Raw genomic sequence first — 72,089 nt, 5'->3', positions numbered from 1 at the left:
GTACCAGAGTTGTGTTTTCAGATTGGATGGGCAAGGCTAGAATGTAAAAGAGAACAAGAGGAAAGGTCAATAATAACAGAAGTGGAAAAAAGAGGAGGGTACTATTGAATGAAGTAAATTTAATATAAAAATATATTTTTAACTGTTTGCTTAAGTTGTTTTCAATTTATTATGGTCCCACATCAGGTCAATTGCTACATGTTCCCTGTAGCATGCATCTGGAAAAGTACCACATCTTGTCTCATAGGATTTTTTCACTAAGAAGTAGTATGGGGGCTTCCCTGGTGGGGAAGTGGTTAAGAATCCACCTGCCAATACAGGGGACATGGGTTCGAGCCCTGGTCTGGGAAGATCCCACATGCCACGGAGCAACTAAGCCCGTGTGCCACAACTACTGAGCCTGTGCTCTAGACCCTATGTGCCACAACTACTGAAGCCCGCGTGCCTAGAGCCCATGCTCCACAACCAGAGAAGCCACCACAATGAGAAGCCCGTGCACCACAACGAAGAGTAGCCTCCGCTCGCTGCAACTAGTGAAAGCCCGCATGCAGCAAAGACCCAAGGCAGCCAAAAATAAATAAATTTTTTAAAAAGTAGTATGATGTAATGGCTGAGATCATTAGCTTTGGTGCCAGATATCTATGTTTGAATCCTGGATCCCCAAATTTTCCTAAGGTCACATAGCTTGTTATATCAGACCGTGTTACTTCGTATTAATTAAAATATTTATGGAATATTTATTTAGAGTATTTTAGATTTTACAATGCAATTTTACATCCTTTGTATCCTAAAATGCTCTTATAGGGTAGGAAGGGAAATTTGACTTGCTTAAGGCCAAAAGCTAGTAAGTAGTGGAGTTGAGACTAATAATTCCTATCTACTAATTCTTAGACTACATTTTTCCCCCAGGCTGGATCTAAAATGTGCATGGGTCTGCTTAAATCCAGTAAAATGAGGGTAAATCAAAGGATTTGAGGACGTGAGATAGTGAAAATCATTTTTATATGCAAAATGGTTAATCATTTTTGCTATAAGAAAAAAAGTGTACTATGACAACACTTTCCAGAGAACTTCACTGGAGAATTAGCAACGAGAAAGCAAGATTAGTTAGGAGTATTCTGATTTATTCCCACTTGGAATGAATTAAGCACATAGCAGTAAAACAACCCTCTGGCTAAGCAGTAAAACAATTTAGGATTACATGTTAAGGGCTTTGCTAGGGACTGAAGGTTTTTGTCCCCAAGAATTCATGTATTGAAGCTCTAACCCCTAATGTGATAATATTTGGAGGTAGAGCCTTTGGGAGGTAATTAGATTTAGATAAAGTCATGAGGGTGGTACTCTCATGATGAGGTTAGTGCCTTTATAAGGACAGGAGGAGACACCAGAGCTTCCTCTCTGAACCATGTGAGGAAAAAGGGAGAAAGCAGCCATCTGCCAGTCAGAAAGAGGGACTTCATCAAGAACTGAATCTGTCAGTACCTTGATCTTGGACTTCTCAGCCTCCATAACTATGAGAAACAGATTTCTGTTGTTTAAGCCACCTGGTCTATGGTATTTTGTTATAGCATCTCGATCTAAGACAGGCATGTTGTAGAATACAAAATCCCTCTAGACTTCTAATACAGAAAATTTCATCAGAGAAGACATCTAGAAAATAGTTAAAAAAGAAGTTTACAGTGAAAAATATAATTATTGAAATTCAGAAATTAATAGTTTTAACAGCAGGTTGGACACAGAAAGAGTAAATAATGGGAAGAAAAATTAGTAGAAAAGATCAGAAATAGAGAGAAAAAAGTGGAAAATGTAGAGAAAAGTACAAAGGAATATGAAACATGGAGAAAGGGTCTCACATATGCATATTTAGAAACCCAGTTGGATATGAAGAGAAGATAGAGGAAAAGGAATATTTGAAGAACTATGGGCTAAGAATTGTCCAAAACTTATAAAAGACATTAAGCCACAAAACTGAAGAAATCTATAAACTTCAAGAAGTATCAATACAAGCAATTTTGGTGTATGTTTCATGAACACTTCATAGCAAACTGCTGAAACTCCAAAGAAAAAGAGCAAATCTTGAAAGCAGTCAGATGAAAAAAATTCGTATTATTTTTAAAGGAACAATAAGGCTGATGGCTGATTAAAAAAAACTATTGAAGCTTAATTAAAGTACACTACATCGCACATATTTAAAGTGTACAATTAGATCAGTTTTGACATATGTATATACTAGTGAAACCATCACCACAATAAAGATTCTAAACATTTCTGTTACTCTGAAAAGTTCCTTGCGTCCCTTTGTAATCCAGTCCTCCCTCTACCCCATCCCCAGGCAACAGCTGATTTGTTTTCTGTCACTATAAATTAGTTTAGATAGTCTATAACTTTTTATATGGATGGAACAATATAGTGTGTACTCTTTTGCGTGGCTTGTTTTACTCAGCATAGAAAATTTGAGATTCATTCATGTTGTATGTATGAAATGTATAAATAGTTAATCCCTTTTCATTGCAGAGAATGTTTCATTGCTTGATTATTCCAGTTTGTTTACCCATTCACCTGTTGATGGATATTTGGGCTATTTTCAGCTTTTGCCTATTACAAGGAAAACTGCTATGAAGACTTGTGAAAAAGTCTTTGTGGACATATGTTTTTGATTTTCTTGAGTAAATACCTAGTAGTAGAGTGGTTGGATTTTATGATACATACATATATATAATATATATGATATATATATGATATACACATATGTATATTTTTAAAGAAACTGCCAAACTGTTTTCTAAAGTGGCTGTACCATTTTGTATTTCCAACAGCAGGGAAACAGAGTTCCAGCTCTTCTAAATTCTCACCAACACTTGGTAAGTTTTTTTTTTCACATCTGTATTGGAGTATAAATGCTTTACAATATTGTGTTAGTTTCTGCTGTACAACAAAGTGAATCAGCTATATGAATACATATGTCCCCATATCCCCTCCCTCTTGAGCCTCCCTCTCACCCTCCCGAACCAAACCTCCCTATCCCATCCCTCTAGGTGGTCACAAAGCACCAAGCTGATCTCCCTGTGCTATGCAGTGGTTTCTCACTAGCCATCCATTTTACATTTGGTAGTGTATATACATCAGGGCTATTCTCTCACTTCATCCAAGCTTCCCCTGTCCCTGCCCCACCCCACCTCACCACCATGCCCTCAAGTCTGTTCTCTATGTCTGCGTCTTTGTTCCTGCCCTGCCACTATTCAGTTTTCCTAATGGATTTGGTTTTAATTTTAATATCCTGGATGCCTAAGGATGTTGATAATAATTTCAAATGTTTATTGGCAGTGAATATGTCTTAATTCATGAAGTACCTGTTTAAATCTCTGCCTATTTTCCTTTTTTTTTGAATTTTACTTAATTTATATTTTTATACAGCAGGTTCTTATTAGTTATCTATTTTATTCTGCCCATTTTCTTTTTCTTTTTTTAACATCTTTATTGGGGTATAATTGCTATACAATGGTGTGTTAGTTTCTGCTTTATAACAAAGTGAATCAGTTATACATATACATATGTTCCCATATCTCTTCCCTCTTGCGTCTCCCTCCCTCCCACTCTCCCTATCCCACCTCTACAGGCGGTTACAAAGCAACGAGCTGATCTCCCTGTGCTATGTGGCTGCTTCCCACTAGCTATCTACCTTACGTTTGGTAGTGTATATAAGTCCATGCATCTCTCTCGCTTTGTCACAGCTCACCCTTCCCCCTGCCCATATCCTCAAGTCTGTTCTCTAGTAGGTCTGAGTCTTTATTCCTGTCTTACCCCTAGGTTCTTCATGACATTTTTTTTCTTGTATTCCATATATATGTGTTAGCATACAGTATTTGTCTTTCTTTTTCTGACTTACATCACTCTGTATGACAGACTCTAGGTCTATCCACCTCATTACAAATAGCTCAGTTTTGTTTCTTTTTATGGCTGAGTAATATTCCATTGTATATATGTGCCACATCTTCTTTAGCCATTCATCTCATGATGGGCACTTAGGTTGTTTCCATCTCCGGGCTATTGTAAATAGAGCTGCAATGAATGTTTTGGTACATGACCCTTTTTGAATTATGGTTTTCTCAGGGAATATGCCCAGTAATGGGATTGCTGGGTCATATGGTAGTTCTATTTGTAGTTTTTTAAGGAACATCCATACTGTTCTCCATAGTGGCTGTACCAATTCACATTCCCACCAGCAGTGCAATAGTGTTCCCTTTTCTCCACACCCTCTCCAGCATTTATTGTTTCTAGATTTTTTGATGATGGCCACTCTGACTGGTGTGAGATGATATCTCATTGTAGTTTTGATTTGCATTTCTCTAATGATTAATGATGTTGAGCATTCTTTCATGTGTTTGTTGGCAGTTTGTATATCCTCTTTGGAGAAGTGTCTATTTAGGTCTTCTGCCCATTTTTGGATTGGGTTGTTTGTTTTTTTGTTATTGAGCTACATGAGCTGCTTGTAAATTTTGGAAATTAATGCTTTGTCAGTTGCATCATTTGAAAATATTTTCTCCCATTCTGAGGGCTGTCTTTTGGTCTTGGTTATGGTTTCCTTTGCTGTGCAAAAGCTTTGAAGTTTCATTAGGTCCCATTTGTTTATTTTTGTTTTTATTTCCATTTCTCTAGGAGATGGGTCAAAAAGGTTCTTGCTGTGATTTATGTCATAGAGTGTTCTGCCTATGTTTTCCTCTAAGAGTTTGATAGTTTCTGGCCTTACATTTAGGTCTTTAATTCATTGTGAGTTTATTTTTGTGTATGGTGTTAGGAAGTGATCTAACCTCATACATGTACCTGTCCAGTTTTCACAGCACCACTTATTGAAGAGACTGTCCTTTCTCCAATGTACATTCCTGCCTCCTTTATCAAAGATAAGGTGACCATATGTGCGTGAGTTTACCTCTGGGCTTTCTATCCTGTTCCATTGATCTATCTTTCTGTTTTTGTGCCAGTACCATACTGTCTTGATTATTGTAGCTTTGTAGTATAGTCCGAAGTCAGGGAGCCTGACTCCTCCAGCTCTGTTTTTTGTTCTCAAGATTGCTTTGGCTATTCGGGGTCTTTTGTGTTTCCAAACAAATTGTGAAATTTTTTGTTCTAGTTCGGTGAACAATGCCAGTGGTAGTTTGATAGGATTGCATTGAATCTGTAGATTGCTTTGGGTAGTAGAGTCATTTTCACAATGTTCATTCCTCCAATCCAAGAACATGGTATATCTCTCCATCTATTTGTATCATCTTTAATTTCTTTCATCAGTGTCTTATAATTTTCTGCATACAGGTCTTTTGTCTCCTTAGGTAGGTTTATACCTAGATATTTTATTCTTTTTGTTACAATGGTATATGGGAGTGTTTTCTTGATTTCACTTTCAGATGTTTCATCATTAGTGTATAGGAATACCAGAGATTTCTGTGCATTAATTTTGTATCCTGCTACTTTACCAAATTCATTGATTAGCTCTAGTAGTTTTCTGGTGGCATCTTTAGGATTCTCTATGTATAGTATCATGTCATCTGCAAACAGTGACAGCTTTACTTCTTATTTTCTGATTTGGATTCCATTTATTTCCTTTTCTTCTCTGATTGCTGTGGCTAAAACTTCCAAAACTATGCTGAATAAGAGTGGTTAGAGTGGGCAACATTGTCTTGTTCCTTATCTTAGTGGAAATGCTTTCAGTTTTTCACCATTTAGGATGCTGCTGCTGTGGGTTTGTCATATATGGCCTTTATTATGTTGAGGAAAGTTCCCTCTATGCCTACTTTCTGCAGGGTTTTTATCATAAATGGGTGTTGAATTTTGTCAAAAGCTTTCTCTGCATCTATTGAGATGATCATATGGTTTTTCTCCTTCAACTTGTTAATATGGCTTATCACACTGATAGATTTGCGTATAATGAAGAATCCTTGCATTCCTGGAAGAAATCCCACTTGATCATGGTTTATGATCCTTTTAATGTGCTGTTGGATTCTGTTTGCTAGTGTTTTGTTGAGGATTTTTGCATCTATGTTCATCAGTGATATTGGCCTGTAGTTTTCTTTCTTTGTGACATCCTTGTCTGGTTTTGGTATCAAGGTGATGAGGGCCTTGTAGAATGAACTTGGGAGTGTTCCTCCCTCTGCTATATTTTGGAAGAGTTCGAGAAGGAGATGTGTTAGCTCTTCTCTAAATGTTTGATAGAATTCGCCTGTGAAGCCATCTGGTCCTGGGCTTTTGTTTGTTGGAAGATTTTAAATCACAGTTTCAATTTCAGTGCTTGTGATTGGTCTGTTCATATTTTATATTTCTTCCTGGTTCAGTCTCGGCACCTTGTGCGTTTCTAAGAATTTGTCCATTTCTTCCAGGTTGTCCATTTTATTGGCGTAGAGATGCTTGTAGTAATCTCTCATGATTTTTTGTATTTCTGCAGTGTCAGTTGTTACTTCTCCTTTTTCATTTCTAATTCTATTGATTTGAATCTTCTTCCTTTTTTTCTTGATGAGTCTGGCTAATGGTTTATCAATTTTGTTTATATTCTCAAGGAACAAACTTTTAGTTTTATTGATCTTTACTATCATTTCCTTCATTTCTTTTTCATTTATTTCTGATCTGATTTTTATGATTTCTTTCCTTCTGCTAACTTTGGGGTTTTTTTGTTCTTCTTTCTCTAATTGTTTTAGGTGCAGGGTTAGGTTGTTTATTCGAGATATTTCCTGCTTCTTAAGGTGGGCTTGTATTGCTATAAACTTCCCTCTTAGAACTGCTTTTGCTGCATCCCATAAGTTTTGGGTCATTGTGTCTCCATTGTCATTTGTTTCTAGGTATTTTTTGATTTCCTCTTTGATTCCTTCAGTGATCACTTCGTTATTAAGTAGTGTATTGTTTAGCCTCCATGTGTTTGTATTTTTTAAAGATCTTTTCCTGTAATTGATATCTAGTCTCATAGCATTGTGGTCACAATAGATACTTGATACAATTTCAATTTTCTTAAATTTACCAAGGCTTGATTTGTTACCCAATATATGATCTATCCTGGAGAATATTCCATGAGCACTTGAGAAAAAATGTGTATTCTCTTGTTTTTGGATGGAGTGTCCTATAAATATCAATTAAGTCCATCTTGTTTAATGTATCATTTAAAGCTTGTGTTTCCTTATTTATTTTCATTTTGGATGAGCTGTCCATTGGTGAAAGTGGGGTGTTAAAGTCCCCTATTATGATTGTGTTAGTGTCGATTTCCCCTTTTATGGCTGTTAGTATTTGCCTTATGTATTGAGGTGCTCCTATGTTGGGTGCATAAATATTTACAATTGTTATATCTTCTTCTTGGATCAATCCCTTGATCATTATGTAGTGTCCTTCTTTGTCTCTTCTAATAGTCTTTATTTTAAAGCCTATTTTGTCTGATATGAGAATTGCTACTCCAGCTTTCTTTTGGTTTTCATTTGCATGGAATATCTTTTTCCATCCTCTTACTTTCAGTCTGTATGTGTCTCTAGGTCTGAAGTGGGTCTCTTGTAGACAACATATATATGGGTCTTGTTTTTGTCTCCATTCAGCCAATCTATATCTTTAGGTGGGAGGATTTAGTCCATTTACATTTAAGGTAATTATCGATATGTATGTTCCTATTCCCATATTCTAAATTGTTTTGGGTTCGTTATTGTAGGTCTTTTCCTTCTCTTGTGTTTCTTGCCTAGAGAAGCTCCTTTAGCATTTGTTGTAAAGCTTGTTTGATGGTGCTGAACTCTCTCAGCTTTTGCTTGTCTGTAAAGGATGTAATTTCTCCATCAAATCTGAATGAGATCCTTGCTGGGTAGAGTAATCTTGGTTGCAGGTTTTTCTCCTTCATCACCTTAAATATGTCCTGTCTGTCCCTTCTGGTTTGCAGAGTTTCTGCTGAAAGATCAGCTGTTAACTTTATCGGGATTCCCTTGTGTGTTATTTGTTGTTTTTCCCTTGCTGCTTTTAATATGTTTTCTTTGTATTTAATTTTTGACAGTTTGATTAATATGTGTCTTGGCATATTTCTCCTTGGATTTATCCTGTATGGGACCCTCTGTGCTTCCTGGACTTGATTAACTATTTCCTTTCCCATATTAGGGAAGTTTTCAACTATAATCTCTTCAAATATTTTCTCAGACCCTTTCTTTTTTTCTTCTTCTGGAACCCCTATAACTCGAATGTTGCTGTGTTTACTGTTGTCCCAGGGGTCTCTGAGACTGTCCTCAGTTCTTTTCATCCTTTTTTGTTTTTTCTGCTCTGCAGTAGTTATTTCCACTATTTTATCTTCCAGGTCACTTATCCGTTCTTCTGCCTCAGTTATTCTGCTATTGATCCCATCTAGAGTATTTTTCATTTCATTTATTGTGTTGCTCATCATTGTTTTATCTTTATTTCTTCTAGGTCCTTGTTAAATGTTTCTTGCATTTTGTCTATTCTATTTCCAAGATATTGGATCATCTTTATTATCATTATTCTGAATTCTTTTTTAGGTAGACTGCCTATTTCCTCTTCATCTGTTAGGTCTGGTGGGTTTTTATCTTGCTCCTTCATCTGTGGTGTGTTTTTCTGTCTTCTCATTTTGCTTATCTTACTGTGTTTGGAGTCTCCTTTTTGCAGGCTGCAGGTTCGTAGTTCCTGTTGTTTTTGTTGTCTGTCTCCAGTTGCTAAGGTTGTTTCAGGAGGTTGTGTAGGATTCCTGGTGGAGGGGACTATTACCTGTGTTCTGGTGGATGAGGCTGGATATTGTCTTTCTGGTGGGCAGTCCATGTCTGGTGGTGTGTTTTGGGGTGTCTTTGGACTTATTGTGATTTTAGGCAGCCTCTCTGCTAATGGGTGGGGTTGTGTTCCTGTCTTGCTAGTTATTTGGCATAGGGTGTCCAGCTCTGTAGCCTGCTGGTCATTGAGTGAAGCTGGGTGTTGCCGTTGAGATGGAGATCTCTGGGAGATTTTTGCCATTTGATATTATGTGGAGCTGGGAGCTCTCGTGTTGACCAGTGTCCTGAAGGTGGCTCTCCCACCTCAGAGGCACAGCACTGACTCCTGGCTGGAGCACCAAGAGCCTTTCATCCACATGGCTCAGAATAAAAGGGAGAAAATGTAGAGAGAAATAATTAGTAGAAGTAGGAAGAAAGAAAGAAAGAAAGGAGGGAAGGAAGGAAGGAAGGAAGGAAGATGGAAGGAAGAAAGAAGAAAAGGAAAGAAAGAAAGAAAGGAGGGAGGGAGGGAGGGATGGTGGTAGGAAGGAAGGAAGGAGGGAAGGACGTAAAAAAGAAAAGATAAAGTAAAATAAAATAAAGTTATTAAAATTAATTATTAAGATAAAAATTTAAAAAAAGAAAAAAGAAAAAAAGGACCAATAGAACCCTAGGACAAATGGTGGAAGCAAAGTTATACAGACAAAATCTCACACAGAAGCATACATATATACACTCACAAAAAGAGGAAAAGGGGAAAAAATCATAAATCTTGCTCTCATAGTCCACCTCCTCAATTGGGATGATTCGTTGTCTATTCATGTATTCCACAGATGCAGGGTACATCAAATTGATTGTGGAGCTTTAATCCACTGCTTCTGAGGCTGCTGGGAGATATTTCCTTTTCTTTTCTTTGTTCTCACAGCTCCCAGGGGCTCAGCTTTGGATTTGGCCCTGCTTCTGCGTGTAGGTCCCTGGAGGGCGTCTGTTCTTCGCTCAGACGGGACGGGGTTAAAGGAGCCACTGTTTCGCGGGTTCTGGCTCACTCAGGTCGGGGGGATGGGGAGAGAGGGGCATGGAGTGCGGGGCGGGCCTGCGGCGGCAGAGGCCGGCATGACGTTGCACCAGCCTGAGGCGTGCCATGCGTTCTCCTGGGGAAGTTGTCCCTGGATCCTGGGAACCTGGCAGTGGCCGGCTGCACAGGTTCCCCATAAGAGGGGTGTGGATAGTGACCTGTGCTCGCACACAGGCTTCTTGCTGGTGGCAGCAGCAGCCTTAGCATCTCATGCCCGTCTCTGGGGTGCGCGCTTTTAGCTGCAGCTCGTGCCTGTCTCTGGAGCTCCTTTAAGCAGCGCTCTTAATCCCCTTTCCTCACAGGAAACAAAGAGGGAAGAAAAAGTCTCTTGCCTCTTTGGCAGCCTCAGACCTTTTCCCGGACTCCCTCCTGGCTAGCCGTGGTGCACTAACCCCTTCAGGCTGTGTTTACGCAGCTAACCCCAGTCCTCTCCCTGGGCTCCAACTGAAGCCCAAGCCTCAACTCGCAGCCCCGCCCACCTCAGCGGGTGAGAAGACAATCCTCTCGGGCGGGAATCTCTCCGCTTTGCCCTCTGCACCCCTGTGGCTCTTCTCTCCTCCGCAGCTCTGAATCTCCCCCCCTGCCACCCGCAGTCTCTGCCTGTGAAGGGGCTTCTAATGTATGGAAACCTTTCCTCCTTCACAGCTCCCTCCCACTGGTTCAGGGCCCATCCCTATCATTTTGTCTCTGTTTATTCTTTTTTCTTTTGCCCTACCCAGGTACTTGGGGGGTTTCTTGCCTTTTGGGAGGTCTGAGGTCTTCTGCCAGTGTTCAGTAGGTGTTCTGTAGGAGTTGTTCCACGTGTAGATGTATTTCTGGTGTATCTGTGGGGAGGAAGGTGATCTCTGCGTCTTACTCTTCCGCCATCTTCCCCTCGTCCTGCCCAGTTTCTTAATGAATTGTTTGTCTTCTTGTTATTGATTTGTAAAAATTTACTACATATTTTTGAAAAAAATCCCTTGGTATATGTGTTGCAAATATTTTATCATGGTGTGTGACTTGCCTTTTGATTTTCTTAATGAGATATCTTGAAGAGCAAAACTTTTAAATTTTGATGAAATGTGATTTATCATTTCTCTCCTTTATGGTTCATGTTGCTTGTGTTCTATCTAAGAAAACTTTGCCTTCCCCCAAGGCTGCAAACATTTTCTCCTATGCTTCCTTTTAGAAGTTTTATAGTTTTAGGTTTTACATTTAGTTCTACATCCTGTTTTGAGTACATTTTGTATATGGAGGAAGAGTTGATGTTTGCTTCTTTATGGGTATCTAGTTGATTCAGCACCATTTGTTGAAATGACTTTCCTCATTGAATTGCCTTGACATCTTGTCAGAAATCCATTGACCACACATGTGTAGATCTATATCTGTATTCACTCTTCTCTTACCTTGATCTGTATGTCAGTCTTTTAGCCAATACTAAACTGTTTTGAATACTGAAGCTTTGCAGTAAGTCTTGAAATCAGGTAGTTTAACTCTCTCAATTTTGTTCTTCATTTTCAAAGTTATTTTGGCGATTTTAGATCTTTTACTATTTTATTTCCACATAAATATTAGAATCACCTCACTGATTTCTACAAAAGAAGCCTGCTGGAATTTTGATTAGAATTGTATTGAGTATACTAATAAATTTGGTGAGAAATAACTGACAGAAGCGAGAAGATAATGGGATGAACTTTTTATAATGTTAAGAGAAAATAATTGCCAGTGTACAATTATAATCACAATGGAAATATTCTTCTAAAATAAAGGGGAAATTAAGATATTTTCAAAGAAACTTATTGAGATTATTCATTGCCAGTAAATCTACCAAAAGGAAATACTGAAGTGAGTTATTCCTACAAAAGGAAAATGGTCTCAAATAGAATTATAGAAATACAAAATGGATTAAAAAGTAATGGAAAGGGTAAATGTGCATAGTGAATCTAAATTAATATAGACTGTATAAAACGATAGTAACTATTTATTATATTTAACATATATATAGGATTAAAGTTCATAACAACAGTAGCACAAAAAGGAAAATGAAGGCAAATTTAGTTCAAGTGTTCTAAAGTTCTTGAATTCTCTAAGTGATAAAAGTACTAATTTATAGAAGAATGATAAGTGAGGATATATGTTGTAATCTGTAAAATAACTGTAAGGAAAAGAAAATTTTAATGCATGCTTTACACACTAATAGAAAGGAAAAATGATATAATAAAAGGATACAGCATAAATCCAAAGAAGACAATATAAAAATACAAAAAATACAAAGGATAAAGAGAAAACAAATTGGAGGATAGTAGATTTTAACCCAAATATATCAATAAGCACATTATCACTTTAAATGTAATCAGAATAAATATTCTAATAAAAAGTGAAAACATCTCAAGCTGGATATTCAGCTATAGGTGCTTTATAAAAGATGCATCTTAAATATAAGGACTTAAAAATTTTTGAGTAAAAAGTATGGAAGAAGATATACCAAGTAAATATTTATTATAAGAATGCTAGTATTGCTGTAGTAATATCAGGCAAGGTAGGTTGCCAATAAAGAGTATTGATAAACAAAGATTTTTGTAACTATACCAAAGGGTGGGGTAAATCCACCAATAAGATATCACAATTTTAATTTGTATATACCTAATAACATAGCTTCAGAAACATATGAACAAGAAACTGACAGAAATAAAAGGAGAAATAGTCAGATCCATAATTATGTTATATGGATAACATATAACATTTTATATGGATAACATATAACATATGTTATATAACATGGATAACATATGAGTCCAAGCTCATACTGCTCACCACATGACAGGCCAACAAATCGAGAGAAAAATTGTTGGGGCAAGGAATAGTGACTTTCTTCAGGAAGCAATGGATAGAGAAGATGGTCTACTAGCATCCCAAAGAAACATCTTGCCCCGGTTTAGATGCTAGTTTTTTAAATAGAACAAAGAGGGGGAGGTGAGGAGGTAAAATAAAAAGGCAATAGGTTGTTGCAAATATTTCCTGGTTCTGGCCAGACTCCAGAGGGGATGTGTTAATTTCTTCTGTCCTGTAGCCATTCACAAGTGAGTCTGGTCAGGATGTTTCCTGTGAGTTAACCAAAGGTATTTTAGCTTATCAGTGTTCCTGGAGATGGGCCATTATGTATGCTTTAAGCTATAGGCAACATCCCTTTAGTGATTAACTTGTAGCAAAAGCAATAGAATACAAAGGTTAAAGTAAAAGAAACAGATGCAATATGGAATCAGATTTGTTCTTCCCTGTTACAATTACAGCGGAAGATTTTTAAATAAACACTTCTTTCAGCTTGAGCTAATCACTTATTCTTTCTGGGCCTGTTTCCTCATCTCTAAAATAGGGAAAATAATAGATAATAATAGTGCCTACCTCATAGATAGTAGTGAATACTAAATGAATGAATACATGCACTGTGCTTAGGATAGTGCCTGAGACTTTTTGATTTCTCATACATATATATATATATATATTTATATTTCATATATATATTTATGTGTAGATTTTATATATATATATTTTAAATATTTTTAACACACTATTCTTGGAATCTAGCTTAGTTCCTGGCACATGGTATGTGCTTATATGCTTTTAATAAATACATATCATTTGCTCTTCCTAACAATCCTATGAATTTAGTGTTGTAATTCCCATTTTACAGATGAAGAAAAGAGAGGCATAAAGAGGTTATGTAACTTGTTCAAGGTCATATGACTACTGATTATTTAAACCAGGATTGATCTTAGATCTGTTTGACTGTAGAATCTGGGCTCATAAACACTTTAATAATTAGCTTCAAGGACTAAGTTTTGCTATGGCCTCTTCTGGAAGAATTTCCTTAATGTTGGCACCTGCCATGGGAAGAGAGGTTCCCTCCTCTGAACTTCCTCGATTTGCCTGTCTGTATACCTGAGGGCAAGGTTTGTGTCTTGCTCATCTTTGAGTCTCTAGTTTCTACCACATTGTTAGTTAATTAATTGTTAGTTAAATAAATGAATGTTAAACACTGATATGGAAGGATTCTTGGAGTTTGAAGAATAAACTAAACCCTCCTCTTTTCTAAGGTAGAGGGTCAGTGGGAGATGTTTCCTTTGGGGAAGATAATTATGAAGGGAGTAGTATCTCACACACACTTGCTCACAACAGAGGAGGTTGTGCAGATCGCCATGTAGTGGGACTGGCAGAGGGATCAGCTGATCTTAGAGATTCTAAAACCCAATTCTTCACTTTACAGACAAGGATGCTGAAGCTCAGAGAGTGGAAGGGACTTGGCCACAGTCACACAAGTCTCGGGAGGGCCAAAGTGAGAACCCAGTCTTCTGAGCCCCCATTACAGATTCTTTCCACTATCTCATATGATGAACAATTTGGGGAAATAAAACAGCCCAGGGGAAATAAGGAAAGAAGCACTAGCCACTAGCCTTATGGAAAGGGTTTGAAAATGAAAATACATTAAACATTTAGTGAATGAAGAAAAATGCACTAACAACTACAGCAGGAAAAGAGACAGGGAAACATTTATTAGCTTAATATATATGAGGCTGAGGATAACCTGGGGCTGGGTCTGTCTTTGGAGCAGGAAAGAAATTCTCTTTGCTTTACTCTGAAATGAGTGCAGGCAGATAACAAATCACTGTGAACTGCCCAAGAATACTACAGATCCCAAGACTCCTTTACACTTTCCCTTGGATGAGAGGCTAGATGCTTGCTAACTGCAGACCCACACTGGCTCTGCCTGGTGTCATGCAAAGAACATAGGTGCTATGTCTCACTTGACTTTCCCATTCTTTAGGTCCATGGCACTGGGCAACCTTCTTACTTATTCACTCTAAGCCTGAGTGTCCTCACCTATAAATAGTGGCTGTTAATTTTTAAATAAGAGGCTGATAAGGCTTAAAAGAGATAGACTACATAAAATTCCTGGGACAGAGTAGGCATTCAGCAAATGGCAATTATAGTTATTGCTTCAAAGATGATGGTGCCTGTACACAGAAGGTGAACCCATTTAGCATAGAAGCAAACCAGCCAATGAGACAAAGGAAAATTGGCCTCATTCAACATTTTCTATAATTCCTTTTCGTTTTCTACTCTAGGTTCTATTTCATAGGAAGAGGAGGAGGCATAGTGTTATGGTGGCCCTATTTAGGACAATTTTTTTCTGTGTCTGATTCAAGGAGGGCTCCCTTGAGGTCAGAGTGACATTAAGAGTTTGCAGAGGGAATTGATATCATTTTTTGGATAAGCTAAAAAATGAAGTGTTAATTAGTCTATGCTAATTTATGTCTCCTTTGATTTTCTAAAATGATGAAAATGGCATGTTAGAAGCAGTAAGTATACTTAAAGCTACAGACAAGGAAAAAAGAAAGACCGTGAATAGCAGAAGCAGAATAATAAAAGCACAGCATTCTGGGCCACTTCGTATGTGGTAAAATAGCCAAATACACTTAATTAGCTCCTGAAAGCACAGTATAATTGTTGACATTCATACAGATTTTCTTAAATCATCAATTAAAGCATCTACCTGTCTTCATACTGAAAGGACAAGAGATATTGATACATGTTTTATGAAAAAGCAATGCAAGAGAGAACAAGTTCCACATCTAAGAGAGGTAACCTGGTCCACCCCATAGGTATTGGCACATGGAGACCTGAGTTTCCACTTTCATAGGTGCTGTAGCTTCATGGAAATCACAGTCTTGTCTTGTTATAGGCTGAATTTTGTTTCTCCCAAATTCATATGTTGAAGCCCTAATCCCTGAATGTAACTGTAGTTGGAGATAGGCTTTTAAGGAGGTAATTAAGGTTAATGAGATTATATGTGTGGGCCCCAATCTGATAGGATTTGTGTCTTTATAAGAAAAGGAAGAGACACTGGAGACCTCTCTGTCTCTCTCTCTGCAAGTGCACAGAGGAAAGGCCATTGTAGGACACAGTGATAGGCAGTCTACAAGCCAGGAAGGGTGCTCCCCAGAAACCAACCCTGCCGGCACCTTGATCTTGGACTTCAGTCTGCAGAACTGTGAGAAATACAGTTCTGTTCTCTGTGCTACCCAGTCTGTGGTATTTTGTTATGGCAGCCCAAGCAGACTAATACAAGTCCATCAGTGAAAATTAGCAAGCAATGCATATTATAATTATTGTGTTTTACTACTATTAATACTAACAGCTAATTCTTCCCACCAATGTGCTCTCTGTGGACTGAAAAAGATGCTCTAAGGCATAAAATTTCCTTGTTTTACACTCTAAGAAGTTTGTGCAAACACACAGTGGAATTCAGAAAATTCGACAGATCTAAATGGAGTGTTCGCTTGAGGGATGCAAGCAGCAAAGAGATTAGAATAAAACAAAATGCTTTCTACTCAGGGAGGTTTTTTGCCTTTGTAAAATGTGTTTATTCCAACTGCCCTCTTCTGAATATTTTTACCTTCATTTTGAAGTCTTTTAAAATTAAAAAACAATTTTCCTTTAACATGGATGAAAATGAGTCTAAGGTAGAACATTATTCCCTCACTGGAAGAGTAAATTATTTTTCTTCCACATATTAGATGAAGGCCATTCTTGAAATGTTCCTGCCAGTAAAATCCCTGCTCATCTTTTAGGTACACTTAAATGTCACCTCTTCCATGAAGCCTCCTCTGACACCACTTCTCTCAAATTAGAATTAATTAATCCCTCCTCTCTCTGCGTCTGCCAAGTGTCACAGTCTGGCTTGAGACAGACACTGCTTGCTAGATTATGAGATCTTCAAAGTCAAGGGCAGTTACCTTTAGTCCTGAGTGCATCCTTCCTCCATAGCCAACGAGGGGTACATATTTAGAAGAACTTCAATATTTAAGTTTAAAGGAGTCTCCCCTCATCCTATTAAAATACACACAAACTCACACAGAGACTGAATATTTCAGTTTGGCATTCTTATCTTTTGATCTAATCTGAGTTTACCATATGACTAAGGAACAGTAAAAGTGAAACATTTAAAAGTCAAAAACTGGTACCTTATCCTGGACACTCTCACCATGGACATTTAAACACCGATGGACCCATCCCCCCAATCCCATCTCTGTCAGCCATTTTAACCCAGTGGTGGGGAGCCTGGATGTGCCTGTGGCAGTCACCTCAAGTCCTTTGACTTAGCCCCTCACTCCTAGCACCATGCTGGCTTCATTGGCATGGTATCCAATTTTCTGCCCTATCCCTGACTCTTGAGCATAATGGCTGGTTTGACTTTCCTGGTTTTGACTCATAGCACTGATGTTTCCTACTTTAGCCTATCAGGGTTTTAGACCTCAGCACTGTGCATTGCATGATGGAAAAGTGGTTTTCAAAGTGTGTTTCCTGGATCAGCAGCAGTAGCATCACCTGGGCATATGTTAGAAGTACAAATTATACAGCCCCACCCTAGAGCTGCTGACTCAGAAACTGAGGGTGGGGAGGTCATGCCCAGCAATCTGTGTTTCAACAGCCTTCCAGGCGATTCTCATGATGCTAAAATTTGGAAAGAGCCACTAAAGAAAGTTCACCTAATTTCTTCACGTGCTCAGTTCTTAAGTCTGTGGGTATAATTTTCATTCTGCAAGGTGATTTTTGTGACTTAATAAGTCCTAAAGTCCACCAAGTGCACATGGAAGGTGCTAAGTAAACAGAGTCGCATCTGAACCTAACAGTCCCGTGTTAGAGCTGTGGGTCTGAGTAACCGCAACTTCACTTCACAGGGCCTTCTATTCACATGGGCTTTCATGTGCCTGTTTCACAAGATGGCAATGCTCCCACCCACACTGTGGAAAGCTCTCCATCACCTGGCGCATATGCTGCTCTGAGTCTCATCACACCTTGGTGAAGAAACACATGGGCCCATATGTCAGCGGATGTGTTTGTATACTTTTGTACAGAAAGGGGAAATATGTTTCACAATAAGTGTTTGCATACTTTGAAGCAGATTTTTTTTAAGAAAGAAAAAAAAAGAGAGACAGAAACTTTGGCTGGAGCTAGTTGAAGACTTTGTTCCTTTGTTTCTATCACCCAGCCTTGAAAAGAGTCTACGTGCTTGCTGGGGAGAGTCTGTGCTGAGGTGTGGGTCTCTGGGGGCAGAACAAGGATGGAGTGTGCTAGTTGAGACAGTCAGGAGGAGAAGAGTCAATGGGTTAGAGGTAAGAACTCTCAGAATCCAGGCAGGGAATCCAAAACTAAGAGATACAAAAGCCCACAGGCTAAAGGGCAGGAGCTGGGAGCTGGAAGGATACAGGAGATATGGCATCAATAATTTAGGAGATTGCTAGAGGATTGCTGGAGTGTCCACAGCATGCTTCACTTGGTTTTTATGTATACAATGGAGATGGATTGTTTTAGGAACAATAGAAGTGTTTGTTTAGTAAACTAATTGTGATTCAATAATAATGGTAATCATAACAGTGATGTAGTAATAGTATGTGATATCATAAACTGATGTGATTTTTATTTCTTCCTATTCTTGTATGCATATGTTTAATCCTGTGACATTTTTCCCATTCAGGATCAGAAACAAGAAGCAAATATTGCTGCAAAGGTGGGATGTCACTGGAGAAAATAAAGAGCAAATAATAATAATAATTATTATTATTATTATGTTAAAGAAACAGTTTAGGTATAACAGAGAGATATTTGGGAGAAGATGAGGCCAAGAAGAATTTGCCCCAGCCCTCCTTCCTCCTAGACCCCAGAAACAAATTTACTAGATACATACAATTCTCCAACTATGGAAGAGAGAGCAATTGAAGGATGTAGAATACAAAAGTTAGTCACCATAGAAGGCCTGTCTTGCTCCCTGCTTTCCTCCAGCTACAATAAGGAACAGAAACCACAGAACTCTCAGAAAAATATGGGCATCTAAGAGTAGAAGGGGCCCATACTCACCTCCTGCCCATAACTCTGAGAGGAGATTCATAGATGGTCCCCACAGCCCTAAAGCATAGGAACTCTATAGTACAGAATTATGCCAAGTTTGGTGCCAGGTTCTCTAAATATATTTTCTGAACTCAATGCTGTATTATTAGACTTTTTTAAGAGAAAAAATGACATTTAGGTAATAGGCCCAAGATGGAAAAGCAGGGACTTAGGAGAGGTGGCCAACAAATTCAACTGAGCAGCAGATGGAGAAAACAAGTCCTTGGTAAATGTCAGAGTTCTGCCTCCATGACAACTTATGTGAATATGGACAAAATACTCAATCTTTCCTCATCTAGAGAAGTCTGGACATTTACATTGGCTATTTCATAGGGTCCTGGAGAGGATCAGTAAAATGGGATATCTAGTATTTATGCTGCTTGGGGCTCTCTGAAATTCTTGGATCTGTGGTCTGATGTCATTTGCTACTTTGTTTTTCCAAAATTCTTGCCCTTTATTCTTTCAAATACTTTTTCAGCATCATTATCTCTGTCTTTCTTTTCATTCTAGAACTCCAATTACACATATGCTGTACTGTTTGATATTGTCACACAGCTTTTGAATGCTCTGTTCTGTTTTTCTGCTTGTTTGTGTATTTTATTTGCTGATTTTAACTTTTTTCTCTTTGTGTTTTAATTAGAGTAATTTCTGATTGATCTGTCTTCAAATTCACTGATTCTTTCCTTGGCTGTGTCAAATTTGGTGATGAGCCTGACAAACTCTTCATCTCTGATGCAGTCATTTTTTATTTCTTCTATTGCCATTTAACTCTTAGGATTTCCATCTGACTGCTGAAATTTCATGCTAATGTTCATATTTTCCAATTTTTTCAATAAATTCTTTACATATTAACCATAGTTATTTTAAAGTTCAGCACTTTGGCCCTTTCTGATTTTGATACTGTTAAATTGTTTTTTCTCTTGACAATGGGTTGTTTTCTCTGTGTGTTTATAATTTCTTTTATTGAATGTCAGACATCTCATGCAGAATAAGAGAAACTTGAGTAAATGCTATTTACTCCTAAAAATGGGCACACCTCTTGTCAGGCCAATAATTTTGGGGTTTGAGAAAATCTAGTTAGCAGTTAAGTAGAGCTTGGGTTTTGTTTTTGCTATGGTTACCTTCAAAGTACTACAAGCTTTCCTCTAAAAATGCCTTGTGCTTAGGATGGGAGTTGTGGTGATGGACGGTTTTTCTCAATGTACCTACTTCATCCTCATTGCTCAGCTTTCCTTGTGACATGTGCCACAGAGTGGGGACCTTTGTTCATGCCTTTAAACCTTCCTCAGTGGTATAATTTTGTTGCTTGTTATTTGGTATGTGTAAGGCTGAGAGAGGAGGGGCAGAGGGGTTTCTGATCTAGCCTTTGTCTTAGGAAGATACTATGTGCCTGGGCCTCCCTTTCCTTTCTGCATTTGCCAGAAAGGGACTACTCTACTCCTCAGTCTGGGTAATAGCATGAAGATAAAGTGGATCAGAGCCAGAGTTGATCCATGATGGACAGGTAATGTGAGTGAGGAATACAGCTTTGTCATTGTAAGCCAATAAGGTTTCATGGCCTTCTATTCCTAAATAATAATTTAGCCTGAGGTGACTGATATAACTCTAAAGCACTATTTTTCCTTTTAGGTGATTACAAATATTTATATCCAATCAAAGACCTTTAAAGTTCAGGGAAATCATATGTTTTTTTACCCAAGTATTTTAATTACTTGAAAACTCACCTCTTTAGGGTCTCTACTATTTAAATGGTATAGGCGGGAAGTGGAGTAGGATCACATAATACAGTTGGGCTAAATTTTAAGTCAAAAGATATGAATTTGATTTTTTACTTCATTTCCTCCTTTTATAAAATAAGGGAGTTGGGCTAAAATCTGCTTCAGAGTATGCAAACTTTGGAGTGAATTTAGTAATTTTCAACTTGTGGGACATGGAATGCTGAGTGTTCTTGTAAGGGGTTTATATGCCCAAATAAGCCTGGACCTTATTTGTAGCATGAATAACTAATGTCTTTCCCATACTGTTAAGGGCTGAATTATTTTCCCCCAAAATGTATGTTGAAGTCTTAACCCCTAGTACTTCAGTATGTGGTCTTATTTGGAAATAAGGCATTTACAGAAATAATCAAGTTAAAATGAGAGAGGGTCCTAATCCAGTGTAACTGGTGTCCTTACAGAAAAAGGATATTTGGACACAGATACAGGCACAGAGGGAAGATGATGTAAAGACACACAGGGAGAAGAGAAGCATGTGACTGGAGTGATGCATCTACAAGCCAAGGAACCACCAAGGACAGCCAGAAAACACCAGAAGCAAGAAGGGTCAAGGAATAATTCTCCCCTAGAGCCACCAGAGAGAGTATGGTCCTGTTGATGGCTTCATTTCAGATTTCCAACCTCCAGAACTCTGAGACAACACATTTCTGTTGTTTTAACCCACCTCTATCTTGACACTTTGTTATCACAGCCCTAGGAAATTAATATAGATTTTGGTACCATGAAGTGGTGTACTGCTGTAAAAAATTACCTAAAAATGTGGAAGGGACTTTGGAATTGGTAATGGGTAGAGGATGGGAGACGTCTGAGGCAATTGATAGAAAAGGCTTTGATTGGTTGAAGAGATTGTTGGTGGAAATATGAATGTTAAAGTTGCTTCTAGTAAGGTCTCAGATGGAAATGAGGGAAATGTTATTAGAAATTGGAGGAAAGGTGATTCTTGTTATAAGGTGGCAGAGGACTTGATGAACTTTGTACTACTGGGTGGAAAGTAGAACTTATAAGTGACAGACTCAGATATTTAGCCGAAGAGATTTCTAGGCAAAGTGTTGAAGGTACTGCTGCCTGGTTTCTCCTTCTTGCTTATAGTAAAATGTAAGGGGAGAGAGAAAACTTGAAGAAGGAATTCTTTTCAAGACGATAACACAGAAGTCTTGACAGAGTTTCCAGCTGCTTGGCCTGCCCTGTGGATTTCAGACTCACGGCATCAACTCTTACCTGAATTTCCAGGCTGCTGATACACAGAGGTACGTGACTCCTTTCAAATCTATGTAAATGCTGTGGTAATTAATATAAACAAATTCACTTAAAAGTGTTATAGTTTCTTTTTGTCCCAATGCAAGCACTGAATCCCATGGTCATGGGCTCACTCCTGTGAAGTGGGACCCCTTTCACTGTGAAGTGGGTCCCTGCTCAGATGGTATGTTGTCTGGTATTCCATACTTGAGAATCAGAATTTCCATAAGTCCCTTAATTGCAGTGCTGGCTGGAGCTTTGTGAACAAGAAAGTCAACCCATAGAATAGATATCTATCCCTGTGAGGATGACTGCTGGTTCACCTAGGATGGAAGGAGCCCAGTATTGTGAACTTGCTATGACATGGCTGTTTGGGTGGGACATTCAGAATCAACAGAATCTAGATCAGCCTTGGTAAAGGGGAATTAATGCTATTTGGCTTATGTGTGGTCTTTATTTCTGCCTCTGTGGCTGCTCCACTCATGGGTCCATCATACCAGTTCTGGGGTGGCTGATTATAACGGATGGATTATGTCAACTGGTTGAGTGATTTTGTCTTCTTTGTTCTTCAATGCCTCTTCCATGGTGTGTTTTTTCTGGTTTGAATTACTGGGTGATACAAAACTTTTCATACTTTGTGGTCTCTCACGTTTGTCCATTCACATGCCTCTATCCCAGACCTCCCTATCTCTAATTTTCTAGGCTTTTCCACTAAAGTCCTTATAATCTGGTCAGATGATTAGCTATTGCCCAGGAAGCTATATATAATCTCACTTTGGACCACTTTTCCTTCTGCATAATGTCCACGAATAAGTTCACTGTTCATAGCTCAGAGTGAAGATTTTCTCTTTCTGCTATCTTTCAAGGCTACCCCTGAATTTGGCTATAATGTAGTTGCATATTTCCCCCAATAAGCCCTTTATTCTTCAAATTCCATTTTGGTGTCTGCTTTTCAGAGGACCTAAACTGAAAACAAGATGGTACCAAGAGTGGCTTGAGAAGACAGAGGTTTGGGAATTGGCTCACTTGCTGACCAGCTGGCAAGGAGGAAGCCATCCTGAATGGAATGTGGAGGACAGATAGTTCCTGGCACAAGGTTGTGCCATAATTGCTGATGATTTCACTAGTGTGGACCTGGGAAGACATTCTAGTGGAAGAGAATGCCTGGGTTACAGTGGGCCTGGTTTCTGGTGTTTAAGCATCATTACCTAAAGTAATAGAGAGGCCATCATGACCATGGCTATTAAGAAGCCCAGTTCTGATACTATTCACCTATTGTCAGCACTGGCCTGCAGAGGGCGCCACCACTGCACCTCTTAGTGATGCTGATGTCCCCTCACTAGTGCATTCTTTATGACATTGAAGAATGGCTGCAAGTCCAGGCTGTAGTGCAAGAAATCCTGCTGCTTGTGCAGGTCCTATGGAGTTGTAAGTTTCAGTGGTAGGAAAAGATGTAGTATAGAGTTTATGGTAAACCCTGTTGGAAAATTCACAGCACAGGCCCCCAAGGTTCTGGAACAAGGCCATGTCATCTGCAATGCAGAATTATACAACTTTTGAGAAACAGTTCCTTGTGTGTAACTGGGTACTAGTAGAAACAGAAGCCTAGTTCATGGGGCAGCAAAAGAGCATGCACCTGGAACTATCCATTATGGGCTGGATTGTGTCAGAGTCATCAATTTTAAGTAAGATGGGGTCAGGGATAATCCACTGTAAAATGAAAATTGTACATTCAGGATTGATCTAAAGTGTGTGAAGATAAAGGGAAGGAAAAAGAAGTAGGCAGAGTGAGCCTTCAGACCACTATGCAGAGAGATATTGGAAAGCTACAGGAGGAGAAACGGAAGGAAGGAGGATAAATAGGAAGAGACTCAGACTATAGTGCAATTCTGAGAAAATCTTGGCCAGGCTGATGGGCAAACTCTAAGCAATGGTTGCTTGTTTGAGGCATCTCATGTCAAATGGGAATGACCTGGCTCTAATATCCCCACTGTGCTTAGTCTTTGGTTGGGAGAAGGCTGGCAAAAGCTTTGCCTCAGTATGAACACTGTGCTGGATCCAAAGTGTGTTGGCTGCAGGCTGCAGTTAAACATGCTTCTTAGACAAAAGTTTTTTTTTTGAATGTAGTTCTAAGTGGTTCTTCTCTATTGCTGCTATATATACTAAGTTGTAGAACTTGATTTTCCCTTCTTTCTCTTTCTTTAAGTTACACTACTCCCTCCTTCTGCATTGTCCTAACATATGCTTTTCCTTTTGTGTGGGAAACTCTTCTTCTCCACCCCATCACTCAAATGACTCTTCAGAGTACAGCTCAAATACCACTTCTTCAAGGAGGCTTTCTTTGAATCTCCAAAGAGATCAGATTCCTTATGACATGATTTCATACCTCTCTGTACTTCTTATCCATGGTACTTGTCAAAGTCTGTAATTACATTCATAAAATGATTTTTTTTTTTTTCCATACGTAGGCCTCTCACTGTTGTGGCCTCTCCCATTGAGGAGCACAGGCTCTGGATGCGCAGGCTCAGTGGCCATGGCTCATGGGCCCAGCCACTCCATGGCATGTGGGATCTTCCTAGACCAGGGCACGAACCCGCATCCCCTGCATCGGCAGGCGGACTCTCAACCACTGCACCACCAGGGAAGCCCATAAAATGATTATTTTAAATGTCCTCACTAGGCTTAAGCTCTGTAGAGGCAGTCTTTTCTATTCTGTATCCCTAATACCTATCACAGTACCTGGCATATAGAATGTTTTCAATGTGTGTTAAATGAATAAGTGGATGAATTAATTACTCAGTTGTCTTCATTAATTTCAACCAATCTTTTTATAATAATTGAGAAACTCTGAGGACCTTAGGTTCATAAATCTGGACATAAATTACCATTCTTCTATGTATATATGAAACTACAGAACACTTGAAAGAATTAATGCCAGGAAGTTATAGTTTGTGAAATATAAAAATATTTTGGCTTTTTCTACCAAGTAGAAAATGGAAGGCTAGTGGGAAGCTGCTGCATAGCACAGGAAGATCAGTTCAATGCTTTGTGATGACCTAGAGGGGTGGGATAGGGAGAGTTGGGAGGGAGGCTCAAGAGAGAGGGCATATGGGGATATATGTATACTTATAGCTTATTCACTTTGTTGCACAGCAGAAACTAACGCAACATTGTAAAGCAATTATACTCCAATAAAGATATAAAAAATTTTTTGGCCCTTTTTCCTGAACATGGAGTTTAACAATAAGGAATATATTGATTTTTGGAGAATTTTGCATATTTGGCTTCCTGGTCTTCCAGACTTTATAAATGAGCATTTAGTTTTAAAAATTCTAATAATAAAAACAATAGGGATATTATTATAATTTAATCACTCTTTATTACGTGCCATATATTGTCTTAAGTCTCCTATATATTATTTCACTAAATATTCTCAACATGATATGTTAGGTATTATTATTATTATTCTAATTTTTCAGATGATGAAATTAACACTTAGTGAAGTTATATATTTGCTTATGTTCTCAGACATAGCATGTTATGGATCTGGGTTTAGATCTATCACGGCCATCTGACTGCAATGACCACGGCTTTATCCACAATCCTATGGCTTTATCCACAATCCTATAACTGCTTAAAATTTGAATTTCTTACCCCAAAACGGAATTTTTCACTTTTATCTGGGGGGCTATCTAAAGATTAAGAACATTGAACTCTTACCTAATTATTTTTTCACATCTTTATTGGAGTGTAATTGCTTTATAATGGTGTGTTAGTTTCTGCTGTATCACACAGTGAATCAGCTATACGTATACATATATCCCCATATACACTCCCTCCTGTGTCTCCCTCCCACCCCCCCATCCCACCCCTCTAGGTGGTAACAAAGCACCAAGCTGATCTTCCTGTGCTATGCAGCTGCTTCCCACTAGCTATCTATTTTACATTTCGTAATGTATATATGTCCATGCCACTCTCTCATTTTGTCCCAGCTTACCCTTCCCCCTCCCCGTGTCCTCAAGTCCATTCTCTACATCTGCATCTTTATTCCTGTCCTGCCCCTAGGTTCATCAGAACTAGTTTTTCTAAGATTCCATATATATGTGTTAGCATAAGAAATTTGTTTTTCTCTTTCTGACTTACTTCACTCTGTATGACGGACCCTAGGTCCATCCACCTCACTACAAATAACTCAGTATCGCTTCTTTTTATGGCTGAGTAATATTCCATTGTATATATGTGCCACATCTTCTTTATCCATTCATCTGTCAATGGAAATTTAGGTTGGTTCCATGTCCTGACTATTGTAAACAGTGCTGCAATGAATATTGTGGTATGTGCCTCTTTTTGAATTATGGTTTTCTCTGGGTAAATGCCCAGTAGTGGGATTGCTGGGTCATATGGTAGTTCTATTTTTAGTTTTTAAAGGAACCTCCATACTGTTTTCCATAGTGGTTGTATCAATTTACATTGCCACCAACAGTGTATGAGGGTTCCCTTTTCACCATACCCTTTCCAGCATTTATTGTTTCTAGCTTTTTTGATAATGGCCATTCTTACCAGCATGAGGTGATACCTCATTGTAGTTTTGATTTACATTTCTCTAATAATTAGTGATGTTGAGCATCTTTTCTTGTGCCTCTTGGCCATCTGTGAGTCTTCCTTGGTAAAATGTCTGTTTAGATCTTCTGCGCATTTTTGGATCGGGTTGTTTGTTTTTTGTATATTGAGCTGCATGAGCTGCTTGTAAATTTTGGAGATTAATCATTTGTCAGTTGCTTCGTTTGCAAATATTTTCTCCCATTCTGAGGGTTGGCTTTTCGTGTTGTTTATGATTTCCTTTGCTTTGCAAAAGCTTTGAAGTTTCATTAGTATCCATTTGTTTACTTTTGTTTTTATTTCTGTTCCTCTATGAGGTGGGTCAAAAAAGATCTTGCTGTGGTCTATGTCAAAGAGTGTCTTCCCTGTGTTTTCCTCTAAAAGTTTTAAAGGGTCTGGTCTTACATTTAACTCTTTAATCCATTTGCAGTTTATTTTTGTGTATGGTGTTAGGTAGTGTTCTAATTTCATTCTTTTATATGTAGCTGTCCAGTTTTCCCAGCACCACTTATTGAAAGGCTGTCTTTTCTCCATTGTATATTCTTGCCTCCTTTACCAAAGATCAGGTGACCATATGGGTGTGGGATTATCTCTGGGCATTCAATCCTGTACCATTGATCTATATTTCTGTTTTGTGCCAGTACCATACTGTCTTGCAAATGACGCTTTGTGGTATAGTTTGAAGTTGGGAAGTCTGATTCCTCCAACTCCATTTTTCTTTATCAAGGTTGCTTTGGCTATTCAGAGTCTTTTTTGTTTCTATATGAATTGTAAGATTTTTTGTTCTAATTCTGTGAAGAATGCCATTGCTAGTTTAATATGGATTGCATTGAATTTGTAGATTGCTTTGGGTAGTATAGTCATTTTCACAGTATTGATTCTTCCAATCCAAGAACATGGTATGTCTCTCCATCTGTTTAGATCATCTTTGATTTCCTTCACCAGTGTCTTATAGTTTTCTGAGTACAAGTCTTTTACCTCCTTAGGCAGGTTTACTCCTAGGTATTTTATTCTTTTTGATACAATGGTGAGTGGGATTGTTTCTTTAATCTATTTTTCTGATCTTTCATTGTTAGTGTATAGGAATGCAAGAGACTTCTGTGTATTAATTTTGTATCCTGCAACTTTACCAAATTCATTGAAGAGGTCTACTAGTTTTCTAGTGGCATCTTTAGGATTTTCTATGTATAGTATCATGTCATCGGAAAATAGTGACAGTTTTACTTCTTCTTTTCCAATTTGTATTCCATTTATTTCTTTTTTCTCTGACTGCTGTGGTTAGGACGTCCAAAACTATGCTGAATAAGACAGTGCCATAGCTTCTTTATCCATTCATCTGTCGATGGACACTTAGGTTGCTTCCATGTCCTGGCTATTGTAAACAGTGCTGCAATGAACATTGTGGTATGTGCCTCTTTTTGAATTATGGTTTTCTCTGGGTAAATGCCCAGTGGTGGAATTGCTGGGTCATATGGTAGTTCTATTTTTAGATTTTTAGGGAACCTCCATACTGTTCTCCATAGTGGTTGTATCAATTTACATTCCCATCAACAGTGCAAGAGGGTTCCCTTTTCTCCACACACTCTCCAGCATTTATTGTTTGCAGACTTATTGACGATGGCCATTCTGACCAGTGTGAGGTGATACCTCATTGTACTTTTGATTTACATTTCTCTAATGATTAGTGATTTTGAGCATCCTATCATGTGTTTGTTGGCAATCTGTATATCTTCTTTGGAGAAATGTCTGTTTGGGTCTTCTTCCCACTTTTGGACTGGGTTTTTGTTTTTCTGATATTGAGCTGCATGAGGTGCTTGTATATTTAGGAGATTAATCCTTTGTCAGTTGCTTTGTTTCCAAACCTTTTCTCCCATTCTGAGGGTTGTCTTTTCATCTTGTTTATGGTTTACTTTGCTGTGCAAAAGCTTTTAACTTTCACTCGGTCCCATTTGTTTATTTTTATTTTTATTTCCATTTCTCTAGGAAGTGGATCAAAAAGGATCTTGCTGTGATTTATGTCATGGAGTGTTCTGCCTATGTTTTCCTCTAAGAGTTTTATAGTGTCTCACCTTACATTTAGGTCTTTAAACCATTTTGAGTTTATTTATGTGTATCGTGTTAGGAAGTGTCCTAATTTCATTCTTTTACATGTGGCTGTCCAGTTTTCCCAGCGCCACTTATTGAAGAGGCTGTCTTTTCTCCATTGTATATTTTTGCCTCTGTTGTCAAAGATAATGTGACCATATATGCGTGGGTTTATCTCTGGGACTTCTATCCTGTTCCATTGATCTATATTTCTGTTTTTGTGCCAGTACCATACTGTCTTGATTACTGTAGCTTTGTAGTATAGTCTGAAGTCCAGGAGCCTGATTCCTCCAGCTCTGTTTTTCTATCTCAAGATTACTTTTGTTATTTGGGGTCGTTTGTGTTTCCATACAAATTGTGAAATTTTTTGCTCTAGTTCTGTGAAAAATGGCACTGGTAGTTTGACAGGGATTGCATTGAATCTGTATATTGCTTTGAGGAGTACAGTCATTTTCACAATGTTGATTCTTCCAATCCAATAACATGGTATATCTCTCCATCTATTTGTATCATCTTTAATTTATTTCATCAGTGGCTTATAGTTTTCTGCTTACAGGTCTTTTGTCTCCTTAGGTAGGTTTATTCCTAGGTATTTAATTCTTTTTGTTACAATGGTAATGGGAGTGTTTCCATAATTTGTCTTTCAGATTTTTCCTCATTAGTGTATAAGAATGCCAGAGATTTCTGTGCATTAATTTTGTATTGTGCTACTTTACCAAATTCATTGATTAGCTCTAGTAGTTTTCTAGTAGCATCTTTAGAATTCTCTCTGTATAGTATCATGTCATCTGCAAAGGTGACAGGTTTACTTCTTCTTTTCTGATTTGGATTCCTTTTATTTCTTTTTCAGCTCTGATTTCTATGGCTAAAACTTCCAAAATTATGTTGAATAAGAATGGTGAGAATGGGCAACCTTGTCTTCTTCCTGATCTTAGTGGGAATGATTTCAGCTTTTCGCCATTGATAATGATGTTGGCTGTAGGTTTGTCATATATGACCTTTATTATGTTGAGGTAAATTCCCTCTATGCCTACTTTTGAAGGTTTTTTTTTTTTTTTTTACCATAAATAGGTGTTGAATTTCTTTTTAACATCTTTATTGTTGTATAATTGTTTACAATATTGTGTTAGTTTCTGCTTTGTAACAATGTGAATCAGCTATACACACACATATATATATATATATATATATCCTCATGTCTCCTTCCTCTTGCATCTCTCTCCCATCATCCCTATCCCACTCCTCTAGGTGGTCACAGAAAACTGAGTTGCTCTCCCTGTGCTACGCAGCTAATTTCCACTAGCTATGTATTTTACATTTGGTAGTGTATATATATCCATGCCACTCTCTCACTTTGTCCCAGCTTACCCTTCCCCCTCCCCATGTCGTCCAGTCCACTGTCTACATCCGTGTATTTATTCCTGTCCTGCCCTGCCACTAGGTTCTTGAAATTTTTTTTTTTTAGAGTCCATATATATGTGTTAGCATACGGTATATGTTTTTCTCTTTCTGACTTACTTCACTCTGTATGACAGTCTCTAGTTCCATCCATCTCACTACAAATAACTCAATCGTGTTTCTTTTTATGGCTGAGTAATATTCCATTGTATATATGTGTCACATCTTCTTTATCCATTCATCTGTCAATGGACACTTAGGTTGCTGCCATGTCTTGGCTATTGCAAATAGAGCGGCAATGAACACTGTGGTATGTGACTATTTTTAAATTATGTTTTTCTCAGGGTATATTCCCAGTAGTGGGATTGGTGGGTCATATGGTAGTTCTATTTTTAGTTTTTTAAGGAACCTCAATACTGTTCTCCATAGTGGTTGTATCAATTTACATTCCCACCAACAGTGCAAGAGGGTTCCCTTTTCTCCATACCCTCTCTATCATTTATTGTTTGTAGATTTTTTGATGATGGCCATTCTGACCAGTATGAGGTGATACATTATTGTACTTTTGATTTACATTTCTCTAATGATTAGTGATTTTGAGCATCCTATCATGTGTTTGTTGGCAATCTGTATATCTTCTTTGGAGAAATGTCTATTTAGGTGTTCTGCCCATTTTGAGATTGGGTTGTTTTTTTGATATTGAGCTGCTTGTAAATTTTGGAAATTAATCCTTTGTCAGTTGCTTCATTTACAAATATTTACTCCCATTCTGAGGGTTGTCTTTTGGTCTTGTTTATGGTTTCATTTGCTTTGCCAAAGTTTCTAAGTTTCATTAGGTCCCATTTGTTTATTTTTGCTTTTATTTCCTTTCTGTAGGAGGTGGGTCAAACAGGATATGGTGGTGGTTTATACCAAAGAGTGTTTTACCTATGTTTGGTCTGTTTATATTTTCTATTATTTCCTGGTTCAGTCTTGGAAGGTTGTGCTTATCTAAGAATTTGTCCACTTCTTCCAGATTGTCCTATTTGTTGGCATATATTTGCTTGTAGTAATCTCTCATGATCATTTGTATTTCTGTAGTGTCAGTTGTTACTTCTCCTTTTTCATTTCTAATTCTATTAATTTGAGTCTTCTCCCTTTTTTTCTTGATGTGTCTGGCTAATGGTTTATCAATTTTGTTTATCTTTTCAAAGAACAAGCTTTTAGTTTTATTAATCTTTGCTATCATTTCTTTCATTTCCTTTTCATTTATTTCTGATCTGATCTTTATGATTTCTTTCCTTCTACTAACTTTGGGTTTCTTTCTCTAATTGCTTTAGCTGTAAGGTTAGGTTGTTTACATGAGATTTTTCTTGTTTCTTGAGGTAGGATTGTATTGCTATAAACTTCCCTCTTAGAACTGCTTTTTCTGCATCCCATTAGTCTTGGGTCATCATGTTTTCATTGTCATTTGTTTCTAGGTATTTTTTGATTTCCTCTGATTTCTTCAGTGATCTCTTGTATATTTAGTACTGTATGGTTTAGCCTCCATGTGTTTGTAATTTTTACAGATTTGTTCCTGTAATTGATATCTAGTCTCATACTGTTGTGGTCGGAAAAGATACTTGATACAATTTCAATTTTCTTAAATTTACCAAAGCTTGATTTGTTATTCAAGATATGAGCTATCCTGGAGAATGTTCCATGAGCACTTGAGAAGAAAGTATATTCTGTTGTTTTTGGATGGAATGTCCTATAAATATCAATTATGTCCATCTTGTGTAACATTTCATTTAAAGCTTGTGTTTCCTCATTTGTTTTCATTTTGGATGATCTGTACATTGGTGGAAGTGGGGTGTTAATGTCCCCTACTATGATTGTGTTACTGTCAGTTTCCCGTTTTATGGCTGGTAGCATTTGCCTTATGTATTGAGGTGCTCCTATGTTGGGTGCATAAATATTTACAATTTTATATCTTCTTCTTGGATTGATCTGTTGATCATTATGTAGTGTCCTTCTTTGCCTCTTATAATAGTCTTTATTTTAAAGTCTATTTTGTCTGACATGAGAATTGTTATTCCAGCTTCCTTTTCATTTCCATTTGCATGGAATTTCTTTTTCCATCCCCTCACTTTCAGTCTGTATGTGTCCCTAGGTCTGAAGTGGGTCTCTTGTAGACAGCATATATACAGGTCTTGTTTTTGTATCCATTCAGGCAGTCTATGTCTTTTGGTTGGAGCATTTAATCCATTTACATTTAAGGCAATTATCAGCATGTATGTTCCTATTGCCATTTTCTTAATTGTTTTCGGTTTGTTATTGTAGGTCTTTTCCTTCCCTTGTGTTTCCTGCTTAGAGAATTTCCTTTAGCACTTGTTGTAAAGCTGGTTTGGTGGTGCTGAATTCTCTTAGCTTTTGCTTATCAGTAAACGTTTTAATTTCTCCGTTGAATCTGAATCTGATCCTTGCTTATTAGAGTAATCTTGGTTGTAGGTTTTTCCCTTTCATCACTTTAAATATGTCCCACCTCTCCCTTCTGGCTTGCAGAGTTTCTGCTGAAATATCAGTTGTTAACCTTATGGGGGTTCACTTGTATATTATTTGTTGCTTTTCCCTTGCTGCTTTTAATATTTTTTCTTGGTACTTAATTTTAGATAGTTTGATTAATATGTGTCTTGGTGTGTTTCTCCTTGGATTTATCCTGTATGGGACTCTCTGCACTTCCTGGACTTGATTGACTCTTTCCTTTCCCATATTAAGGAAGTCTTCAACTGTAATTTCTTCAAATATTTTCTCAGTCCCTTTCTTTTTCTCTTCTTCTTCTGAGACCCCTATAATTCAAATGTTGTTGTGTTTAATGTTGTCCCAGAAGTCTCTGAGACTGTCATCAATCTTTCCATTCTTTTTTCTTTATTCTGCTCTGCAGTAGTTATTTCCACTATTTTATCTTCCAGGTCCATTATCCTTTCTTCTGCCTCAGTTATTCTGCTGTTGATTCCTTCTAGAGAATTTTTAATTTTATTTATTGTGTTGTTCATCATTGTTTGTTTCATCTTTAGTTCTTCTAGGTCCTTGTGAAACGTTTCTTGTATTTTCTCCATCCTCTTTCCAACATTTTGGATTATTTTTTCTGTCATTATTCTGAAGTATATTTCAGGTAAACAGCCTATTTCCTCTTCATTTATTTGGTGTGGTGTGTTTTTACCTTGCTCCTTCATCTGCTGTGTATATTTCTGTCTTCTCATTTTTCTTAACTTACTGTGTTTGTGGTCTCCTTTTGTAGACTGCAGGTTTATAGCTCCCATTGTTTTCGGTGTCTGCCCCCAATGGGTAAGGTTAGTTCAGTGTGTTGTTTAGGCTTCTTGGTGGAGGGGATTGGTGCCTGTGTTTTGATAGATAAGGCTGGATCTTGTCTTTCTGGTGGGAAGGACTGTGCCCGGTGGTGTGTTTTGGGGTGTCTGTTACCTTATTATGATTTTAGGCAGCCTGTCTGCTAATGGGTGGGGTTGTTTTCCTGTCTTGCTAGTTTTTTGGCATGGGGTGTCCAGCACTGGATCATGTTTGTCTTTGAGTGGAGCTGGGTCTTAGCATTGAGATGGAGATCTCTGGGAGAACTCTTGCCAACTGATATTACTAGTGGCCAGTAGGTCTCTGGTGGACCAGTGTCCTGAACTTGGCTCTCACACCTCAGAAGCTCAAGCCTGACACCCAGCCAGAGCACCAAGACCCTGTCAACCCCACAGCAAGGTATGTGGGGATTTTCTTGTCTTTTGGGAAGTCTGAGGTCTTCTGCCAGCTTTCAATGGGTGTTCTGTAGGAGTTGTTCCACATGTAGCTGTATTTTTGATGTATTTGTGGGGAAGAAGGTGATCTCCATGACTTATTCCTCCACCATCTTGAAGGTTCTCCCCAACCTTACCTAATCTGATCCTTGATTCAAGTCATGTTTGAGCCTCTGATTCTCTTCAGCAGGTCAAAATCTCCCTTATGAGTACTAGACACTCTCTCCCCCTGCCTCTCACCCATTTCTCCATCTGGATATCTTTCTTGTTTACTCCTTAATCACTATGTCCAACACCAAACAGTGTTTAAATTCCATATCACTCCTTTTCCTTGGTTCTCTTTTTCAGTGGTGTTGATTTTATAGTGATGATCATAGATGCCTTCTTTGGTTCCCCTTTTTAATGAATGCTATCACCATATTCCCAGGCATCCACTTTTGAAATCTCAAACCTACTTATTCCTTTCCCAAACATTACTTAATGTAAGCTTCTTGAGGATAGAAATATTGTTCTATTATCTCTCTCTGCGTATCCTACACAACAACTGGCATGGAATAAGTGCTCACGAAGTAATTGTAGAATATCTCCTTCTCCCCAGCCTCAGGCATCCATTGCAGATTAAATAGGGATAAATGCAACATAGTTTCCCAGTAAAGACTATTAACTGCAGTGCTTTTTACTTGGGTCAATGGATGTGTCAGTCAATCATTTGAAAATATTATGAAAAAATTTTTTGCCTGGGCGTATATGATCACTATTTTTTTAGAAAACAGCACATGCTGCAAAGAGTTAAAGAATCACTCCTCCTTGGAATTTTGCAACATGGACATCATCATCTTCAAGAACAATTTCAGTGAGTCATAGAGTCAAAATCAGATTTCACAATGTTAAATGAGTGGGAACTAAGAACAGAGAGAAGTAGGCTCAAAAGAGAATTAAAAAATTAAGATAGATATAAATTAAAAGGATGTTATTTTTCAGGATGGGAGAGACCTGAATTAGAGGGGGACTATAAGAGTTACACTCATTGGACATTTACTATATTCTGATCACTGAATTTTGTACCTTACATTAATTATTAGTTTATTGATCAAGTCAGATCTTGAGATGATGGAATTGGGGGAGGGGACTAAGGAAACAAATGGAACAGAGGAGTGGGCCTTAGGTAGCATGAGGAACTCCTCATTCTCTGAGACTTGAAAGAGAGTGGGAAATAAGGGTACGAATGTAGATGAGGGGAAACAGATGCTAATTTGATTCATATGGATAGTCTCAATTTTTGCTATAAAATATAAGATATAAGACCTTGAACAAAAGTGAGTGGTAAATTTGGGTGTGGGACTTAAGGTAATTGGGAAGATTTTGAAAAATTACTGAGAAACTTTTATTCTTTATTTAATAACTACTTGTTAAACATCTAACATTAGGTACTGAGAATACAAGGTTCTTGTTCTGTAGGAAGTTGCCACATTTAATAAATTATAATTTCTGAAGGGTATGGAGCATGTTATAATCATTTACATATTTCTCAATAGTGCATAGCCTAATACTTTGAGCACAGTAGGTAAACATTAAGGTTTTAAGTCAATTGAATTAAATCCAAAAGAACTTTTTATTTTAAACAAAGCCTGAGGCTCTTGGGCCATGGACTGTTTTGGTGGGAGTCCTTTACAACCAAAGAGCAGAGATCTGCCAGTTGGGAATATAGCTTGCAATGTTTAGCAACTGAAAATACATTTAGAGTAGGTTTTTCCCAGCCTCAGTGCTATTGACATTTCTATAACTCCTTGGGGAGCTGTCATGTACATTGTAGGACATTTAGCAGTATTTCTAGCTTCTGCTGACTAGATTCTGGTAACACCCCCCACCCAACTCCCACCCAATCCTGACAAAATATCTCCAGACATTATCAAATGTCCTCTGGGAAGAAATATAGCCCCAGACTGAGAACCCCTGATTTAGAGTATTGATGATTAATTCATATAAAAATAACGCTTCATAACAAACATCTAAATTCATAAAGTCCAATTATCGGGTAGTAATTACCAAGGCTTGGCTGCTCCATTTTTGTCTACTGACTGGTGTTTGAACAATTTCCACTTCTCCAGCACGGAGAAGTGAGGAGACCCTCACATGATGCTTGTTCTCTCCACTTAGCAGCTCTAAATGGGAGGTTGCCCATATTTCTTTGATCTTTCACTTCCTTTCTTCGGGATTAGAGAGAGTGTGTTGTCCTGACTGCTGATACTTTCCAGTGATCAAATCTATGTTCATATAGCATACACAATGCATTGTGTCAAGTAAATGTTAGACTTAGACCCAAAGGTCTGGGGTTACAAACCAACTTAGTTATATAACCTTGGCAAATCACTTACTTATTTTGTTCTTCCATTGTTATAGAGTTATTCTGATAATGATATATGAAGGATAGAACTTTGTAAACTCTGACACACTGAAAAATTGAGAATTAACCCTTCTTGTCCTAGTGCTTATATTAAAAATCATTGCTCATTTGAAAATAATGGATCAGGGAGATGATTTAAAGAGAAACTTAAAAATATTTGACTTTTTTTATGTGTTGAGAATGACAGAAAGTGAAAGATGTTGCCGAATTTTCTAGGGTTAGTGAATGTGATAGTGATGGAGTGATGGTGTCATACATTAAAGTAAGGATCATCAAAAAGGAGATCTAAAAAAATTGAGATATAATTCATATAACAAAAAATTTACCCTCTTAAGCTGTACAATTCAGTGGTTTTTACTATATTCACAGAGTTGTTCAGCCATAACCACTATCTATTTTAGAACATTTTCATCACCCCAAAGGAAACCTTATACCCAATAGAAATCACTTCCCATCCCCTCCTACCCCACTGCTTGGCAACCATTAATCTATTTCTGTCTTTATGGACTTGAATATTCTGGAAATTTCGTATAAATTATATCATACAATTTGTGTCTGGCTTCTTTTACTTATCACAGTGTTTTAAAAGATCATCTATGTTGTACCATGTATTAGTACTTCATTCATTTTTATAGCTGAATAATATTCTATTGTATAGATATACCACATTTTTTTTATCCACTCATCAATTGATGGATATTAGGATTGTTTCCACTTTCTGGCTATTCTGAATGGTGCTCCTATGAATATTTGTGTACAAATTTTTGTGCAGACATTTGTTTTCATTTCTTTTGAGTGAATACCTAGCAGTATAATTGCAAGTTCACATGGTACCTCTATGTTTGATATTTTTAGGAACTGTCAAACTATTTTTGAAGGTGGCATAAAAGAAACAATTGAGAGTTAACTTGGTTTTGTACATGTTGAATTTGGAATGTTTTCAAGACTTACAGAAGGCTGTTTTGAGGAGATTGATAGCTATATGTGTCTTAGACTTAGTAGAATAGTATGAGTTTGAGATGTAGATTTTGGCACCATCACCATGTAGAACTAAGATAAGTGAAAGCAAGGGCTCACCCAAGGAAAGTATTTAGAGAGAAAATAGCAGGGAAATAAAGAGATGGGCATAAGGAAGAACACATCTCTAAGGTCAATTCAGATAAGAGGTATGGTCTGTGTGAGGGAGGACAGGAAAAGGGGAGATGAATTAGGACTTGGCATGTCATTGTTCAGAATTTTCTTCTGATAGTGAGAAGATTTGCATATGGGAAGAATTTCACTGGCAAAGATGGACATACAGAGATCAGAGATTGGCATTCTGATACAGGATCTTAAATCTTGATGGATGAGGAGGAGTCTACTAAGCAGGGGTGTGTGGGAAATGCTTCCCACGCATAGGAAACAGCATGTATATAGGCACAGTTGTTCAAAGTGTCTAATGAATGCTGGATAATTAAACACATTCATTTGGTAGTTATTTTGTGCCAGCACTGTACTGTTTCATCCGATGATCTCACTTAAACCTTATGATAGCTTTCATTGTAAAGACGAGGAAGTAAACTCAAGGATATTGTATAACGAGCCAGGGTTACACAGCTGGTAAATGGTAGAGTCCAGCTATGAACCCAGTAATTTGATTCCAGAGCCTTACTCTTACTTGGTGAAATAATTCACCTATGTACTTGCAGGTATCAGGTATTAAGTTACCAGTTTCAGCATCAGTGGTGCACTCCTGGTAGCTGATTATGTGTTTCGAGTTTTGTTCTTCACTTGGTGCTTTTATGGCTCCTTTGGTATGCTCTCCACCATTCTTAATTCTAGAACAGAGATTCAGAAACATCAAAATCATTTGGGAAGTATTTAAAAACTACTGATACCTGAGCCTTTCTGTAAGATTACTCATTTACAATCTTCAAGATGAGGCCCAAGACTTATGACTGAGTTCTCCTCAGGTGATTATGCTGTAACCAGTCTGGCTGTTATACTAGGTCTCTCATAAAGTAACCATTACTGAGAGTTCTCAGATGCTCAAATTGAAAGATAGTCCATGCTGACTTTCCAAGTTTAGTTGCTAAAATAGTAGAAAATGCTAAAGGAGGTTATTCCGGCTATGCTGGACCTTATTTATCCTAATGTGTTTTTTTTTCTTTGTTTTCATTTTTATTCTTTCATGCTTATTGAATACCTTTCATATGCTAGGTGTTTTCACTGAAATGAACTTATTTACTTCTCAAAATATCTTTATGAGATGTGACATGTTATTCCAGCTTGACATATGAAAATATTAAAACTCAGAAAACTTAAATAACTTGATCTGGTTCATGGGCCTACTAAGAACAAAAATTTAAGCCCAGAGATTCAAATTGAAGTCCAGGGCCCTTTCCGCTTTCCCAGACAATCTCTCCTATGGGAAATGTTTAATAATAAGATTAATCCATTTACTAGCTTTCCATTAATATATTCTTCATTTTCACAACGTGCAAAGACCTATAAGAAAGTTCCAAGCTACATACTGGTCACATTTCATAATGTGACTTACATGTTTGGAAAGAAATTTTAAAAGTTTCAATTCTTCCTTCTCTAATATGCATATCAGAGCCATCATGTGGTCTGAGACCACAGTCCGTTGAAGGATCATGGACCTTGCTGGCAGAGGAAAATAAACCCCAACAGTTGGAGCTGCAAGCCATCTGTCTTTAGCTATTTCACATTTTGTCAGAAATCATCAACATACTTAGAAAATAGCAGTGACCAACTAATATTACTAAAATTTAAAGTATGATGAGATAGAATACCCAAGCTGTTTATTCAGAGATAAAATATATATCCTTTGAAATTTTGGAAGAACACTAAGAATTATAGAAGATTTTCATATTGCAAGGCTATTACAGAATATTTGACAGTTAGAAGAAAATGGGTTTATATACAAATATTTTATAGATACAGAATCTTAGTTTCTTACACTAGAAATGTAATTGAATTTAGAGACCATTTGATTGAACTCCTTTGTTTCATAGATCAGAAAAATTAGACCAAGAGAGGTTAAACTGCTTGTCTGAGACAATAAAGTACTGAAAGAAGATGGCACCTAAATCTCATAATGTGAAAAGAGAGACTAATACAATTATTATTATTATTACTAATATGAATAGCTCTAATTTATTTCTTATGGTTTTGAGGACTTTACATATATTAACTTGTTTAATCAGTGCAGCAAATCACGATGGTAAATATTTTCTTTTTTTTTTAGCCCTCTCGTCCCATTTATTAAAGAAACAGTAAGAAAAGGTACAATGCAGGAAAACACCAACAGTCCTTTCACATCAGGCTGAACGAAGCACAGTGATTTCTCCCCTTCATTCCCCCCACCCCCACCCCAACTCCCATAACCCCATCCACATCAGTTTAATTTTGAGGTTCTCTGATTGGGAGTACCAGTGGAGGGGGAGCGGGATGAGCAGTGGAACCTTGATCCTGGCCTCCTCTAAGTAAGTCCCAGGAGAAGGGACATGCAGGCCTGGTCAGACCAGCAGAAATTTGGTGGCTCTCTGAAGCGGTTGCACTTCCCTGTTCTGTGTTCCAGCCCCCAGGGGAAGGTATGGCAGTAGAGGGTGACCAGGTCAGTGCTGCTGAAGCATGGTCCGCTCACCAACGCAACATTTCTAGACAGCAGTGAGCTGGGTAAATATTATCACTGCCACTTTACAGAGAAAGAACTAAGGGCCATGATGGTTAAGAAATTTGCAACATGGACTCTATACAATTGTATAGAATGATATAAATAAATAAGCAAATAAATGAGAAAGAAGTAAATATTTTCCTTGGATTAGAGGGCCATCTAATAAATGAGCTTATAAATAAGGAATGATGAAATCAGAAAAATCACCATTTGGCAAGCATATTATTCATTGATTAAGGGAAGAATCATAAATACATGATAGTACAAGTGCATGAAACAGTAATGAGATTAAGATATTTATCTAGGCTCCAAAGTTTTGTCTTGTAAGATAATTATTGATTACAAATGAAAAAATAATATCTTTACATTGGAGAAACCTAGCACATACCATCCGAACCAATGATCAAAGTTAATATCTACATGAATAGGATGAATAGTATCCCGTTCCTTGTGACCTCATGCACCGAGAAGGACACAGCATCACTTCTGGGGTATTCCTGTCAAAAATGCATAACCTGAAACATGCATAATAATGTGAAAACTCATAAATTAGGGACATTCTAAAATATATCTGACTTGTTTTTTCCAAAAATGTCAATGTCATGAAAGACAAAGACTGAATGCAACATGTGACCCAGGATTTTCTTTTGATATAAAGGACAATTTATGAATAAATGGAAAAATATGAATGCCATCTGAAGGTTAGATAATAGAATTGGATCAATATTAATTTCCTGATTTTTAAAATTGTTCGATGGTTATGTAACAGAATATCCTTGTTTTTAGAAAATACACACTGAATTACTAACAGTCATCATGCCTATAACTTACTTTCAAATGGTTCAGAAAAACTGTGTGTGCGCGTGTGTATATGTGAATGATAAAACACATGTGGCAATGTGTTAACACTTAAAGACTCTGGGAGAAGGTCTTAGGGAATTCTTTGTCCTCTTCCTTGTACCATTTGTATTATTGTATTATTTGTGCTATTTAAGGAAACTTTGTAAATTTTCTATAAATCTAAAATCATTTTGTAGTGCCTGTACCAGTTTACATTCCCACCAACAGTGTAGGAGGGTTCCCTTTTCTCCACACCCTCTCCAGCATTTATTGCTTGTAGACTTTTTGATGATGGCCATTCTGACTAGTGTGAGGTGATACCATATTCTAGTTTTGATGTGCATCTCTCTAATAATTAGTGATTTTGAGCATATTTTCATGTGCTTTTTAACCATCTGTATGTCTTCTTTGGAGAAATGTCTATTTAGATCTTTCAAAAAAATAAAATAAAATCACATCAGAAAGGGAGGGAGAGGGCTTCTCTGGTGGCGCAGTGGTTGAGAGTCCACCTGCTGATGCAGGGGACACGGGTTCGTACCCCGGTCCGGGAAGATCCCACATGCTGCGGAGTGGCTGGGCCCGTGAGCCATGGCCGCTGAGCCTGCATGTCCGGAGCCTCTGCTCCCCAATGGGAGAGGCCACAGCAGTGAGAGGCCCGCATACCACAAAAAAAAAAAAAAAAAAAAGAAAGGGAGGGAGATGCAAGAGGGAGGAGATATGGGGATATATGTTTATGTATAGCTGATTCACTTTGTTACAAAGCAGAAACTAACACACAATAGTAAAGCAATTATACTCCAATAAAGATGTTAAGAAAAAAAAAGTTAGGAGAAAAAGAAAAGAAATTTGCAACAAGTCACATACTCAGGTCTGGGACACTCAACCCGGCCTGCCAGAGTTCAAAGGCTCTTCTGCCTCAAGCATCAGAGGGTGCATTAAGCTCCCATGGGTACTGTGTATTGTCTCATCTTGACAGACGGGCTCTTACTTCATCCATGAATCCTCTACTTTTTACTGTGAGGCAAGGAGTTCTATTTACTTAGATTTATCTCTCATATAATTTCACTAACAATGACCCTTAACTTCACCAGACAGTGCAGTTCAGATGTGAAGTCTGGAACCTATTAATTACCCTGTGTTAATCTCAGTTTTCTCATCTGAAAGAGGGTATAATAATGCCTATATCAAGAATTGTAGTAAGGGTTAAATGTAATCATGAGGAGAAAATACCTGTATTTTGAAAAACATCTTATTCTTTCAAGACAATGTTCATTGTGTTTTTCTTTTCCCTTTGGTGTCTACCATGACAAGCAGGTTAAGCAGAAAGGGTCTAGGAAATGGACTGGGTGAGGACCAAATATTTTCCAAAGGTTAAACTATACCAAATTGCCTTCTCTAGTTTTCTAGTTCTGTAAGGGCTGTATTATGTATTCTGTGGCAAGTGCTGCAGCAGAGAGGAGACTGAGTTCACTTAGAGCAAAGGAACTACATGGGAGCAGAGGGTGCCTCTTTTCTAAAAGCTCTTTATGCTTATATTGCACATTTACAGGATGCAAGAAGAGGTGAAGAATCTGTTCTCTGATAGTATTTTTGAGTCATGAGCTGTCAGGAAAATCTTAAGTGGCAACAGTCTTATCATTGAAAAAGGAATATCAGGTTTGGAATTTGAGATTGTCAAAAGCCATTATAAAATACATATTCCACAGTGAAATAAATTGAAAAATGAAGAGTATATTGGGGAACATCCTAAAAGGTCATTTACACCTACTTACATGCTTTATAGTTAAGGAAGACAGATGTATGGAAGGGAAATGACCTGCTATAGTTGCAGAGTTATTTAGTGAATAATAGGATGAGATTGGTTCCCTTGACATTTAGACAATAGAACCACCACAGAAAGGTGATTCTGTGCTCCTTTATACTTTGTTCAGTTTCTTTAAACCACTGAAAGTGAGTGGTGAAAATTCTATTTTTTCTATCTCTACTGTGGTGGACTAGATACACAGAGTAAACCCCCACTTAAAAATTAAAAAAAAAAACAAACTAGTAGATAAAATGTAAAATAAAACTTTTGAATGCACCATTGAAGTAGCAAGAAAATAAGAACTCCCAAGAGGCCAAAAGAAGATAAAGCAGGAATCTAGAACACTAAGCTAGTAAAATTTTAAGACAAAAATACAAGGAAATTACAAAAGATTCTGTGTTATTCATTAATGCTGATCTTGGAATATTTCCAATTCTCTGACTTCTTGTCACATAGTAAGATTGTACCTTCTGGATTGCTATGTAAACTATTCTGGCCAATGACTTGTGAGTGGAACTGACATGTGCCTCTTCTGGGCTAAGCATTTAATCCTCAATGAGACTCTCCAATACTCTCTTTTTTCTAGGATGATTGGCAGTATTCTAAATACTGTCTTTTTTATCAACCTAGGTTTTGGAGTAACACTGACAAGCAACAGAGACGGAGTCAACACTTGTAGGACATGTGGAAGTGAAAAGAAACACAAATCAAAAACATAAAGCTTTGTTTGTTTTGAAAACATTAGGATTTCACTTTGTTACTGCAGCATATTCTAGCATATCCCAATACAGAAATAAGAAAATTAATAATATCAGTGGCAATAAAAATAATGCTAGCAAACATTAAAATAACTGTTAACATGTGTTAGGCACTTTCTAGATGCTTTACATATGTCAATTAATATAATCTTCTCAACAATTATATGAAGTAGATATAATATTATTATTATTCCCACTTTATTTATAAGGAAACTGAGACCAAAAGGGTTAAATAATTTGCTTAAGCTCACAAAGTTGGAAAATGATGGAATTGGTATTTTCCTCAGTAGGAAGGAAAATTATCCTTGTTAAGAAGGTCTAGTGTACAATGGTATGGCAGATAAAGATATTGATACATATGAGGATATATCTAAATAATGATTACATAAAGCTACAAAATAATTATTGAGAGGTCATAAAAACAAAATGAAACTAAAATATCAGGCATAGAATAGAAAATTGGGTGTTTACCAGTGTTTAAAAGTAAGACAAATATATAGATAATTTTAAACTTGTAAGATCTCTGGTAAAACATTTCTAGAGTAACCACTACAAAGTTATCTACAAAGTGTATAATTTCCAAATTCAAGAAAGTTAAAAAATAAAGAATAGAGAAAACCTCAATATAAAGGGATGCAAGAATGGGGAAAAATGGAAAAAGTAGGAAAATAAATTAAAAATTAAATGGTAGAAATCAGGATATATTAGTGATTTTGATTTACTTTAAGGGGAGTTACTCTCCATTTACAACACAAAATTTTTAATGTCTGCTATTCTTGATATCAGAATTAAAGATAACAGAAGAAATAAGAATTCCATATTATTTCTATTTATATGTTAAAAGCCCAAACAAATTATTAGCAAAAGTAAATCAACAATCTGAAAATATATAATACATTATGGATAGTTAAATTTTCCCAGACTGTAATGTAGGTTTAATATAAAATATAAATTAACATAAATTCATTACATTAGCATATGATTCAAAGAGAAACATGGTTGACCTTCTCAATGGGTATAAATGAAGCCTTCATTAAAATTCAATAGGAATGAATAACTAAAACTAGGATCACAAGGAACATTTAATAGAGAAATATTGAAATATATATAAGACAAAAGTGCTCACCATAACCATTTCCTTTTGATGATTTTCTGGAAGTCCAGGACAAGAAAAAGATGTAACGGCATAAATATAGAGAAGGAAAACACAATGTTGCCATCATTACTCACACATACACTCTTAGACTTGAACAGGGAATTTTGCAATGTTGATCAGAAACAATATCCTCTTAGAAAATCCCATTGCATTTCTGTGATTTAGCAACAAGAATTAGAAAATTTAATATTAAAATGCTATCATTTACAATAACAACAAAATATTATCTATCTATCCACATATATACAGATAAGAAGAAATCTAAGAAAGATTTTCAAGACTTAGAGGAAAAATTATAAAACAATTTAAAAGCATTCAAGAAGGTCTAAACCAATGGGAAGATATACCATGTTTATGAATAAAAAGACTCAAAAGTTTAAAACTATCAAGTTTTCTCAAATTTATCTACTCCTGTGAAACTCTTACCATTGCTTTTGTGCAACTTGACAAATTGATTCTAAAATTCTAAATTGATTATAAATTTTTATGGAGGAAAAGCTAAGAAAAGCCAATATACTGCCGGGGGAGTGATGGAGACAGAAAGTGAGGGACCTATTGGATATCAAGAGGCTTACATAAAGCATTAATAATTAAAAGTGTAGTGTTAGTTCGGGGACAGGCAAATAGATCAATGAAATTTGAATAGAAACAGCAGAACCCAACTCACAAACGTATGGAAACTTGCTAGATAACAAAATGTGCAGTTGAAATCATTGTGTAAAGAAGAGATTACTTAGTGATACTGGATAAAACAGTGTCTATACTGGAAGAAATTAAATTGGATTTGTAGCTTTCTATATGCAAAAATTAATCCTAGTTAGATTAAACATTCAAATTTGAAGAAGTACTATCAAATTTTAGAAGGTAGTATAGGAGAATACCTATGTGACCTTGGGGCAGGGGATGATTTTATAAACAAGACACAAAAGCACTATTATAAAAACAAAATTTTATACATTTAACCATTTTATAAAATATACCATTTTGTATTTGCTAGAATGGGAAAGTTTTCATCTGCTGATGTCAAGTTTTGGTAAGAACATAGAATAAAACAGCTCACATCTCTGATGGTAGGTATTTACATTTTACAACCTGTTTGGAAAACTTTAGAATTGTCTCCTAAGTTGAAGATACATTTACGTTACAAACAAGCAATTCATCTCCTGGATTTATACTTTAGAGAAAGTCTTACACATGTGCATGAAGAGTAAAGTATAAATATGTGCATTAGTTTGTAATAGCCAAGAGAGAAACAAAAACAAAGCAACAACAAAAAATGCCACCAAAGGGGAAACAACTCCATTGGCAAGAGGGTGCCAAAGAGGGTACCAAACTACAAAATAAATTGTAGTTTACCAATGTAATGAGTTAATATACAGTAGTAAAAAATTGAATCAACTAGAGGTACTTACATGGTGAATGACAGAAGAACTTGTATGATATGATTCCATTTACACAAAATACTGTTTAAGAATATATAAACAATTTGTAAAAACTATCAAGGAAAGAAAAGGAATAATAATTCAGGATAATGATTACTATTAGGGAGTAGGGTAGGGAATGAGATCAGAGAGAAGCACAGGAATTGTCAAGGCATTGTGTAATTGTGTACCACATTGTGGTAATGTGCTTTTTTTTTTTTTAAGTTGGATAGTGATTATGTGGATGTTTATTTTATTTTGTTTTTTAACTTACCCATTTGTTTTAAATATTCAGATTGGAGCAGTTGTGTTGAAATCTCACCTGTATCTTCTATTCAAGTGTTGATTTTTACCAAAAACCTGAGCAAAGTTTTGTCCTGTTAAAAAGTCATGCTAAAAAATATTTCTCATTTAGTATTTATTCAGGATATCAGATGAACGATGATCTGTTTTAGATTCAGCAAATTTACCTTTTAGTCAAAGTTATCTGTCTTTGGCATCTTAAAAAGAGTAAATTTCCATTCCCAGAGAACTGAAAGCAATTTACTATAACCACATTGGAAATGGAATCTGAAATTGTCAGGGCCTCCAATGTGGCCTATTTGGTGGAATTTCTCCTCATTCTCACTCAGCCCTGACTCACACCAGCTCTTGCAACAGCAGCAGCATCACCAACCCTGTCCTTGACCATATCCAACAGTGAGTCATTGATTGCCAAGACTCCCAAACTAATGGATTTGCAACCAGATGATATGAGTTTGTGGCTTTGCCTATCCACTTACTACCTATTGACTTGACCATAATTTGGGTCAGGTGGAGTGGAGTGGAGAGAAAATGGAAACTCAGTGATCAGCAAGAGAAGAAAGCTTAATACACACTTATTAGATTCTTATACTGGACACTGTGCTAGGCAGAATAATGACTCCCCAATGATGTCCATGTTTTGATCCATGAAACCGGGAAGAGTTATCTTTTGTAGCAAAGGGACTTTGCAAAGTGATTAATGATCTTGAGATGGGAAGACTATCATGGATCAGGTGGGCCTAATGTAATCGCAAGCGTTCTCATAAGAGGGAGGTAGGCGTGTTGGTGTTAGAGGACGAAGTGTGATGGCGGAGGGAGGGCGCAGAGTGAAGCTGTTGCTGGAAGGGTTCCCTGAGCCAGGGAATGAGGACGGACTCTAGAAGCTGGTGAAAGCAAGAGGGGGGTTTCCTCCTAGAGCCCCCGGAAGGAATGCAGCCCTACCGACTCCTTCATTTTAGCCAAGTAAGAGACATTTTTGAACTTCTGATCTCCAGCACGGTAAGGTAAAAAATTTGTGTTGTTGTAAGCCACTAAGTTTGTGATAATGTGTTGTAATAATGATAGGAAACATAAGACACCTCTTATGGTCACTGAAAATCCTTGTAGGCTTAATCATTTGCCCGGCTATTGCTGTAGTGACCAGTTCTGACTTTGTAGCTTTGAGCAGCTACAACCAGAAGGACTTGGCCTCTCATGTATTTTGCTGAAGGAGTCTCTGCTGTCTCCAGGAACTCCCTGACAAACATATACCATCTGGAAATGCATGACCTAGAGCTGCCCTTGACTGGAGGGTGGGGATGGTTGCTGATGAGTAGATACTTTCCTCTTTTTTTACTTGGGTAATAAGTAGTAAAGAACGGGGCAAAATGTTATCTCTTAAACAACAGCAGTGATATGTTAAAATATTTTTTTTAAAAATAAGATGGAATCTCATGTAAAGCATAGAAATTTAAACTGTATAAAAATGGTTAGAGAACACTTAGAGAAACTCTCTACATTTAATCTTTGATAATTGGGTACATTATTTTTTTTCAAAAAGAGAAACATTTTACTCAAGTTTTAAGAAGTATCAAGCATAATAGTTCCAATAAAAAAGTTCTTAAATTAAAAAAAAGGATTCTAAGATGCATTTCATAAGACTCCTGAGAAGAAAGGTCAGGCACCAGTCATCTGCTCTAGTGACAAATTCGATCACATTCTTGTACTAGTTTTCCCTTCCTCCCTGTTTTCCTCCCTGGACCCTTACTGCTACTCTAGGAGATGGCTTCCAGAATAAGCCATATGCATGCCTGAGATTTTGATCTCAGGGGGTCCCAGATTAAGACAGAGCTATATACTATGTTGATTGGTCTACCTGCATTTTCTCATTTAATTAAAATTATCCATCCAGTAACATATTTATTCATATCCCCAAGATTTTATTAACTCAGATTAATAATTTGCAGAAGGCCATTCAAGTAACTTAACAATTGTTGGAACCTGGATTCATCTTCCAAGTTCGGCTGGTTGCAAAACCTGCATGTTTTCTGATATATTACTCAAATTCTCAAATGCTGTTGAGAGAGATTAAATGAGATCATAAGTGTGAAAATCTTTGTATAGTTCTCAAAAAAAGGTCTTCAATCTGTACAATTCATTTCTTGTCTTCAGGAAAGGAAAATATTCCACACTCCACCCTCAAAGAAACATGGAAAAATTCAGCTGAGACTCCAAATATCAGGTTCTGTGCTTCTTAGAATATTTTGTTCCCACAGAAAAGAAACTTTTTTTTTTGGTTGCGTTTGGTCTTCATTGCTATGCGTGGGCTTTCTCTAGTTGCAGCGAGCGGGGGCCGCTCTTTGTTGTAGTACACGGACTTCTCATTGCGGTGGCTTCTCTTGTTGCAGAGCACGGGCTCTAGGTGCATGGGCTTCAGTAGCTGTGGCTCATGGGCTTTAGAGCGCAGGCTCAGTAGTTGTGGTGCACGGGCTTTGTTGCTCCGCAGCATGTGGGGTCTTCCTGGATTAGGGCTTGAACCCGGGTCCCCTGCATTGGCAGGTGGATTCTTAACCACTGTGCCACCAGGGAAACCCCAGAAAAGAAACTTTGAAGAATTTGTATCAGTCAAAACTGCTGTAGGGCGAGAACAGAAATCAGTCCATCACATTATGCCCCAAACGCAGAAGAGCAGCCAAATCTGATTGCCCAGCACATTTAAGTGCAGTGAAATTCTGGGAATTGGGATCATCTTTCACTTCAGATTTGTCATATTCTGCTGAAATAAAACATAGTCTAATTTGCAAAGTTCTTTTGTGGAAAGAGTCTTAAAAATGTATATAACCTCTGTCCCAGTAATTCCATTAGGAATTTATCCAACCTGAAATCTGAAATGCAGAAAAAGTTCTACATGTTGGATGCTTATGACAACATTCTTTAAAATTATGAAAATTGGAAGCAAGGTCTCCAAATGGGCAAATGGTTAAACAATGTGGTACGTCCATGCTGTGAAATGAGCAATTGAATATTCAAAGTATATTTATATGGGAAATTATTCATAGTGTAATATTTGGATAAACATGGAATGAACTACATTATATTTTCTAAACAAGTACCTCCACATTTTTATGAGCCTGAAGGATAAAACAGTAAAATTTTAATCATTTTTCTTTAATTGTCGGGGCTATGGATAATTTTAATTTTCTTAAAACTTTTTGATCTCTTAGTTTTTGTAAAGATTTATCACTTACAAAAGTACAAGTGTTTTAAAGTTTTGTTCTTTTTTATTTTTATTATTTTTTAAAGTTTTTATTGAAGTATAGTTGATTTACAATGTTGTGTTAGTTTTAGGTGTACAGCAAATTGAATTAGTTATACATATACCCACTCTTTTTTAGTGTTCTTTTTTATTTTCAAGAATAAAATTATGGATCAACAACATTTCTCCAAGAATCCTAAAAAAACCTGACAACTGTAATTAAACCATTTGAAATAGATAGTCTGCCTATTTTAAAGAGATTGGAGGGAAGAACAGTAATCAGGTCTAGTGCTGGGCATAATCAAGATGACATAGACCCTGCCCTTTATCAGTTTCTTTTTCCTTTTATTTTTTGTTCTTGATTTTCTTGACCCCCTGTAATCTACCCTCCACCTTGTGGTCACAGGAAACTTCCCATCAGGCAAGTCTAACCATTATACTCTCCTGAAAAAATCCTTTGATGGCTGTTGTCATCAGGATAAAGTTTTAGTTAATTCTCTCTCAGTTGAAAATATCAGACAATATCAGTAAGTTTAATTTTAAAAAAAGGATAATTCACTGCCTTATATTCCTGAGAATAAAACTGGGAAGCTAAAAGAACTGAAGAAAGAACTGTAGGAAATAAGTCCTCAGGTAATGGAGCTGTGATTTCAATGCAACCTTAACTTTACGTAAGTTTCATATTTCTACTGTCTCTTTTTTTTCTGTGAATGTAGGGTTTATTTTCTATACTCAGGTGTTCTCCATGTGGTAGGGAACATGATTGCTCTAGCCCCAGTTTAGTAACTTTAACAGAAACGGCTTCTTTATATCAACATTTGTGTACTAACCTTATGGGAGGATTCCGGTTGTACCTATTCACATCACATGCCCATTCTTAGGATAATCCCTGTATCCAAAGGACTAGGGTGCTATGGCCAAGCCTGGGTCACATTATTTCCTCCAACCAGTGGCAAGAGAAAGGGAGTGTGCTGAGAGATACAAAGTAGAAATTAAGGTACACTATCAAAACGTCCTTAATAAGGAGGCTGTTTGTCTACTTCTCAATTCTTATCTGCTGTCACACTTTTTGTGCCATATAGAACTACAGGCATTCTAAAATATTCTGTACTGGTTTAGTCTGTGCTTTTGTGATAGATTTCCTCAGTTTAGAAACACCATGAATTATCCACTTTCCTCAACTAGAACATTCTTGTTATTTTAGTTTCACTTCCTCTAAGAAATCTTTTTTGACTCCTGTAGATATTAATTTGTTTTGTATATACTTCCACTGTAGGTGTGTTCCACTTTCCCACTATACTGGAAGCCCCTTGAAAGTGTGGGGAGAGGTGGTATGTATTATCATTTTATGTTTATATCCCCAACAGCAAGCAAGGCTCTCAATATATAAAAAAACATTTAAAAATGTGTTGAATAAATCCCAGTTTTCTAAAAAGATCCATGATAGGGAAAGGAAGTGATTTAATAAAGTAACTTGGACAAGATGGTTATTCACATATACAGTAACTTATTGGATCACACTATATAATCAACTTCAGAATGATTGAAAACTTAAATGTCAAAAGAAAAGTTAAAAATTTATCGGAAATACAGATCATGATAACTTTCTGACCATGGAGAAAGAAAGGATTTATTAATGAGATTTTTAAAAGAAAATCTTTAAAAGACTGATAAATTTGACTATGAAATTTAAAAAGTGTTCATCAGAAGATATTTCAAAGTATTTTAATTTGGATATCCTAGAAGGAGGACCTAAGATAGAGAATTTTGTGGAAGTAGTTTATTGAGGACATGCTCTCCAGAGTCACCTTTAGGGTGACTCTGAATTCACTAGACTCTCTTGCCTCGGTGACTGTGAATATTCCTTTTGCCTGAAATATCTTTCCTCCTTTTTCCATTTATGATGTCCCTGCCCTTCCTTTAAGAGACAGCTTAAGCTTCATCTCATTTTAGATGCTTTCACTTACCCCTGGAGAGAACTAACCATTTCCTCCTTGCCTGTATCCAGTTTTTTGGTACTGTACCATAGCACCCATCATACTGATGGCTAGTCACATATTTATGTCCCTCATTTAATTGCGAGCATTTTAAGAAGAGAAACCATGTCATATATCTGGTTCCTTGTGCCTCCACCAGTGCCTGACCCACAATAGGAGTCTAGTGAATAGTAGTTCCATAGTTAGATGGATTTCTTGAAGAAACAAAAGGAGAGCCATTAAAATATGTAATTTTCTCTCTTCCTGCCCTCATTTCAGTTCAAAGGTTGAATTCTTCCAAGGGTGATTGTGAAAATACCCATATTCTTTATGAAAAACTGCACCTTTCACTGACAGAGGTACTGTCTGGCCCTATGATCACAAGACATTGATACAAGAGGGAGTAGTCCAACATCAATACTGTTTGAAAGACTCAGGTATTTACCTCTGAATTCACCGTGTGCCTAAGGTCACAACACTAGGAAGAGATGGAGCTGAGATTCGAACCTAGTCCAGCCTGAGTTGTGCTAAGCCCACACAGCTTTTTCATCCAGTTTCTCTTCCAGCTTGACTTAAATGCTGGGCCTACATTTCTTTTCCTACAATCATGGAGTCTCTATTACTAATCTCTTTTGATCAAATACAAGCATATGCCTCTTGGTCAAAATAAGCAATAATTTGCAGCCTAAACTACTTAATAAAGAAATCTTTCTCTCAAAGAAGCAACAAAGTATGCAAAGAAATAGCTTTGTTAAAACATACATTCAATTTGCATTACCAAATAGCACATTTATCCATTTAGTATAAAACATGTGCATTCAGGTTATTTCCCTATTTTCTCCAAGAAGGGGGATGGTAGTCGTGTTGGGTGGAGAGTAGTTATATTACATTTGCATAGCTAAGTACAAATATCCAGATGATTCTTCCCACAACAAAGGAATGATTTGCTATTAATTTAATTAAAATATCTACCATTTGTAAAATAGAAAATCTCTGATATTACTTATTAAAAATGTCCATTTGTTGAGATTTTAAACAAAAAAACTTAGTCACTGTAATTCAGAACAAATGAATTAATGGAAAATAACACTAATAAAATAACAATAGTTATAATAACAAGTTATGATAGCAAGAATAAAGTCATAATAACAATAGCAATAATAATATCAATAGAGGTATTTGCCAAGTTTATTTCTAAGGACTTTCATATATGTTAATGTATTTAATCCTCACAATTACTCTTTGTGGTATATACAATTATCTCCATCTTACAGATAACATTTTAAATAAGACATTAAGATAATCCCTGAGATGCAGAGATAGTTACTTGCCTATAGTCACATAGCAATAAGTGATAGAGCTAGGATTGAATTTCTGGGAGTCTGGTTTCATGATCTATGCTTTTAACCAGTACAATATAATGCCTAAATGAATGATAAATACAGATGCCATATTATAAAACACATGTATATGTGTATGCATGTACTCAATTCTCAAATCATGATGAACATAAATTTGTATATACATAGATGCACATTTATATACATACACCATATATATAGACACGTTCTCACATGTGTTATATAAATATACATAGAGAAATGGAGACATACATATTTATATATACACACAAATATGAAAATATACAATATATGATAAATATAAAATAACTTCAGCAATAGCTTTAGTAACTTTTCCTACAAAAATCCAACAATATGAAAAGGAGAAAAAAGTTTCCCTCACAATTATATTTAGCAAATGTTTTCCAAGAAATATTGTTTAATCACTTCAGGGAAGCAGAACTTTCTAAGGCTGCAGCCAAGTTAAACTTTTGAAAATTGTTTTTGTAATGTTTACTCAGTGAGATCATATTTTCATTGCCCTGATGAAATACAGGTGCAAAATCTAAATACATCAGCCCCCATAGTGCAGTTTCCTGCTGAGTTCCTTTCTTAGCATGGCTGAAATCCTTCCACCTCTTTTTCTTCTACCTCCGTCCTTCGTCCCAGAATTTACTGGATTCATGTGATTCTAATAATATCCACTGAAAGGAAAAACAGAAAGAAAATACTATTTACTGAATGCCTACTATGTGTCAGTAACTTTAACAAGCATTATTTCATTTCACAGACTCAATGACCTTATGTGGTGTGCATTATTTTTACAGAAGGAGAAACAAGGGCCCAGAGAAGTTAAGCAATATACACAGGAAAAGAAAGCTATTAAGTGGTAGAGCCAGAAACTTGTGGTGTTCCCTTGTAGTCACAGCAAATCGAAAGAAAGAATTGTAGAATTCCATTGTTCAAAGGGACTTTATTTATCCCATTGTAATTGTCTGTTTACTATGTACTCCTGGAGGGAAATAAATAATCTTATTCATATTTGAATCTCCATCCATGTGCATTGTGCCGACATAGTATGCACTGGATAGCTGTTTATTTTTTAAAACTGATTAAAAAAATACATTGCAATATCCAGGGGCTAACATGTGTCAGACATTTTGCTGTCTTTGTCGTATATCTTCTCTCCTTTAATGGATTCTAGCACAGCCTCCTAACACTGCATTTGAGGAAACTGAGGTCCAGAAAGGTAAAACAGTCTATCCAATGACATGCAATGAGTTTGAAAGTAATCGTTTGGAATTAGTCGTCTTTGCATGCCACAGGAAATAATTCTTCATTACTGGTTAGCTTGGTTTAGATGATTTGAACCAAACAGATTTGAACCAAGCGGAAGAGAAAACTATGGATTCCTTGCCCATCTAAATTGCCAGAGCCAATTCACAGACCAGATGGAAAGAATGTTTACTCCTAACAGCGCTAGGAGGTTAAGGCATCATTTTTTTTTTATAAGCAGGGTGGCAGCACCCTCTAGCCTGGAGCCCATGCTCTCGTGCTAAGGGCCAGAGCTGCCAACCATGAAACAAAAGGGTAACAGCCTCTACTGGGGATTCAGATCCACATATCCCTGCGTGGAAGAAAATCTTTGTTGCTTCTTAATTCAATCACATACCCAACTGGCAATCTTGCATATCAAAATGGGAATCCTGGGAGGCTGTTGGAATATGCAGATCAACAGAAGCTAATTAGCATTAACTTGCAGCCATCCTGAACTGATTGGCAGCACAGCTGTGGGGACCCAACAAAACATGCTGAGTCGCATGTTTGTCAGGCCACCTGCCACTTGGCGGAATCCAAAATAGTGCAAACCACCGTGCCATAATAACTCAGTGACCTTACTTTAGGAAAAGTAGGGAACAGACATATTTGGATCATGCAATAATTAGTACTGCCTTCACCTGACATGCATTCAACAATAGGCTTCATGGCAATACCTTCCTCCTCTGACAGGTTGATGTCTTAATTGAGATTGACAGCTTCTTCCTGAGGCTACTAGTTCTCCATGAAGCTTGCAATCTTATTCAGGATCACTATAGGCTTTAGTCACTGAGACTAGTACAATTTCATTTCCAGTCTCCAGGAGCCTGGCTCTTATTTCTTAAATCAAGGACACATTTTAGAAATAAACACAAAAGACATTAGGGCAGGTACAGGGAGTGTGGGAGCCAGAGATCTGGCTGGGTGACATTATGCAAGTTACCTAACTTCTTAAACCTCAGACTTCTCCTCTGAATTGTGTCACCTTATGGAATTACTGTGAGCATTGAATGAGGTAACATGTGAAAGGCTCTAGCACAAAGTAGGGGCTCAATAAATGGCAGCCATTGTTCTTTATAGTAATTAAAACACACACACCAGAGGACAGAGGGGCTGACCTTATGGGTTCAACTTTTATAACATGCCAATGGAAACCATGGTAATAGTATTTATGAATCAAAGCACTATTGCTTTTGTTTGGGAAATTTGTAAAGTACATTATAAAGCTTCATTTTATTCTTTTCAAGTCTCTACCTTACATGTCTAAGGAAAGTGAACCTTAATAATGAGAACAATTGCTAACATTTATTGAAAAATTACTGAATTATATACATCTTCTCTAATCCTCACAAACCTTAGGAGATGAGAACCACTAACAGCTCAAATTTAAGATGAAAACACTAAGGCTTGCCCAAGGTCAATCTTGAATCCAGTACTTTTTGTCTTTCTGCAGATTTTAGATGACCCAAATAATAGTTACATTTTGCACTTGTGTTGTGCTTAATTCTTATTAGGGAATTGAGCTCCCTGTTCAGAAGGTATGCAAGGAGAAATTGAATACTCCCTTCGTTGCAGAGAAGATGTATGCAGCTAGTGCAAATTTGGGGAGATTGTTAGGTTTCAACTTGGTGGGCTCTAAGCTCCATTCCAAATCTGAGAGACTAGTCAGCATATTTATTACATTTTTGTTATAACTAAGTGAAAAGATCTCTAAAGTTTCTTTCAGTTCTAGTAGGTGAGACAGGTGAAGTAATAGCAGCTTCAGTTTTAACACAATTTTAATAGTGGTGAACCTTGGAGAGCAGGATTGAGGGGTCTGAACTTTGAGTGGAATAATTACTCTTTTGGGGATCTGCAGTAACAGATCCACTGATCTATGTCACACAGATGTTCTGAGATATTGTGAGCTTTGCTTTTGTTGGATTTTCAGTTGTTTTGAAAATACAATTCCCTCTGATGATCCATTAGTGGACCTTTTGCAATTGCCTGCTAGAATAAATTCACTGTGCCAGGAATCCCCTTAGTCACTTCCACCCCATCCCTCACCAACACTGTCGGTAACCCCTGCTACCTTTACACACAGCTTGTGAAATGTCTTGAGTATATTAGGCTTGGTGTTGCATCCATTCCAAGTGTGAGATGGCCAAATATGTTTCAGCTTGTATCTTGGCTCTGATGTATTGGCCATAGCAACTAGAACACTGGATGGAGATGGCTTTGAAGCCCCTTTCTAGCTTACCAGGAAAGTATGATGTGATGAGTGAGAATGAGATCAATGAGCAATGAACCAAGTAAATGTCACTTCTATTCTAAGTTCTTAACTATTGACTACTTTCTTACAGTAGGTTTACACTGGAGAGTGGCAGGCAGAGAGATCATGAGGGTGATCTATACCAGGAAGGAAAAAATAGAGTCATGAAGATAAATGGGGTAATTTGAGTTGGGTTTTCCCTTATTGGCATCATCAAATAAGGAAGCAAAACATAAGCAACTAACATTTGAAAGCAGCTAAGAAGAAATGCTGATGATTTGCCTTTCCTGGGGAAGTCCTTGCCTGGGAGCTAGGTGAGAGGAGCTTCCATCACACTGAGCATGTGGGGAAAAGAGGGGGTTGTGGCTCAAATGCCACAGACTCTAGTTGACCTTACCAACATTTATTAGATGTTCTAGCACATACTATTACAGTCAGTCATTTGACAGATGAGAGAAACTGAAGACTCAGAGTTGGACCAGATGACAGAACTAGCACATGATGGTGACAAGTAGAGCCCAGTCTTCATACATGCTTATGTTTATGCTCTTTTTTCTACATGATTTCATCTCTTAGCCTAGAATGCAAAGATGTTCAGTTAAAGAAGGAAGCAGCATGGGACGCTACAATGTGATACAGAGGGTTCTAATTCCCTTTCTGTTTTATCAGTGACCCTGGTCAAGTTAGTTATCTTAACAATATTAAAAGCTACATTTTGTTGAGTCAGGGTGCACAATAAGCATTCAACATAATTGCTTAATTCTTATACTGCTCTATGAGGAAGATGTTATTAACTCTATTTTTGCAGAGGAGGTTAAATCATTTTTCTAAAAAATATCTGGTGAAAATCTGAGGTACAAGTCCAGGTCTCCAAACCCCAGCTCTTAACAAATCTATCATGGAAGCTCAATTATAAAATTATAGTTTCCAGAATAAATGAGTACTTTAGTGAAGTCACTGCTATGAGAGGTAAATTGAGAAAGGGAAGGTAGGGATTTGGGACATCCATGAGAAGTGTATTGTATTGGTAAGAGAATGGATAGTAGTTGGTAAAAGGGGTAACTCTATAATGTACCTAAAGTAGCTGTACATAGTGTACAATCACCAACTCTGGATTCTGCCTTCATATTCCCCTTTACCCTATACACGGAATTTTTTTTTTTTTTACATCTTTATTGGAGTATAATTGCTTTACAATGGTGAGTTAGTTTCTGCTTGATAACAAAGTGAATCAGTTATACATATACATATGTTCCCATATCCCCTCCCTCTTGCATCTCCCTCCCTCCCACCCTCCTTATCCCACCCCTCTAGGTGGTCACAAAGCACCGAGTTGCTCTCCCTGTGGTATGCGGCTGCTTCCCACTAGCTATCTACCTTACGTTTGGTAGTGTATATATGTCCATGCAACTCTCTCGCTTTGTCACAGCTTACCCTTCCCCCTCCCCATATCCTCAAGTCCATTCTCTAGTAGGTCTATGCCTTTATTCCTGTCTTACCCCTAGGTTTTTCATGACATTTTTTTTTCTTACCATCCATATATATGTGTTAGCATATGGTATTTGTCTTTCTCTTTCTGACTTACTTCACTCTGTATGACAGACTCTAGGTCTATCCACCTCACTACAAATAGCTCAATTTCGTTTCTTTTTATGGCTGAGTAATATTCCATTGTATATATGTGCCACATCTTCTTTATACATTCATCCGATGATGGACACTTAGGTTGTTTCCATCTCCTGCCTATTGTAAATAGAGCTGAAATGAATATTTTGGTACATGACTCTTTTGAATTATGGTTTTCTAAGGGTATATGCCCAGTAGTGTCATTGCTGGGTCATATGGTAGTTCTATTTTTAGTTTTTTAAGGAACCTCCATACTGTTCTCCATAGTGGCTGAACCAATTCACATTCCCACCATCAGAGCAAGAGTGTTCCCTTTTCTCCACACCCTCTCTAGCATTAATGTTTCTAGATTTTTTGATGATGGCCATTCTGACCTGTGTGAGATGATATCTCATTGTAGTTTTGATTTGCATTTCTCTAATGATTAATGATGTTTAGCATTCTTTCATGTGTTTGTTGGCAGTCTATATATCTTCTTTGGAGAAATGTCTGTTTATGTCTTCTGCCCATTTTTGGATTAGGTTGTTTGGTTTTTTTTTTTTTGGTATTTTGTTATTGAGCTGCATGAGCTGCTTGTAAATTTTGGAGATTAATCCTTTGTCAGTTGTTTCATTTGCAAATATTTTCTCTCATTCTGAGGGTTGTCTTTTGGTCTTGTTTATGGTTTCCTTTGCTGTGCAAAAGCTTTGAAGCTTCATTAGGTCACATTTTTTTATTTTTGTTTTTATTTTCGTTTCTCTAGGAGGTGGGGCAAAAGGATGTTGCTGTGATTTATGTCATAGAGTGTTCTGCCTGTGTTTTCCTCTAAGAGTTTTATACTGTCCGGTCTTACATTTAGGTCCCTAATCCATTTTGAGTTTATTTTTGTGTATGGTGTTAGGGAGTGTTCTAATTTCACTCTTTTACATGTAGCTGTCCAGTTGTCCCAGCACCACTTATTGAAGAGGCTGTCCTTTCTCCACTGTACATTCTTGCCTCCTTTATCAAAGATAAGGTGACCATATGTGCGTGGGTTTATCTCTGGGCTTTCTATCCTGTTCCATTGATCTTTCTGTTTTTGTGCCAGTACGATACTGTCTTGAATACTGTAGCTTTGGAGTATAGTCTGAAGTCCTGGAGCCTCATTCCTCCAGCTCCGTTTTTCTTTCTCAAGATTGCTTTGGCTCTTTGGGGTCTTTTGTGTTTCCAAACAAATTGTGAAATTTTTTGTTCTATTTCTGTGAAAAATGCCAGTGATAGTTTGATAGGGATTGCATTGAATCTGTAGATTGCTTTGGGTAGTAGAGTCATTTTCACAATGTTCATTCTTCCAATCCAAGAACATGGTATATCTCTCCATCTATTTGTATCATCTTTAATTACTTTCATCAGTGTCTTATAATTTTCTGCATATAGGTCTCTTGTCTCCTTAGGTGGGTTTATTCCTAGATACTTTATTCTTTTTGTGGTAATGGTAAATGGGAGTGTTTTCTTGATTTCACTTTCATATATTTCATCATTAGTGTATAGGAATGCCAGAGATTTCTGTGCATTAATTTTGTATCCTGCTACTTTACCAAATTCATTGACTAGCTCTAGTAGTTTTCTGGTAGCATCTTTAGGATTCTCTATGTATAGTATCATGTCATCTGCAAACAGTGACAGCTTTACTTCTTTTTTGATTTGGATTCCTTTTATTTCCTTTTCTTCTCTGATTGCTGTGGCTAAAACTTCCAAAACTTTGTTGAATAAGAGTGGTGAGAGTGGGTAACCTTGTCTTGTTCCTGATCTTAGTGGAAATGCTTTCAGTTTTTCACCATTGAGTGCGATGTTGGCTGTGGGTTTGTCATATATGGCCTTTATTATATTGAGGAAAGTTCCCTCTATGCCTACTTTCTGCAGGGTGTTTATCATAAATGGGTGTTGAATTTTGTCGAAAACTTTCTCTGCGTCAATTGAGAAGATCATATGGTTTTTCTCCGTCAATTTGTTAATATGGTGTATCACGTTGTTTGATTTGCATATATTGAAGATTCCTTGCATTCCTGGAGTAAACCCCACTTGATCATGGTGTATGATCCTTTGAATGTGCTGTTGGATTCTGTTTGCTAGTATTTTGTTGAGGATTTTTGCATCTATGTTCATCAGTGATATTGGCCTGTAGTTTTCTTTCTTTGTGACATCCTTGTCTGGTTTTGGTATCAAGGTGATGATGGCCTCGTAGAATGAGTTTGGGAGTGTTCCTCCCTCTGCTATATTTTGGAAGAGTTTGAGGATAGGTATTAGCTCTTCTCTATATGTTTGATAGAATTCGCCTATGAAGCCATCTGGTCCTGGGTTTTTGTTTGTTGGAAGATTTTTTTTTCTTTTGCGGTATGCGGGCCTCTCACTTTTGTGGCCTCTCCCGTTGTGGAGCACAGGCTCTGGACGCATAAGCTCAGTGGCCATGCCTCACGGGTCCTGCCACTCCACGGCATGTGGGATCTTCCCAGACTGGGGCATGAATCCCCTGCATTGGCAGGCGGACTCTCAACCACTGTGCTACCAGGGAAGACCTGTTGGAAGATTTTAAATCACAGTTTCAGTGTCAGTGTTTGTGATTGGTCTGTTCATATTTTCTATTTCTTCCTGGTTCACTCTCAGAAGGTTCTGCTTTCTAAGAATTTGTCCATTTCTTCCAGGTTGTCCATTTTATTGGCATAGAGTTGCTTGTAGTAAACTCTCATGATCTTTTGTATTTCTGCAGTGTCAGTTGTTACTTCTCCTTTTTCATTTCTAATTCTATTGATTTGTGTCTTCTCCCTTTTTTTCTTGATGAGTCTGGCTAATGGTTTATCAATTTTGTTTATCTTCTCAAAGAACCAGGTTTTAGCTTTATTGATCTTTGCTATCGTTTCCTTCATTTCTTTTTATTTCTGATCTGATTTTTATGATTTCTTTCCTTCTGCTAACTTTGGGGTTTTTTGTTCTTCTTTCTCTAATTGCTTTGGGTGCAAGGTTAGGTTGTTTATTTGAGATGTTTCCTGTTTCTTAAGGTAGGATTGTATTGCTATAAACTTCCCTCTTATAACTGCTTTTGTTGCATTCCATTGGTTTTGGGTCATCGTGTCTCCATTGTCATTTGTTTCTAGGTATTTTTTAATTTCCTCTTTGATTTCGTCAGTGATCACTTCGTTATTAAGTAGCGTATTGTTTAGTCTCCATGTGTTTGTATTTTTTACAGATCTTTTCCTGTAATTGATATCTAGTCTCATAGCATTGTGGTCGAAAAAGATACTTGATACAATTTGAATTTTATGAAATTTAGTAAGGCTTGATTTGTGACCCAAGGTATGATCTATCCTGGAGAATGTTCTATGTGCACTTGAGAAAAATCTGTATTCTGTTTTTTTGGATGGAATGTCCTATAAATATCAATTAAGTCCATCTTGTTTAATGTATCTTTTTTTTTTTTTTTAACATCTTTATTGGGGTATAATTGCTTTAAAATGGTGTGTTAGTTTCTGATTTATAACAAAGTGAATCAGCTATACATATACATGTGCTCCCATGTGTCTTCCCTCTTGCGTCTCCCTCCCTCCCACTCTCCCCCTCCCACCCCTCCAGGCTGTCCCAAAGCCCCGAGCTTATATCCCTGTGCCTTGCGGCTGCTTCCCCCTAGCTATCTACCTTACTACGTTTGTTAGTGTGTATATGTCCATGACTCTCTCTCGCCCTGTCAAAACTCACCCTTCCCCCTCCCCATATCCTCAAGTCCGTTCTCCAGTAGGTCTGCGCCTCTATTCCTGTCTTATCCCTAGGTTCTTCATGACATTTTTTCCCCTTAAATTCCATATATATGTGTTAGCATACGGTATTTGTCTTTTTCTTTCTGACTTACTTCACTCTGTATGACAGACTCTAGGTCTATCCATCTCATTACAAATAGCTCAATTTCATTTCTTTTTAAGGCTGAGTAATATTCCATTGTGTATATGTGCCACATCTTCTTTATCCATTCGTCCGATGATGGGCGCTTAGGTTCTTTCCATCTCCGGGCTATTGTAAATAGAGCTGCAATGAACATTTTGGTACATGACTCTTTTTGAATTTTGGTTTTCTCAGGGTATATGCCCAGTAGTGGGATTGCTGGGTCATATGGTAATTCTATTTCTAGTTTTTTAAGGAACCTCCATACTGTTCTCCATAGTGGCTGAACCAATTCACATTCCCACCAGCAGTGCAAGAGTGTCCCCTTTTCTCCACACCCTCTCCAGCATTTATTGTTTCTAGATTTTTTGATGATGGCCATTCTGACTGGTGTGAGATGATATCTCATTGTAGTTTTGATTTGCATTTCTCTAATGATTAATGATGTTGAGCATTCTTTCATGTGTTTGTTGGCATTCTGTATATCTTCTTTGGAGAAATGTCTGTTTATGTCTTCTGCCCATTTTTGGATGGGGTTGTTTGTTTTTTTGTTATTGAGCTGCATGAGCTGCTTGTAAATTTTGGAGATTAATCCTTTGTCAGTTGCTTCATTTGCAAATGTTTTCTCCCATTCTGAGGGTTGTCTTTTGGTCTTGATTATGGTTTCCTTTGCTGTGCAAAAGCTTTGAAGTTTCATTAGGTCCAATTTGTTTATTTTTGTTTTTATTTCCATTACTCTAGGAGGTGGGTCAGAAAGGATCTTGCTGTGATTTATGTCATAGAGTGTTCTTCCTATGTTTTCCTCTAAGAGTTTGATAGTTTCTGGCCTTACATTTAGGTCTTTAATCCATTTTGAGCTTATTTTTGTGTATGGTGTTAGGGAGTGATCTAATCTCATACTTTTACATGTACCTGTCCAGTTTTCCCAGCACCATTTATTGAAGAGGCTGTCCTTTCTCCACTGTACATTCCTGCCTCCTTTATCAAAGATAAGGTGTCCATATGTGCGTGGGTTTATCTCTGGGCTTTCTATCCTGTTCCACTGATCTATCTTTCTGTTTTTGTGCCAGTACCATACTGTCTTGATTACTGTTGCTTTGTAGTATAGTCTGAAGTCAGGGAGCCTGATTCCTCCAGCTCCTTTTTTCGTTCTCAAGATTGCTTTGGCTATTCGGGGTCTTTTGTGTTTCCATACAAATTGCAAAATTTTTTGTTCTAGTTCTGTGAAAAATGCCAGTGGTAGTTTGATAGGGATTGCATTGAATCTGTAGATTGCTTTGGGTAGTAGAGTCATTTTCACAATGTTGATTCTTCCCATCCAAGAATATGGTATATCTCTCCATCTATTTGTATCATCTTTAATTTCTTTCATCAGTGTCTTATAATTTTCTGCATACAGGTCTTTCGTATCCTTAGGTAGGTTTATTCCTATATATTTTATTCTTTTTGTTGCAATGGTAAATGGGAGTGTTTTCTTGATTTCACTTTCAGATGTTTCATCATTAGTATGTAGGAATGCCAGAGATTTCTGTGCATTAATTTTGTATCCTGCTACTTTACCAAATTCATTGATTAGCTCTAGTAGTTTTCTGGTAGCATCTTTAGGATTCTCTATGTATAGAATCATGTCATCTGCAAACAGTGACAGCTTTACTTCTTCTTTTCCGATGTGGATTCCTTTTATTTCCTTTTCTTCTCTGATTGCTGTGGCTAAGACTTGCAAAACTATGTTGAATAAGAGTGGTGAGAGTGGGCAACCTTGTCTTGTTCCTGATCTTAGTGGAAATGCTTTCAGTTTTTCACCATTGAGGATGATGTTTGCTGTGGGCTTGTCATATATGGCCTTTATTATGTTGAGGAAAGTTCCCTCTATGCCTACTTTCTGGAGGGTTTTTATCATAAATGGGTGTTGAATTTTGTCAAAAGCTTTCTCTGCATCTATTGAGATGATCATATGGTTTTTCTCCTTCAATTTGTTAATATCACATTGATAGATTATCACATTGATAGATTTGCGTATATTGAAGAATCCTTGCATTCCTGGAATAAACCCCACTTGATCATGGTGTATGATCCTTTTAATGTGCTGTTGGATTCTGTTTGCTAGTATTTTGTTGAGGATTTTTGCATCTATGTTCATCAGGTATATTGGCCTGTAGTTTTCTTTCTTTGTGACATCCTTGTCTGGTTTTGGTATCAAGGTGATGGTGGCCTCGTAGAAGGAATTTGGGAGTGTTCCTCCCTCTGCTATATTTTGGAAGAGTTCGAGAAGGATAGGTGTTAGCTCTTCTGTAAACGTTTGATAGAATTCACCTGTGAAGCCATCTGGTCCTGGGCTTTTGTTTGTTGGAAGATTTTTAATCACAGTTTCAATTTCAGTGCTTGTGATTGGTCTGTTCATATTTTCTATTTCTTCCTGATTCAGTCTTGGCAGGTTGTGCATTTCTAAGAATTTGTACATTTCTTCCAGATTGTCCATTTTATTGGCATAGAGTTGCTTGTAGTAATCTCTCATGATTTTTTTTATTTCTGCAGTGTCAGTTGTTATTTCTCCTTTCTCATTTCTAATTCTATTGATTTGAGTCTTCTCCCTTTTTTTCTTGATGAGTCTGGCTAGTGGTTTATCTATTTTGTTTATCTTCTCAAAGAACCAGCTTTTAGTTTTATTGATCTTTACTATCGTTTCCTTCATTTCTTTTTTATTTATTTCTGATCTGATTTTTATGATTTCTTTCCTTCTGCTAGCTTTGGGGCTTTTTTGTTCTTCTTTCTCTAATTGCTTGAGGTGCAAGGTTAGGTTGTTTATTCGAGATGTTTCCTGCTTCTTAAGGTGGGCTTGTATTGCTATAAACTTCCCCCTTAGAACTGCTTTTGCTGCATCCCATAGGTTTTGGGTCGTTGTGTCTCCATTGTCATTTGTTTCTAGGTATTTTTTTATTTCCTCTTTGATTTCTTCAGTGATCACTTCATTATTAAGTAGTGTATTGTTTAGCCTCCATGTGTTTGTATATTTTACAGATCTTTTCCTGTAATTGATATCTAGTCTCATGGCGTTGTGGTCAGAAAAGATACTTGATACAATTTCAATTTTCTTAAATTTACCAAGGCTTGATTTGTGGCCCAAGATATGATCTATCCTGGAGAATGTTCCATGAGCACTTGAGAAAAATGTGTATTCTGTTGTTTTTGGATGGAGTGTCCTATAAATATCAATTAAGTCCATCTTGTTTAATGTAACATTTAAAGCTTGTGTTTCGTTATTTATTTTCATTTTGGATGATCTGTCCATGGGTGAAAGTGGGGTGTTAAAGTCCCCTACTATGAATGTGTTACTGTCAATTTCCCCTTTTATGGCTGTTAGTATTTGCCTTACGTATTGAGGTGCTCCTATGTTGGGTGCATAAATATTTACAATTGTTATATCATCTTCTTGGATCAATCCCTTGATCATTATGTAGTGTCCTTCTTTATCCCTTTTAATAGTCCTTATTTTAAAGTCTATTTTGTCTGATATGAGAATTGCTACTCCAGCTTTCTTTTGGTTTCCATCTGCATGGAATATCTTTTTCCATCCCCTTACTTTCAGTCTGTATGTGTCTCTAGGTCTGAGGTGGGTCTCTTGTAGACAGCATATATAAGGGTCTTGTTTTTGTATCCATTCAGCCAATCTGTGTCTTTTGGTGGGAGCATTTAGTCCATTTACATTTAAGGTAATTATCGATATGTATGTTCCTATTCCCATTTTCTATATTGTTTTGGGTTCGTTATTATAGGTCGTTTCCTTCTTTTGCATTTCTTATCTAGAGAAGTTCCTTTAGCATTTGTTGTAAAGCTGGTTTGGTGGTGCTGAACTCTCTCAGCTTTCGCTTGTCTGTAAAGGTTTTAATTTCTCCATCAAATCTGAATGAGATCCTTGCTGGGTAGAGTAGTCTTGGTTGCAGGTTTTTCTCCTTCATCACTTTCAGTATGTCCTGCCACTCCCTTCTGGCTTGTAGGGTTTCTGCTGAGAGATCAGCTGTTAACCTTATGGGGATTCCCTTGTGTGTTATTTGTTGTTTTTCCCTTGCTGCTTTTAATATGCTTTCTTTGTATTTAATTTTTGATAGTTTGATTAATATGTGTCTTGGCGTATTTCTCCTTGTATTTATCCTGTATGGGACTCTCTGTGCTTCCTGGACTTGATTAACTATTTCCTTTCCCATATTAGGGAAGTTTTCAACTATAATCTCTTCAAATATTTTCTCAGTCCCTTTCTTTTTTTCTTCTTCTTCTGGAACCCCTATAATTCGAATGTTGGTGCGTTTAATGTTGTCCCAGAGGTCTCTGAGACTGTCCTCAGTTCCTTTCATTCTTTTTTCTTTATTCTGCTCTGCAGTAGTTATTTCCACTACTTTATCTTCCAGGTCACTTATCCGTTCTTCTGCCTCAGTTATTCTGCTATTGATCCTATCTAGAGTACTTTTAATTTCATTTATTGCGTTGTTCATCGTTGCTTGTTTCATCTTTAGTTCTTGTAGGTCCTTGTTAACTGTTTCTTGCATTTTGTCCATTCTACTTCCAAGATTTCGGATCATCCTTACTATCATTATTCTGAATTCTTTTTCAGGTAGATTGCCTATTTCCTCTTCATTTGTTAGGTCTGGTGGGTTTTTATCTTGCTCCTTCATCTGCTGTGTGTTTTTCTGTCTTCTCATTTTGCTTATCTTACTGTGTTTGGGGTCTCCTTTTTCAGCCTGCACGTTCGTAGTTCCCGTTGTTTTTGATGTCTGTCTCCAGTGGCTAAGGTTGTTTCAGCGGGTTGTGTAGGCTTCCTGGTGGAGGGGACTAGTGCCTGTGTTGTGCTGGATGAGGCTGGATCTTGTCTCTCTAGTGGGCAGGTTCACGTCTGGTGGTGTGTTTTGGGGTGTCTGTGGCCTTGTTATGATTTTAGGCAGCCTCTCTGCTAATGGGTGGGGTTGTGTTCCTGTTTTGCTAGTTGTTTGGCATAGGTTGTCCAGCACTGTGGCTTGCTGGTCGTTGAGTGAAGCTGGGTGCTGGTGTTAAGATGGAGGTCTCTGGGAGATTTCCACCGTTTAATATTATGTGGAGCTGGGAGGTCTCTTGTTGATCAGTGTCCTGAAGTTGGCTCTCCTACCTCAGAGGCAGAGCCCTGCCTCCTGGGCTGGAGCACCAAGAGCCTTTCATCCACACGGCTCAGAATAAAAGGGAGGAAAAGTAGAGAGAATTATTAGAAGTATGAGGAAAGAAAGAAGGAAAGGAGGAAAGGAAGGAAGGAAGAAAGAAGCAAAGAAGGAAAGAAAGGAGGGAGGGAGGGAGGAAGGAAGGAAGGAAGGAGGAAGGAAGGAAAGGAAAATGTAGAGAGAATTAGTAGAAGTATGAGGAAAGAAAGAGGGAAAGGAGGAAAGGAAGGAAGGAAGAAAGAAGCAAAGAAGGAAAGAAAGGAGGGAGGGAGGGAGGAAGGAAGAAAGAAGCAAAGAAGGAAAGAAAGGAGGGAGGGAGGGAGGAAGGAAGGAAAGAAGGAGGGAAAGAAGGAGAAAATGTAGAGAGAATTAGTAGAAGTTTGAGGAAAGAGAGAAGGAAAGGAGGAAAGGAAGGAAGGAAGAAAGAAGCAAAGAAGAAAAGAAAGGAGGGAGGGAGGGAGGAAGGAAGGAAGGTAGGAGGGAAAGAAGGAGAAAATGTAGAGAGAATTAGTAGAAGTATGAGGAAAGAAAGAAGGAAAGGAGGAAAGGAAGGAAGGAAGAAAGAAGCAAAGAAGGAAAGAAAGGGAGGGAGGGGAGAAGGAAGGAAGGAAGGAGGGAAAGAAGGAGAAAATGTAGAGAGAATTAGTAGAAGTTTGAGGAAAGAAAGAAGGAAAGGAGGAAAGGAGGAAAGGAAGGAAGGAAGAAAGCAAAGAAGGAAAGAAAGGAGGGAGGGAGGGAGGGAGGAAGGGAGGAAGGAAGGAGGGAAAGAAGGAAAAAAGACAGAAAGAAAGAAGATACAGTAAAAATAAAATAAGGTATAATATAGTTATTGTACTAAAAAATATTTAGAAAGAAAGAAAAAAAAAAAAAGAACAGATAGAACCCTAGGACAAATGTTGGAAACAAAGCTACACAGAAAAAATCTTACACAGAAGCATACACATACGTGTTCACAAAGAGAGGCAAAGGGGGAAAAATCATAAATCCTGCTCCCAGAGACCACCTCCTCAACCTGGGGTGATTCGCTGTCTAAAGGAGGGAAGGAAGGAAGGAAAGAAAGAAAGAACGAAGGTAAAGTGCAATAAAGTTATTACAATTAAAATTAATTATTAAGAAAAAAAATTTTTTTTTAAAAAAAACCATGGACGGATAGAGCCCTAGGACAAATGTTGGAAGCAAAGCTATACAGAGAAAATCTTACACAGAAGCATACACATACACGTTCACAAAGAGAGGCAAAGGGGGAAAAATCATAAATCCTGCTCCCAGAGACCACCTCCTCAATTTGGGGTGATTTGTTGTCTAAAGGAGGGAAGGAAGGAAGGAAAGAAAGAAAGAAAGAACGAAGGTAAAGTACAATAACGTTATTACAATTAAAATTAATTATTAAGAAAAAAAATTTTTTTAAAAAAAAAACCATGGACGGATAGAGCCCTAGGACAACTGTTGGGAGCAAAGCTATACAGAGAAAATCTTACACAGAAGCATACACATACACGTTCACAAAGAGAGGCAAAGTGGGAAAAATCATAAATCCTGCTCCCAGAGACCACCCCCTCAACCTGGGGTGATTCGCTGTCTAAAGGAGGGAAGGAGGGAAGGAAAGAAAGAAAGAAAGAACGAAGGTAAAGTTCAATAAAGTTATTACAATTAAAATTAATTATTAAAAAAAATTTTTTTTTTTTTAAAAAAAAACCATGGACGGATAGAGCCCTAGGACAAATGGTGAAAGCAAGAGTATACAGACAAGATCTCCCACAGAAGCATATACGCACACATTCACAAAAAGAGGAAAAGGGAAAAAAATCACAGATCTCGCTCCTAAATTCCCCCTCTTCAATTTGGGATCACTCCCTGTCTATTCAGGTATTCCACAATGCAGGGCACATCAAGTTGATCGTGGAGCTTCAATCCGCCGCCTCCGCGGCTGCCGGGAGAGACCTCCCCCTCTCCTCCCTGCTCTCACAGCTCACAGGAGCTCAGCTTTGTACCCGGCTCTGCCCCTGCGCGCAGATCGCTGGAGGGCGTCTGTTTTTTTCCTCAGACAGGACGGGGTTAAAGGAGCCGCTGATTCGGGAGCTCCGGCTCACTCAGGCCGGGGGTTGGGGGATGGGGGAAGGAGGGGCACTGCGTGCGGGGCGGGCCTGCGGCGGCAGAGGCGGCGTGACGCTGCGGCAGAGGCCGGCGTGACGGTGCACCAGCCTGAGACCCGCCGTGCGTACTCCCGGGGAAGTTGTCCCTGGATCCCGGGAACCTGGCAGTGGCGGCCTGCACAGGCTCCGCGGAAGAGGGGCGCGGAGAGTGACCTGTGCTCGCACACAGCCCCCCTGGTGGTGGCAGCAGCAGCCCCAGCGTCTCCCGCCCGTCTCTGGGGTCCGCGGTTTCAGCCGCGGCTCGCGCCCGTCTCTGGGGCTCGCGCTTCCCGCCGCGGCTCGCGCCCGACTCGGGGGCTCGCGCCCTCAGCCGCAGCTCGCGCCCGTCTCTGGGGTTCGCGCTTTTAGCCGCGGCTCGCACCCGTCTCTGGAGTTCCTTTAAGCAGCGCTCTTAAACCCCTCTCCTCGCGCACCAGGAAACAAAGAGGGAAGAAAAAGTCTCTTGCCTCTTCCGCCGGTGCAGGCTTTTCCCCGAACTCCCTCCCGGCTAGTCGTGGCGCACCAACCCCTTCAGGCTATGCTCAAGCCGCCAACCCCAGTCCTCTCCCTGCGCTCCGTCCAAAACCGAAACCCGAGCCTCAGCTCGTAGCCCCGCCCGCCCCGGCGGGTGAGCAGACAAGCCTCTCGGGTTGGTGAGTGCCGGTCGGCACGGATCGTCTGTGTAGGAATCTCCCCGCTTTGCCCTTCACACCCGTCGCTTTGCACCACTCCGCGGTCCCGAAGCTCCCCCTCTGCCTCCCGCAGTCTCCGCCCGCGGAGGGGCTTCCTAGTGTGTGGAAACTTTTCCTACTTCACAGCTCCCTCCCACTGGTGCAGGTGCCGTCCTTATTCTTTTGTCTCTGTTTTTTCTTTTTTCTTTTGCCCTACCCAGGTACGTGGGGAGTTTCTTGCCTTTTGGGAGCTCTGAGGTCTTCTGCCAGCCTTCAGTAGGTGTTCTGTAGGAGTTGTTCCACGTGTAGATGTATTTCTGGTGTATCCGTGAGGAGGAAGGCGATCTCCACGTCTTACTCTTCCGCCATCTTCCCGCCGACTAATGTATCATTTAAAGCTTGTGTTTCCTTATTTATTTTCATTTTGGATGATCTGTCCATTGGTGAAAGTGGAGTGTTGAAGTCCCCCACTATGAGTGTGTTACTGTCGATCTCCCCTTTTATGGCTGTTAGTATTTGCCTTATGTATTGAGGTGCTCCTATGTTGGGTGCATAAATATTTACAATTGTTATATCTTCTTCTTGGATCGATCCCTTGATCATTATGTAGTGTCCTTCTTTGTCCCTTTTAATAGTCCTTATTTTAAAGTCTATTTTGTCTGACATGAGAATTGCTACTCCAGCTTTCTTTTGGTTTCCATTTGCATGGAATATCTTTTTCCATCCCCTTACTTTCAGTCTGTATGTGTCTCTAGGTCTGAAGTGGGTCTCTTGTAGACAGCATATATAAGGGTCTTGTTTTTGTATCCATTCAGCCAATCTGTGTCTTTTAGTGGGAGCATTTAGTCCATTTACATTTAAGGTAATTATCGATATGTATGTTCCTATTCCCATTTTCTTAATTGTTTTGGGTTTGTTATTTTAGGTCTTTTCCTTCCCTTCTGTTTCTTGCCTAGAGTAGTTCCTTTAGCATTTGTTGTAAAGCTGGTTTGGTGGTGCTGAACTCTCTCAGCTTTTGCTTGTCTGTAAAGGATTTAATTTCTCCATCAAATGTGAATGAGATCCTTGCTGGGTAGAGTAATCTTGGTTGCAGGTTTTTCTCCTTCATCACTTTAAATATGTCCTGCCACTCCCTTCTGGCTTGCAGAGTTTCTGCTGCAAGATCAGCTTTTAACCTTATGGGGATTCCCTTGTGTCTTATTTATTGTTTCTCCCTTGCTGCTTTTAATATGTTTTCTTTGTATTTAATTTTTGACAGTTTGATTAATATGTATCTTGGCTTGTTTCTCCTTGGATTTATCCTTATGGGACTCTCTGTGCTTCCTGGACATGATTAACTATTTCCTTTCCCAAACTAGGGAGGTTTTTAACTATAATCTCTTCAAATATTTTCTCAGTCCCTTTCTTTTTCTCTTCTTCTTCTGGAACCCCTATAATTCGAATGTTGGTGCGTTTAATGTTGTCCCAGAGGTCTCTGAGACTGTCTTCAGTTCTTTTCATTTTTTTTCTTTTTTCTGCTCTGCAGTAGTTATTTACACTATTTTATGTTCCACGTCACTTATCCCTTCTTCTGCCTCAGTTATTCTGCGATTGATCCCATCTAGAGTATTTTTAATTTCATTTATTGTGTTGTTCTTCATTGCTTGGTTCATCTTTAGTTCTTCTAGGTCCTTGTTAAATGTTTCTTGCATTTTGTCTATTCTATTTCCAAGATTTTGGATCATCTTTACTATCATTATTCTGAATTCTTTTTCAGGTAGACTGCCTATTTCCTCATTATTTGTTAGGTCTGGTGGGTTTTTATCTTGCTCCTTCATCTGCTGTGTGTTTTTCTGTCTTCTCATTTTGCTTATCTTACTCTGTTTGGGGTCTCCTTTTTGTAGGCTGCAGATTCGTAGTTCCCGTTGTTTTTGGTGTCTGCCCCCAGTGGCTGAATTTGGTTCAGTGGGTTGTGTAGGCTTCCTAGTGGAGGGGACTAGTGCCTGTTTTCTGGTGGACGAGGATGGATCTTGTCCTTCTGGTGGGCAGGTCCACGTGTGGTCGTGTGTTTTGGGGTGTCTGTGGACTTATTATGATTTTAGGCAGCCTCTCTGCTAATGGGTGGTGTTGTGTTCCTGTCTTGCTAGTTGTTTGGCATAGGGTGTCCGGCACTGTAACTTGCTGGTCGTTGAGTGAAGCTGGGTGCTGGTGTTGAGATGGAGATCTCTGGGAGATTTTCGCCGTTTGATATTATGTGGCGCTGGGAGGTCTCTTGTTGACCAGTGTCCTGAAGTTGGCTCTCCCATCTCAGAGGCACAGCACTGACTCCTGGCTGGAGCACCAAGAGCCTTTCATCCACATGGCTCAGAATAAAAGGGAGAAAAAGTAGAAAGATAAGAAGGAAGGAAAGAAGGAAGGAAGGAAAGAAGGAAAGAAAGGGAAGAAGGAAAGAAGGAAAGAAGGAAAGAAGGAAAGAAGGAAAGAAGGAAAGAAGGAAAGAAAGGAAAGAAGGAAAGAAAGGAAGGAAAGAAGAAAGGAAAGAAAGGAGGGAGGAAGGAAGGAAGGAGGGAAAG

This window comes from Phocoena phocoena, chromosome 1 (genome assembly GCF_963924675.1).
Source record: "Phocoena phocoena chromosome 1, mPhoPho1.1, whole genome shotgun sequence".
Lineage (NCBI taxonomy): Eukaryota > Metazoa > Chordata > Mammalia > Artiodactyla > Phocoenidae > Phocoena > Phocoena phocoena.
This window is presented reverse-complemented; position numbering follows the sequence as displayed.